This window comes from Pongo pygmaeus, chromosome 7, assembly GCF_028885625.2.
Source record: "Pongo pygmaeus isolate AG05252 chromosome 7, NHGRI_mPonPyg2-v2.0_pri, whole genome shotgun sequence".
In the NCBI taxonomy this organism is placed as follows: Eukaryota; Metazoa; Chordata; class Mammalia; order Primates; family Hominidae; genus Pongo; species Pongo pygmaeus.
In genome coordinates, this window is record NC_072380.2 from 106,274,795 (window position 1) to 106,346,703 (window position 71,909).

General features: G+C 42.5%; 1 protein-coding gene and 2 pseudogenes across 4 annotated transcripts; 1 reads left to right on the forward strand and 2 right to left on the reverse strand.

Moving 5' to 3' along the window:
• The first annotated feature begins 3,375 nt into the window (after positions 1–3,375).
• Positions 3,376–12,633, forward strand: PDP1 (pyruvate dehydrogenase phosphatase catalytic subunit 1). 4 transcript variants are annotated; one of them, XM_054498962.2, is made up of 3 exons: positions 3,376–3,607; positions 4,432–4,466; positions 8,542–12,633. In XM_054498962.2, the coding sequence occupies exons 2-3, from the start codon at positions 4,436–4,438 to the stop codon at positions 10,197–10,199; spliced, it is 1,689 nt and encodes a 562-aa protein (XP_054354937.1). In that variant the 5' UTR covers positions 3,376–3,607; positions 4,432–4,435; the 3' UTR covers positions 10,200–12,633. The 4 variants fall into 4 exon arrangements, with proteins under 4 accessions (XP_054354937.1, XP_054354938.1, XP_054354939.1 ...); XM_054498961.2 differs by lacking the exon at positions 3,376–3,607 and adding an exon at positions 3,628–3,746; XM_054498963.1 differs by lacking the exon at positions 4,432–4,466 and having other exon boundaries at positions 3,469–3,607.
• Positions 12,634–25,832: 13,199 nt separating this feature from the next.
• On the reverse strand, positions 25,833–29,341 carry LOC129042109 (proteasome subunit alpha type-2-like; annotated as a pseudogene).
• Positions 29,342–42,238: 12,897 nt separating this feature from the next.
• Positions 42,239–42,608, reverse strand: LOC129042703 (large ribosomal subunit protein eL34-like; annotated as a pseudogene).
• Between the last annotated feature and the right edge of the window lie 29,301 nt (positions 42,609–71,909).

Genomic DNA, 71,909 nt, shown 5'->3' on the forward strand with positions numbered 1-71,909 from the left:
CATTGCATTTTTGATTATCACAGAAAGCATTTGTGTAAACAGGTGATTTTGCACAGTGCTTTCTTAGTACCATACTATTTTTGAAGCCCCTTCCTCTCTCCTTCCCTACCTTCTCAACAACGATCCTGGGTTGTTTCAGTGCTGCTTTTCAACACTTTCCAATGTTGAAGTATCAACAAGTGCTCTGGTGGCTAAGACAGTCTGGGGTCAATGCAGTAAACCCAAGGACCTGTCCTGGCCCTGGCCAGTTGGCCATGTGATAACAAACAGCACTTTTGAAGCAAGCCCAGTGGGTGGCTAAATGGAGCTCCATCTAGAAACAGGAACAAAGCCAGGCCAGAGGAGAATCAAGGTTGAGATACTAAAGAATCTCCTCCAGTTGTACCAGCAGTTGGTACCTTTGCAGAAGGGTAGCTTATTTATAATACACCTCTCACTGAACCATACAACTTTACAACCAGAGGACAAAACTTATACCTGTAAATGAGATTATTTCAAAGCCATCACTTTAGAAAGGCTTTATTCTGATTTCAAAAACACCTAGGCATTCAATACTTATGTCAAAATTCTTTTGACTATATTTAGTGGTGGCAAATACCAGTTTTTTTGAGAGTGGGTGTTATTTTTAGAAATATCCAGGACATTCAGAGCTAAGAATAAGATGGGAATCAATACTATTCTGGTATAAAACCAAAGTGTTGGTTATAGTAAAACAAGTTGGAGTTTCCTGTGCAGATCTGAAAACAATTTGAAAAGGGAGTTTTAAAAGTGCTCTGAATAATGGCAATGTCAGTGTGGAATAAGGGTTGCTACTAAGGTAACAGCTTTGAAGAGGTCATTTGATATGGATGTTGGACTCCGTTTTTTTTTGGAGGTGGAGTCTCACTCTGTTGCCCAGGCTGGAGTGCAGTGCTGCAATCTCAGCTCACTGCAACCTCCACTTCCCAGATTCAAGCAATTCTTCTGCCTCAGCCTCCCGAGTAGCTGGGATTACAGATGCCCACCATCACACCCGGCTAATTTTTTGTATTTTTAGTAGAGATAGGGTTTCACCATGTTGGCCAGGCTGGTCTCAAACTCCTGTCCTCAAGCAATCCACCCACCTTGGCCTCCCAAAGTGCTGGGATTACAGGCATGAGCCACCACACCCGGCCTGGATGTTGGATTCTTACTACTGTATTTCACAACCATTAAAAAAAAAGCTTTTTTTTTTTTTTTTGAGACAGGAACTTGTTTACTCGCCTAGGCTGGAGTGCAGTGATGCATCATTGCTTATAGCAGCCTCAGCTTCCTGGGATCAAGCAAGCCTCCTGAGTAGCTGAGACTATAGGCACGCGCCACCACACCCAGATAATTTTTTTTTAGATTTTTTGTAGAGATGAGGTCTATGTTGCTCAGGCTGGTCTCTGGGCTCAAGCAATTCTTCCGCCCCGGCCTCCCAAAGTGCTGGGATTACAGGCATGATCCCACCAAGCCTGGCCAGGAAATAGTTGATAAGTCAACAGAGAAGTCTAGTATGTACTTCATTTCTGGGTCATAAAGCAGAAACTCTTAAAATTCCACTCATAGCTTCAGTTAAGTAGTCTCCATGTCCACAAAGTAAGGGTTAAGAGGCAGAGATCCTCCATATAAATGAATTTAAACTGATATTCTATAAATAACTCCACTCTATTTATAACTTATTAGTACCTAACTATAGAATATAATGCACTTGGGGGCCTGGGTCTCCTACTTGCTAGGAGTTCTTAATCTAAAACACTGACCTGGACATGTCGATAATATCAAGAATAGCTAACACTTATATAACACTACATGCTATGTACTTTCTTAGCAAGCTATATATGTCAACTCTCTTAATACAGCCCTGTTATTACTTTTTACATTTTATCTTACATGTGAGAGAACTGAGGCATGCAGAGTTGCCTCATAGAAAGCTGCAGAGCTGGGAATGGAACCCAGCCAGCTTGGCTCCAGCTGCACTCTTAATCACTAGGCTACACCATCCTATGCATCTATGAAGAAGAAACCAGATACATAAATTAAATAATAGGAAAAGGGCAGTGGAGAATATTTGCAATTTATGGGAAGCCCATATGAGAAGCAAAAAGGAGAGGATGAAGGGAGGCAGATGGACCTGTAAAAACTGGGATGAAGGCCAGATAGACTAGCCACAAAAGTTCCATGGGCAACCTGGGGATGGGCAAAAAGAGTCTCCTCTAGTTTATTTAGAGAACAGAGAATACAGCAACTTGAAAGATCCAGGAGTTATAAAGGACCAGTTTGGGTATGCAACGTTTTTTATTACATAAAAAGTAATTCACTCCACATCATTTTGTGAACCTGACTGGCTAGTAAGAAGTTATGTGTAAGTCAACTTATTGGTGAACGCTAGGGAAGATAAGTGCAATGCTCTATCTGCCATCTCCAAGGAAGCTTTCAGAAGCCACTGTCCCATAAAAGGGATGTATGGATGTAAGTCACTGAAGAGTCCTCGAAGATATCTTGTTTTACCACAGCCAATACCAATGCCACCTTAAGTCTAATCTCATCTGAGGTGGAAACAATCTCACGGAGCAGAAATGGGACTTAAGAGCAGGGAATGACTTGGATGAAGGTCTTCTGACTCCAAGTCCAGTGTTCTCTCCTTGTAACCATTCAGGGTAACGGAAACAATACTGATTTCAAAACTCCTCAGAGAACGTGAGCACACATCTACGCTACAGAGAATTCCCTCATCACAATTCCCTCTTGCTGCTGTCTACACCTGCTTCCTTTCCCTGGGGCGATAGAAAACATGATGGGCGTTAATGCTCCTAAAATCTGCAAGGTATCAAACGAACGAAGCAACAGCTACTCTCGAGGTTCTTTGCTACGCCTTGTACCGCAGGCTGGGGTGAGCCGCAGGGAGTTGAGGTTCCCGTGAGGCTGGAAGCCGCTCCCGCAGCCTACCCTGGGAAGCCCGCACCCAACCGCGAGGCGCAGGGGAGGCTTGGCCGCTGGGCCGGCCACCCACACCACCGCATCCCGGCAGAGGTGCCAGGGATTCGAGGAAGCCTGCACGGCAGGGGAGCAGCCCGTTCCTCGGGCCCCACGCACGCGAAGACATTGGAGCCGGCCCAGGCGCCTCCCCTCTCCCGACCCCGCAGCCTGCTCCGCCAACGCCGCCCAGCTCCACCGACCACCGCCCCCTAGCGCCGCGCAGCCACACCTTCCACTCGTTAGAGGGAGGGGTCACGTGAGGCGGGCCCGGGGAACCAATGGGCGGCTCGCGCCGAATGGAAGGGATTGTCTGACCCCCGTGACGTCACAAAGCTGGCGGGGACCGCGCTCCTCTTCCGCCCCCGCCCCACCCCCGGCCGCAGCCCTCTCCGCCTCCCCTCCCACTCGTCACTGCGCAGCCAATCGGGAGGCGGGAAGCACTCCGGCCCGAACGTGCGGGCGGGGCAGGGTGGCGGCCCCGCAGGGTAGGGAAGCAGAGTGGGCCGGCCGGGGGTGAGGGCTCGCGCTCCGGCAGCTGCACAGTGCTGCGTGGGAAGAGCGCCAAGCGGTGGCGTCGTTGTCGCCCCCTCCTCGTCGGGAAGAATCGTTTGGTCTCCTGCCGTGCCCGGTTCGTATTCCCTACTCCTTGCCACGAGTCGCCCCGTCCAGGATCCTCCACCCATCCAAAGTTGTGAGGGGGCGCCAGGCGTGCTCGCGGATCGGCGGCCGCGGGCGTGCGGAGGGCAGGACGAGCCCTGGAGCGCCAGGTGCGCGCCGGGCGGCGGGGCTGTGGGGAGGTCGCGGCGGCGCTGGGGGCCGTCGGGGGCTGGGGGCGGGGGCGGGGCCGCGGTGCAGCCCTAGTGTCTTCCGGCCCCTGCGCTCCGGCTGTCAGCGCAAAGGGCGCCGCGTGGCCGGCGGCAGAGTGAGCTCCAGGGAGGCTGTAGGGCTGCGGCACTGCCTGAGGGTCTCCCTGACGCACCCCGGGTCCGGGCTGGCCCCGCTGGCAGCCTGACGCCGGCCGGCCCCTGTTCGTCTGGACTGAAACGGGCACCCGTGGGGCCGGGACGGGCAGGGCGGGGCGGGCAGCGGGCGGGGCTGCAGTCCATGGGCTTAGCGCCCCGGCTGGATGGAGGGGTTGGCCCTCCGGGCGCGCCCCTGCTCGCTCCTGGCCACCGCTGCCTTGGGCTGTGGCTCTGCCTCCCCGGCGGGGTGGGTTGGTTTGGTTGGCTTCCTTGTTCTCTCCACCCCTTTATCCCTCCTCCATGCTCTTCCCCCCACCTCCCAGCCCATTCACCGGGCTGGAGCGAGACCTCGCCCCTCCTCCGCTCCCGCCTCCCCGCCGCCGCCTCCTCTAATGAGCATCTCTGCCTTGCTTTCAATGGGCCGGTGCTGCTGTCGCTGCTGCTGCCCGCGCGGGTTGTGGATGTTGTCGGCTCCGTGTTGTGATGACAGGAGAATGTGTGTGTGTCCCGGGCCCAGACGAATTGGTAGGTATTTACTTAACTACCTGCGTTGGGTACCCAGGAAGGATGGTGACAGATTTTTGTGTATGGTTTTAGATGGATCAGTGTGGTATTAAGGGATGAGATAGATTGGAAAAAGGGACAAAGGCGTCTTGGATTGGGATAGCTTTGATGCCTTTGTGAGTGCAATTTTTCAGGTAGCGACAAAGGAAACTAATCAAACAAGTACTGGCATGTGGTGCTTCGTATCTTTCTTCATTTATGTAGAAAGATAGCAGGAGCTGTGAAATGGCTAGGCATTTCCAGAAAAATGTTGAAAAATCACGGATGGTCTTTATGTAGAGTGTTTAATGCAATCGGATTACATAAACTGGGGTTCCGACACGTTAAATGATTAGCATAGGTTTTCTTTATCATTTACATCAGAAGCTTTGCAAAACTAAAGGGCTCTGGAATCGGTGCCTTAATAACATTTGCTAATTACTTTGGTCCGTGGGTCTATTGATGGAGTGGAAAAAATGTCTTGGCACAGGCTCTGCTAAGCACATCAGTAAGAATGGATGGGTCTCTTTCCTGTTTCTGGTTGCAGTGCATCTTTCTTTATTAGTCATTGGCAAAATCAGCCAAATCTGCCTGGGATGAAGATGCTGCATACAACGTGGCTGAGTCTAGATCATGGAATAGGAACTTTTCCGTGAAAATTGTGATCAAGAATAACTTGCAAATTTGACACTGCTCTGTTTTACCAACAGTTGTACCTGGATGGTGTTCTTATTGCCTGATCAAGAGCCTTCTACACTAATTTAACAAGCTTGTCAGCAAAAGTTATGATGTAGAGGGTTTTCTTGTTGTTGAATCAGTGGATAATCTGAAGGATATTAAGAGTTTTTCATTGCTTACTTATTTATGAAAGCATTTGAAAGTACTTTGACTCCCAAGGGTATCTGATCTGATGGAGAGAATGTATCACTTGTACCGATGCGGATAGAACGCTTATTAATTACAGCACAGTTTTCATAAATTCCAACTTCCCTGGGAATTTTGTCTTTTGAAGGCATGTTGGAAGTTGGGGCATTAGGATATAATCTCAGTCCATGTGCTAAGCCTCTGCATAACTGAAAGATAGAGTCAATAAAATTCACTCTCTCATTTTTTTGTTTTTAATCTCAAGAACTTTTGCCTTGAAGGAAAAATGTAGTGGAGAATTTGTTTGATGTTTGAACGTATGTATTGTTAAAAGCACCTGCTGTGTCAATCATTTGCTTTTTGTCACTAGATTTCATTCATTTTGCCGTCAATTACAAAAGTAGAAAAGATGTCAAACCAAGCCGGGTGCAGTGGCTCATGCCTGTAATCCCAGCACTTTGGGAGGCTGAGGCGGATGGATGGCCTGAGGTCAGGAGTTCGAGACCAACCTGACCAACATGGTGAAACCCTATCTCTACTAAAAATACAAAAATAGCCGGGCAGGAGAATCGCTTGAACCTGGGAGGCGGAGGTTGCCATGAGCTGAGATCACACCATTGCACTTCAGCCTGGGCAACAAGAGCAAAACTCCTCCCCCCGCCGCTCCCCCCCCCCCCCCCCGCCCCGCAAAAAAAATGTCGAAGCAAAGGAATTTAAGGAAAGTGCAGGTTTCCTGGACTTGTTATTCCTTAATTAAACAATCAAACCCTGTTATGCGTCTATCAACCCTCCCTCCCCCACACACAAATAGTATTTTGAGTCAATTTACGTTCCATACGGGCACATTTTCATTGTTTTTTTCTGTAAGATTCTTAATTTTTAAAGAAAGAGCAAATGCAGTCATAAAATTATGAAGAAAAATTCATTAAGATTACATTAGTTTACAATTTTAATGATAGAAAACCTTTATACAAAGCACAAAATGAGTTGATATGCTTTCTGCATGCAAACCTAAAAAGAGATATGGTTTAAGTATGGAAGCCACTGTCATGTGGCCCAACATTTGAGCACATCTTCTGGCTCAGTCATGTACACTTAACTTCTGGATGACTTTCAGGTATTCAGTTTGAATTGCTTTTATTTAAATGGTTACTCCTGATGGATTCCCGTTTTTCTGAAATTTCTGTTTTTCATTAGTGCATTTCAGAATGCTTTTTTAGTTACGGATTCTTATTTCCAAAATTTTAGCCATTACTTTCTATTGCCTGATCTTGTCTTCATTTTCGTAAACAAATCCCTTCTTAGATAGTGCAGTTAAAATGATGGTACTTTCTACTACTACTTGCAGAAGAGAATCTGTGTGGCTGGCTTATGCAGTGCTTATTACAGAAACCAACAAGAATCAGTGATTATTCAGTGTTTAGTTTTCTTTGCTTCCCTCTACCCCGATTTATTACTTTTTCTCAAATTACTCTTCAAAAAAGGTACATGAAAATAATATATAGCTAACACTTGCCATGATATTTGTTTAGCCGTGGGAAGGAATAGTTGCTATTAACTCAGATGGTTTTATTTTCCGTGTTCCTTTTTGTTTATTGCATTTGTTTATTTAAAGTATTTCCAAAGTGTTTCTTTATAGTACAAATGACTATTTTGAAGCAGTATCTCAAGAATTCAGGGAAAATATATGTTATTGAGGAAGAAGAGGGATTTTTTTCTTGCCTAAATTATCTAGATTAATGATATATTCATTAAATTTCCCAAATGAATGCCCAGAAATTATTTTCAGCGAATATAGTGAGTGATAGGATTTTTTTTAAGTTTGTAATTATATTGCTGTACCTTTTCAATCCAAACCTTAGACTATTATTTGACTGTACTGCTTCCCTGGAGCAAGTAAATACCTTTTTTTTTTTTAATGTGAGAGAAAACATTTTTGGTCTTTCTAAATTTATTTTTAATTTACAATTGACACATAATATTATATATTTATGGGGTACAATGTGATGTTTCAGTGCATGTATATATTGGTAGACATTGTGTAATGATCAAATCAGAGTGATTACCATATCCAAGAAAACATTTTTCTAGGGGTTAATTCTACTTTGGATCCATAGTAGATGAAAATACTTCTATGGGTTTTCCTTATAGCTGCTAAGCAGGGAACATTGTTAGTAGGTAAATTAAGTTCTAGGACTGAAACCATTTATGTTACTAACAAAGCTTTAGAGCTACTACAATACTTAAAACTTTTTTTTTTTTTTTAAATCACGAAGAGCACGGTAGAATTCAACAGTGAATAAATGAAACCTGAATTTTATTTAAAAGCCTCACTTCCATAAGCATAAAGGCATGAATCCTAGAAGAGCCTTAGATAGCATCTGCTCTGTTGGTGTTCCTTTACAGGTTAGAAGAGTGAGACTCAAAGATGTGAGCTGACTTTTCCAAGATTATTTGGGAGTTGGTGGCAGACCTATGCCCGTTAGCCTGGCAAATTGCCACAGTGGTCTAGAGAAGCAAGTTTTGCAAGACCATCTACTGGGGTACAGGAGAGAAATACTGGAATTTCTTTTTTTATTTAATTATGTAGAAATTTTTCTGTATATGTTACAATGCATATTACTGTAGTCATATATGTATATGATGTACAAGTAATTCATAAATACACATATGTTTGGCTGCATCTTAACACTTTTGGTCATAGCCATGTGTAATCGTGCCAAAAATCGACCACAGGTCTATGTAAAGGGTCTTCATAAATGGAAGAAGTCCCTGTGTAAAATGGGAGATTTCAAGGCATTTTTTAAGAATAGGGAGGGAGAAGGATGATTGGTCAGGTAGACGGCTACTGCATAATGTTATATAACCTTCATCTCCTCAGCTTTCCCCAGCCAAATCTGTTGTGCATTCTGCAGTTTGTACTGCACAAAGGACGACAAAGAAAAGAGAAAATTGAAGTTTGAGTATAGGAGCCAGGAGTTCAGTCATGGTTCCACGAATGACTGGGAGTTGTGCCTGCCAGAATATACCCTGTAGAAATAGTACATGATGTGTGTATAAAATGTAGTACCTTCTAGCAAAGGCTTAACATGTAGATTGACTTGCTTAATATTTGTTATAAAGGCAAAGCTAGATTAAGTATCCTGAAATGTAACTCTTTTCTTTGTGTGCATCTGTCTAATTTGCTGTCTAGGAATCCCAGTCAGAAGTTCCAGCCTGCCACTGTTCTCTGATGCCATGCCAGCACCAACTCAACTGTTTTTTCCTCTCATCCGTAACTGTGAACTGAGCAGGATCTATGGCACTGCATGTTACTGCCACCACAAACATCTCTGTTGTTCCTCATCGTACATTCCTCAGAGTCGACTGAGATACACACCTCATCCAGCATATGCTACCTTTTGCAGGCCAAAGGAGAACTGGTGGCACTACACCCAAGGAAGGAGATATGCTTCCACACCACAGAAATTTTACCTCACACCTCCACAAGTCAATAGCATCCTTAAAGCTAATGAATACAGTTTCAAAGTGCCAGAATTTGATGGCAAAAATGTCAGTTCTATCCTTGGATTTGACAGCAATCAGCTGCCTGCAAATGCACCCATTGAGGACCGGAGAAGTGCAGCAACCTGCTTGCAGACCAGAGGGATGCTTTTGGGGGTTTTTGATGGCCATGCAGGTTGTGCTTGTTCCCAGGCAGTCAGTGAAAGACTCTTTTATTATATTGCTGTCTCTTTGTTACCCCATGAAACTTTGCTAGAGATTGAAAATGCAGTGGAGAGTGGCCGGGCACTGCTACCCATTCTCCAGTGGCACAAGCACCCCAATGATTACTTTAGTAAGGAGGCATCCAAATTGTACTTTAACAGCTTGAGGACTTACTGGCAAGAGCTTATAGACCTCAACACTGGTGAGTCAACTGACATTGATGTTAAGGAGGCTCTAATTAATGCCTTCAAGAGGCTTGATAATGACATCTCCTTGGAGGCACAAGTTGGTGATCCTAATTCCTTTCTCAACTACCTGGTGCTTCGAGTGGCATTTTCCGGAGCCACTGCTTGTGTGGCCCATGTGGATGGTGTTGACCTTCATGTGGCCAATACTGGCGACAGCAGAGCCATGCTGGGTGTGCAGGAAGAGGACGGCTCATGGTCAGCGCTCACGCTGTCTAATGACCACAATGCTCAAAATGAAAGAGAACTAGAACGGCTGAAATTGGAACATCCAAAGAGTGAGGCCAAGAGTGTCGTGAAACAGGATCGGCTGCTTGGCTTGCTGATGCCATTTAGGGCATTTGGTGATGTAAAGTTCAAATGGAGCATTGACCTTCAAAAGAGAGTGATAGAATCTGGCCCAGACCAGTTGAATGACAATGAATATACCAAGTTTATTCCTCCTAATTATCACACACCTCCTTATCTCACTGCTGAGCCAGAGGTAACTTACCACCGATTAAGGCCACAGGATAAGTTTCTGGTGTTGGCTACTGATGGGTTGTGGGAGACTATGCATAGGCAGGATGTGGTTAGGATTGTGGGTGAGTACCTAACTGGCATGCATCACCAACAGCCAATAGCTGTTGGTGGCTACAAGGTGACTCTGGGACAGATGCACGGCCTTTTAACAGAAAGGAGAACCAAAATGTCCTCGGTATTTGAGGATCAGAACGCAGCAACCCATCTCATTCGCCACGCTGTGGGCAACAACGAGTTTGGGACTGTTGATCATGAGCGCCTCTCTAAAATGCTTAGTCTTCCTGAAGAGCTTGCTCGAATGTACAGAGATGACATTACAATCATTGTAGTTCAGTTCAATTCTCATGTCGTAGGGGCGTATCAAAACCAAGAATAGTGAGTGGCTCTTTCACTGGCAATTCTCAAATGATATACATTTAAAGGGCAGATTTTTTAAAAAGATACTACTATAATACACATTTCCAGTTGGTCATTCTAAGCATTTACCCTTTTGATACTCTAGCTAGTCAGGTACTCCAAATTGACTTTGCAGCAGGGTGGCAGGATCAGGAGAGTCTGGTTCTGCCTAGCTCAGATTTCATGGCACCTACACTTGAAGCAAGTCACTTCTTTATCACAGGTGTCTTGAAGCATTGGCTTCTTTTACCAACCTGAGAAAATTAGGATGACCTGGCAAATAAGATCTTGAATAGGCCAAAAGCAAGTATCTTGCTGTGTGTAGTCTCTTGGTTAAAGTGAAGAAACAGTACTGTTCACACCTGCAGACCCCTTTCTTCACTGAGATTCCAGTGTACATGAGAACATATATTTATTGCATGATTTTCTAGGTACACAGTCTATGCATTATTCATATACATTTATTTTAGCCTGAAGTGGTTTTCAAATCCAGTTCTTCAAGCCATAAATGACCAAGATCCAAGCAATCTGAATTTGTTTTTGTGATTATTTGACTGGAATGCTTCTTAAGTGGAATAACTATACTCTGTTATCCACCCGATTTCCTAATGTAATTGAAACATTTTCTATTTTGCCACACACTTGGAGACAATAAGGGTTTTTAGTTTTATCTATTCTTCTATTGAAGTTAAATAAAGAAAAAAAGATTTTTTTATTTGTATTAATGAAAAGCTTTAGTTTAAAATAAGGAGATCCAGAATAAAAAGAAGAGACTGATCTCTTCAATTATTGTCATCTGTAGCCACCAGCACATCACTCTTATGTAATCCCCAAAGGCTTGGCATGCCGTAAGTGTGTGGTGGGTAGACTGCTGCCGGGGAATTGTACTTCTTATTTAGTAGTGATAAGACTTTTCATTATTTTTGGAATTTTAAAGATGACATAAATAAAATAAGCTTAAATATCAATTTGGGGAGTAAGGTTTAATATTGCCATCGGGTGTTGAGACAGGAGGAAGTTTCTGTTTTTCTCCATTTAGACATAGGTCAATTAAAATATTTGGGTTTAAAATGACTAAATGCTTTAAACATATTTTAGCTTAAGATATATGTGTTAAGATATATACATGAGAAACTTTAAAAGGTAACTACTGTGCATGCCTGATGCTTAATAGAACACTTAGTGGCATCAAATGTTTGCAGCAGTCTCCATAATTATATTCAGTCCCTTCTAATACTGTATCAATGTAAATGAAATAAATATATTCAAATTGGCTTTTTGGGAGCTTATTTGATATGCATCAAATGGCATTTTGTTCCTGTGTTTAATAGTGATCTGTATACAGCTGTGCACATATTTTCATCACTTATTCTAGCATCACTGTTAAAAAAATGGCTGTGATTATGTTTGATATTCACCTGGATTTTAATACAAGCCAATATCAGCTTCCCATTGTGTAATAACTTGGGTGTTTAGGAGTCTTTTCACATTTTTGGGAGATATGAACTAGATGTTCAAGAACTCCTTCTGGACTGTGGATACTGAATCAGTGTACTATTGGCTGCAGAATTTGTTTCAATTGAAAATAGACTCAGGAAGATTGCTGCTCAGAATATCATATAATGTTTATTTTTTGAGGTGTTTTTGTTTTTATTTGTGTGTTTTTTTTTTTTTTTTAAGTCAGCTTGGAACTTCTTTCCCGGGCAGTATTTGGGAGAGGGAAAGGTTGTACTGTATATTTATTTCTAAATGTTTTGACTGGACCTTTTTCTTTTAATGAAATATGTGGACTGCTCTAGCAAACCCTATTTTCAGCTACTATTTGAATGTTCTTGAACACCACCACTGAAGAGTGTCATATTATACACCAAATAATGTCTCATCTCTATAGTACAGGGAATATAAAATTGGTTTCCTGTGGTCATGATCAAGATAGTAGTATTATTACACAAGAAACTTGGTCTGCAGTCTGGAAGCTGGTCTACTCTATAGAAATGAAAATGCAGCATGGAGTTGACATTGTGGAAATGAAAGTAATTGGGTATTAGAAATCTGAAAGTACTGTCATCTAAAAGCAATTGTGATTTTATTGTAATTGGTTGTCACAGTTATACGGTCTCTAGCATTAAAGAATACATGTAAACTTTCATGGTATTTGGCCTTTCTTAAATTTTTTTAAAATTTAAACTTTCTAACCTATGTATTCAGCTTCTGTATTTATATTTAATCAGTGGTTCATGTTATATAATACACCCTTAACTAGTTAAATGGAATGTTGGTATGGTACAGAGTACCATATTGGTAAGAAAACTGTCTTATAAAAGATGTATATGTGTGAAGACATGAAAGTTTAATGTACAGAATGGTTGGAGAAATGCCCATGGTGAATTAAAGCTTCATATCTGCTTTCTGAATGTCCTGTGTTGGTTTTTAATAACAAGATTGATTAGATGCTTCCTATGCGTGGTAGATGATACTTAACTTTAGGACCCAGTAGATACATAGTACTTCAAATTTGTAAAAATTGAGGTAAAATTTTTTTTTTTTTTTTTCGAGATGGAGTCTCGCTCTGTCACCCAGGCTGGAGTGCAGTGGTGTGATCTCATCTTACTGCAGCCTCTGCCTCCTAGGTTCAAGCAGTTCTTCTGCCTCAGCCTCCCAAGTAGCTGGGACTACAGGTGCGGGCCACCACGCCTGGCTAATTTTTGTATTTTTAGTAGAGATGGGGTTTCACCATGTTGGCCAGGCTGGTCTTGAACTCCTGACCTTGTGATCTACCCACCTCGGCCTCCCAAAGTGTTTGGATTACAGGCGTGAGCCACCACGCCCGGCCAAAATTGAGGTATAATTTAAACAAAATGCATAGATTTAAAATTTGCGATGTAACATTTGGTAACACCCCAATAAATATATAAAACTTTTCCTTCAGAAAATTCCCTATGCCCCTTTCCAGTTAATCCCTCCCCTCATAACTATCGTTCCACTTCTCTCACTATAATTTTGCTTCTAGAAATTTGTATAAATCATACATGTACTTTTTTTTTTTTCCAGATGGTCTTGCTCTGTTGCCCTGGCTGGAGTGCATGATCTTGGCTCACTGCAGCCTCTGCCTCCTGGGTTCGAGCAATCCTCCTGCCTCAGCCTCCTGAGTAGCTGGGACTACAAGCATGTGCCACCACACCTGGCTAACTTTTGTATTTTTGGTGGAGACGGGATTTCACCATGTTAGCCAGACTGGTCTCAAACTCCTGACCTCAAGTGATCTGCCCACATCAGCCTCCCAAAGTACTGGGATCACAGGCATAAGCCACTGCACCTGGCTCACATATGTGCTTTTTATGTTTTACTTTTGCTCAATTTTTGGAGATTCACTTATGTTGTTGATTGTATTCACAGTCTGTTCCTTATTATTGAGTAGCATTCCAGTGTTTGAATGTATCACAATTTATCCATTCTCTATTGATGGATGTTGTCAGTCTCCCCCTGCCCCCCTTTAAAGATAATTTTTAGGTTAATAATTCTCAGAAATGCTGTTTGGTTAAGGTGTAGCTTTAACTTTGCAAATAATGATTACAGGTAAGTTTTATGTTAAAGCTTTGATGATAGGACCCTTAATGCCCTTAAAATAAATGGTGGGAATTTTTCATGGTGAAAAGTTCGGTGGGATTAAGGCGTGGCCCTTTGCTATTGGCCTCTCTGTTCCTCTCCCACTGAGAATTTTGTTGAGTTCATTAAGCTTGGTAGATGATTGTGTTAATGACAAATTGAGAAAATGGCAAATTATACCTCGGTGGGTTTTTTGTTTTTTTTTTAAGAGACAGAGTCTCACTCTGTCACCTAGACTGACGTGTAGTTGTGTGATCACAGCTTATTGCAACCTCAACCTCCTAAGCTCATATAGCTTGGTTTTTGATGGTTTGGGTTTATCACTGCATTGACCATAGCTATGACTAGGGATGAGGAAGGAAGAGGATGAAGTGCTGACTGTTGGGGATGGGGTGACTGACTTGAGTATTTCTGCTTTCATTAAACAAAGTTAACATTGCTTAGAATGAGCTTCCATGTTCACTAGTCAAACACATACCTGAATGTGGGTTGTTCATTTGTCTTTGGGTATAGCAAGAGGATCTAGGTAACTGTTATCCTCTCTGTAGGTTGACATATTTAATTCTGACTTTTTTCATAAATACTAGAGCAATAGCTATTCATTGTAGAGTTTTTCAGACCTTCAAAAGCTACGTTCTGTTAAAATTGATGCAGTGGTGCCTTTACTACCTAAACAAGCTGAATAAATGAAGACGTTTTAATGGCATCAGAATTGGCTTATTACAGTATGAAAATCATTTCCTTTTTTCCTTTCAGAATGTACTTTAAAAGCCAAGCTTAATCCTATTAAATCCTATCTGTCCAGTTCTTACGACAATGCAGTTTATAACCCTGGATTGAATCATAATGCATAGCATTGTTTTCTAAATAGCTCTCAAATTACAAGTCTTCAAAACAAACTCCAGCCTGGGCGACAGAGCAACACTCCATCTCAAAAAAAAAAAAGGTTATCCAATGCATGTATATTAAGGTCCACACAATTTAGGCTCAGTTATTTAGCCAATATTTAGGTTCATAAATGGTCCCCATCCAACCCTTGACTCCCAGAAGCTCCCTATGCACAGAATGAGAGAAGCATTCCTTTGAGGGTCCACCAGGAACTGTAGCTGCTATTTGTGAGTATCAGTTACCCAGATCCAAAAGGACTGGATATTTCATCTTGGTTTATCTTACTACCCTTACCCAAAGGCGGGTGGAGGAGACAGTTTTCCATCCAGGATCCTGCCCAAACTCATGAGTTCCCTGCTTTTCTTTCTTTTCTTTTTTTTTTTTTTCTTTTTGAGACAGAGCTTCACTCTTCTTGCCTAGGCGGGAGTGCAATGGTGCAATCTAGGCTCACTATAACCGCCTCCTGGGTTCAAGCGATTCTCCTGCCTCAGCCTTCCGAGTAGCTGGGATTACAAGCATGCGCCACTACACCCAGCTAATTTTGTATTTTTAGTAGAGACAGGGTTTCTCCATGTTGGTCAGGCTGGTCTCGAACTTCCGACTTCAGATGATCTGCCTGCCTCGGTCTCCCAAAGTGCTGGGATTACAGACGTGAGCCACTGTGCCCAGCTAGTTCTCTGCTTTTCTAAAACATACCCAGTTCACTGACTTTCTGCTTGTAACAGATGCTCAAAGTGCACAAATACTAAAGTGTGAGGTTAGTGATCACATTCAGCCTTTCAGAAACTTTAAACCCTGGGCATTAACAACAAGCAGTCAAGAAGAGTCAACTAAAGATTTTATCTAATCTGTGGCGATGAACCAGATTGTCTTTTTGAAGGCCAGAAACTGTTTTGTTTGCTGGCAGTGTTGCCTCAGAGACCAGCCTTCCAGCGTGAACACTGAGAAGAATGGGAAATGTGACAAGAGACCTAAGCTGGGAAAAACAAGAAAAGTGAGGGAAGGGAAAGAATGGTATTGGCAATTGCTGTAGTGATTACAGAGGCAGTAATGGAGTCAGGGAGCACCAGATCCTAATACTTTGGACCAGTGACAAGGATGAGAGCAAAGCACCGGAAAGACAGCAGTGAGCTAAACAGTAGCAAGGTAAAGGACTTTAAAAATCATTTTTGGCCGGGCACGGTGGCTCATGTCTGTAATCTCAGCACTTTGGGAGGCTGAGGTGGGTGAATCACCTGAGGTCAGGAGTTCAAGAGCCCCCTGGCTAACGTGGCGAAACCCCATCTCTACTAAAAATACAAAAAAATTAGTTGGGCATGGTGGCGCATACCTGTAATCCCAGCTACTTGGGAGGCTGAGACAGGAGACTCACTTGAACCTGGGAGGCGGAGGCTGCAGTGAGCCAAGATTGTGCCACTGCACTCCAGCCTGGTGACAGAGCAAGGCTCCATCTCAAAAAAAAAAAAAAAAGGCCGGGCACGGTGGCTCACGCCTTTAATCCCAGCACTTTGGGAGGCCGAGGTGGGCAGATCACAAGGTCAGGAGATTGAGGCCATCCTGGCTAACACAGTGAAACCCTGTCTCTACTAAAAATACAAAAAAATTAGCCAGGCGTGGCGGCGTGTGCCTGTAGTTCCAGCTGCTGGGGAGGCTGAGGCAGGAGAATGGCATGACCCCAGGAGGCGGAGCTTGCAGTGAGCTGAGATCACGCCACTGCACTCCAGCCTGGGTGACAGAGCAAGACTCTGTCTCAAAAAAAAAAAAAAATCATTTTTAAACTCTTATGTGCACATATTTTATGGTAGGGCAGCAGCAATTGACATTAGCATGGCCATTTAGTCCTGGTCCATTAGATAAGCAAAAAGGAAAGTCTTTGAAACTGACCATATGGAAGGGGATCTGTGGTACCCAGAAGGATAGTTTTCTCCAAAGAACTTTGCTTAGAAATTATTTTTCTTTGCTCCAAACCTGTAGATAAGTTAAATAGCCTAATTTAGCCTGATGAAAACAGAGATGGGATCATTAAGGCCCTGGTGTCAGTAGAGACAGAGCTGTGAGACTGAGCAGGCCAGAGAGAATGAGGGTTATTAAAGCAGGGCCTTGTTGACCATGATGTCAGAGCCCTGTGGCTCCGGGCATAACCAGAAAACACACTGATGTTGCAGCCATACTAATACTAACAGTAACCACAGCGATTGTTTCTTGTGTACCTACTATGTGCCTGGTTCTGTGAAAAGTACACTGTGTACATGTTCTCATTTTATCCTTGTGCCAGCTAGTGTCTGGCCCTTCAGTCCCTTCTCTGGCTGTCCCTGCCCTGCTCTGCGGACCAGGAAGCCAGACCCTACAGGCTGTAGCTCCCAGGGCTCATTTGCCTCCTGATTGCCATTTCGGTTCAACCAACAGGTAACACCAGCAGATGATCAGAGGGTGGGATGAGAGAGAGGCCGGGATATTTCTTCCTTATTCCCTCCATGCTGTGGGCTGCATCTCCAGCCTTAGCTGTAACCCTCACACTGTACTGCTCGTCTTCCATGATTCCAAGCCTCAGTGGGCCCAGGTAACATTATTTTCTTCCTTTGTCCTTTCAGCCTTAGGGAGGGTAATGACTTCTACTGTTGCTAGTCTCGTGTTGCCCCACCATCCTTTGTTTGTTCCTTTACTCTTGTTCAAATCTCTGTAAGAAATCCATTCATTTGAAACATCTAGGGTGAAGTCAGTTGCCTGCTGAGACCTGACCAACATAAGCTTCAAAGCAAGCTGAAGTATTATATCCTCTATTTTAGCCAGCACAAAGAGGCTAGGTAACACGTCCAGCATCACACACCAAACAAATTCACGTCTGTGTATTTCAAAGCCGGCATGTTTAATCAACACAGCATGCTGCCTGGCCTCTCCATGTAACCAGAATGATTCCTTTGGAATCGAGAAAGCCTGAGGCCTAAGTGGCCAATAAGCAAGTGATTCCTTGAGAAGCAGAAACCAAGATTGACATAGCCCAGCAGTTAACATAGCACACAAGGAAGACACTGCAGCTTCTGTCTTGGACACTGCTTTGCTCTTGGATAACTGACTCTAGGAAGAGCCATGCTGTGCGCAGCCTTCTAGAGAGGCCCATGGAGAAAGGGACTGAATCCTTCTTCCAACAATCACATGAGTGATTATATCCTCTATTTTAGCCAGCACAAAGAGGCTAGGTAACACGTCCAGCATCACACACCAAATTCACGTCTGTGTATTTCAAAGCCGGCATGTTTAATCAACACAGCATGCTGCCTGGCCTCTCCATGTAACCAGAATGATTCCTTTGGAATCGAGAAAGCCTGAGGCCTAAGTGGCCAATAAGCAAGTGATTCCTTGAGAAGCAGAAACCAAGATTGACATAGCCCAGCAGTTAACATAGCACACAAGGAATGGAGCCCCCCACAGATGGAAGGAGTGAGCTGGGTGCAGAAAAAACAGAATTATGGTTTTATAGGTTAGAACCAGTTGTTTCTCACTTAGCAGTGCATTGCATACACAGGTATATGTTTCTTAGTGCCTTGTTTCAATTGTCCAGGCACTGAGGATAGGTGTTAGGGGTGAAAGGTGGTTAAAAGGTAGGGTCTGCTTTCAAGGAGCTCACAGTTTGAAGTGAAAATTACCATTGCATAAAATAATAATTACCCTTGGTAATTAAGGATGATTCAGAAACTGAGACAAATACAAAATTTCAACAATAATCCAGAAAAAAGAGTGACTCTGTCCTGGTGTGCCATAGTGACAAGGCAGGCCCTAGAGAGTCAGGGAAGTTTCATTAGAAGGGACAGTGCTTGAGCAGAGATTTTAAAGGGGAAAAGGGGTTTGCCAGGCAGAAAAGAATCCAGGGGCCAGGCTTGGTGGCTCACGCCTGTAATCCCAGCACTTTGAGAGGCCGAGGTGGGTGGATCAGCTGAGGTCAGGAGTTTCAGACCAGCCTGGCCAACATGGTGAAAACCCCTCTCTACTGAGAATACAAAAATTAGCCGGGTGTGGTGGCACATGCCTGTAATCCCAGTTACTTGGGAGGCTGAGGCAGGAGAATTGCTTAAACCCAGGAGGCAGAGGTTGCAGTGAGCCGAGATTGTGCCATTGCACTCCAGCCTGGGTGACAGAGCAAGACTGTGTCTCAAAAAAGCAAACAAACAAACAACAATTAAAAAAAAAGAGAAGAATTGAGGGATGACTTTCTTGGAAGAAGGCAGAACTCGTGTTTGAAGAGCTCTGAGTGCCTTTCATATGGGTAGAACATGCACTGGTGGGGAGCTGTGGTGGGTGATGAGGTGGAAAGGTAGGAACAGCACAGAAGAGCCCTAAGCAAATACACAGTCACTCTGGAGCACTTTTGCAGCCAGCAAAACTTTAGAGACAGAACTGCTTGAGAAGGCAGAGGCCAACCAAGACAAGCATGGGATGCAAGAGTTGGTGGGGGCAGGCGTGGGAGGAAGAAGGACAGAGGAAGGTCAGCTGGACCCGTGCCAGGCTGAGATCTGGCTTCTAGCCACTCACAGGTAGGAGCCTAGACTGATTTAAGTGAGGAAGTGTTAATGGTTAAACAAGAGAACATCTGTGTGATTTGCATATTGTCATTAGTCATTCGTGGGTCTGCAGTCAAATTTAGTAACCTGGTGTTTAATTCAAACATAGTCATATTTTTGTTCCCCTCAGTTCCTTGGCTACGATAGTACACTTACTGAACACTACTCAGGTATTGTGCAACTTAAAAGCCACTGAACTTGAGTAACCTACCAGCCATCCATCAGTCTTGGACCATGATAGCTGGATTGAATTACCAGCCACAGGCTGGTTCAGTCCAATCTAGCAAGTGTGTATTGGGTTGCTTCATTGTTTTAGGTACTAGGGATACGTGGTAACCAGCCTTCAGGATGGCTCTCAGTGACCCCTGCCTCCTGGTATTTACATCCTGTGTAGTCAGTACACTCCTAGGGTTGGGCTAGAGTATAGCAGATGCAATGGGATGGCTCTCCTGATATTAGATTATAAAAAGACACTGCAGCTTCTGTCTTGGACACTGCTTTGCTCTTGGATAACTGACTCTAGGAAGAGCCATGCTGTGCGCAGCCTTCTAGAGAGGCCCATGGAGAAAGGGACTGAATCCTTCTTCCAACAATCACATGAGTGAACTTGGAAGCAGATTTTGCAGTCCCAGTGACGTCTTCGTGGCTGCACCCTTAGTCAACAGCATGACTGTGACCTCATGAATGACCTTGAGCTAGAAAAGCTGCTCTCAGGTTCTAAACCCTCAGAAACTGTGTGAGAAATAACTTTGTTGTTTTAGATGCTAAGATTTGAGTTAATTTGTTACACTTTTGAGAATTTTACAGTTTGGTCACACAGACACTGATTATTTGACTGTGTCTCCAACTTGGATTACCTGGTAAACAAGATGTGCAATGACCAAATAAGTCACATATTTAAAGGTCACTTGGGTTCAAAGAAATGGAGGTAGATCTATATATACTCTCATGAAAAGACCTCTGAGACATATTTAGTAGAACAAGTCAAATTGTATAATATGGTCTTTATTTATTTTTATTATATTTATTTTTTTTGAGACAGTCCTGTCACCCAGGCTGGAGTGTAGTGGTGTAGTCTTGGCTCACTGCAACCTCCATCTCCCAGGTTCAAGTGATTCTCATGCCTCAGCCTCCTGAGTAGCTGGGATAACAGTGTGCACCGCCATGCCTGGCTAATTTTTATATTTTTAGTAGAGATAGAGTTTCGTCATGTTGACCAGGCTGGTCTTGATCTCCTGACCTCAAGTGATCGTCCCGTACCCTCAAAGTGCTAGATTACAGGTGTGAACCACCGCACCTGGCCCTGTGGTCTTATTTATGTTTTTTAAAAAAACATCTCCAGTTTTCTAGATTGTCAATGAAAGGGAATTCCACTGGGGGAGGAGCAGCTGACAGGCCAACCCATGACCCCCCGCAAATCACTTTCACTTTGGGTAATTTCTGCTAATTTGCTATTACTAATCCTTGAGATTCTCAGCAGGTATATTTACACATTAAAATTCGATATTTGAAAACACATCTGTTTAACACTGTTCAAAATCATTTTAGGCTAAAGTTTTGTTACAGGAATTAATAGTATGGTTAGTAAATAAATGATATATAATGTAAATGTATCAGGCCTCACTGGCCTGTGACTGTAAAATAAGGTCATATGTCATTATAATTTTTTAAATTGAGGTAAGATTAACATGCAATAAAAAGCCCAGATCTTAGAGGACTGATAAGTTCCAACAATGTCATACACCTATATAACCACCATCAAAATAATATATAAGACAATTTCTTGTTTTCTTTTTTATGTACTGCTCCTTGTAGAGCAGGGCTCTCTCAACAGGCAGTGTGCCCAGAGTATCCAGGACATTTTCATGGTCCCAGAAAGTTCCCTTGTGCCCCTTTCCAGTCACTGCATTTCCCTGCAACTGCAAACACATGCTGATTTTTACCACCATAGAAATTAGATTTCGTATAAATGGAATCTTATGTCAGCATCATGTTTTTGAGATTTATACATGTGTATCTTAATAATTTGTTCCTTTTGTTGTTGAGTTATATTCCATTGTTTGGCTATACTAACTTTGTTTATCCACTCACCTCTGGATAACATTTGGGTTGTCCAGTTGTTGGCTATTATGAATAAGGCTGCTATAATATTCTTGCATAAGTCATTTTGTGGGCATATGTTTTCATTTCTCCTGGCTAAATACCTACAAGTGGAATTACTGGGTCATAGGGTAGTTGTATGTGGAACTTTAAAGAAACTGCAATTCTCCCAAATGTATGAGCCATTTTACAACACCACCAGTAATATATGAGAGTTTACCATTGCTCCACATCCTCATTCACGTTGGGTGGTATTCGTGTTGTTTATTTCAGCCACTCTGGTGGGTATAAAGTGGTATCTCATTGTGACAACCAAAGGTGTTGGGCACATTTTCTCATGTGTCATTTTTATACCTGAAGTGTGATGATTTGAACTTGAGTGCTGCAAATTAGCTCTCTTTCTACTGGTGTCTTCCAGTTCTTTCTGGCCGGATGCAGGCAATACCTCACAGGTTCCCACAAGCCAGTCAGTGGGTGCGAGTCAACCTTTCCCTTTATTCCCCAGGCTCCTTAACATTCAAGGCTCCTTATGTCCTCTTTGATGTTTCCCATTATGGGTTCTGTGCCTATAAATGGGGTGGGGTAGGCAGGGTTCTGTGCCTATAAATGGGGTGGGGTAGGCGGGAGTGGGGGTTGGGTGGGATGTGAGTGCGTCATCTGTTGCCTGGTTACAGGGATCTGTTCCGTCTCCCTGGTAATTTGGGAAACTAAAGCACACTGTAGTTTCCACTGCATCAGAATGGACTCCAAGCTTCCTCATTTTTCCTTCTTCATTTCCCCAGCTACTAGGTTACCTATCATCACCAACCCCGATTTAACTTGTTTCATCACATTATATGTATGACAGTTGTTTGAGTCATTAGTTTTTCTTTTACTTTCTTTGAAAGGCAAATTAAAATCAGTGTTAGGAAGACACAACCTAAAAGTAACAACTTACGTAGGATGAATTGCATCCCAGAAATATGGGCATCTATCCAGTTTCAAAGGCCTCCACTGAAAGAAAGTTTTCCATGAAAGAAAAAAAGTCTTAATCTTTTTAAATCTAGTTTTAATTACTCATTTAATAAGCTTTCTACGACTTCCTGTCCTGGAAATATCTGGTAACAGGTAATGGAATTGAAGCTACTAATTCGGCTTTCTGTAGTCAGTAGATAATAGCCACAGATCAGAAGCACCTGTGGTCAGGCACTAGATTTTTTTTTTTTTCCTCTCTCTCTCTCCATTTCTTGGCACTTAGCCCAGTGCCTGAGTTTCGTGAGTGGTGCAAGGTCAGAAACAACCAGGTTCACGCACATTTGTGTCTTCCCACAGTGTAAGACTTTTATTGATGCTATTTCAATCACAAAAGCCACAAGCGGCATGGAGTTCCCAAAGAGGTGAGTCTCCTTAGTATTTCCTGTTCACTCATGAATCAGAGCTGTGGGCACACAGGCTCAAGCCACTTCACAAGTCAGTCAACACTGCAGACCGTACATAATCGTACACTTAATCAATATATAAATGAATAGATTAAACATTCCACAAAGTATTTTTTAAAATCAAGAGAAAAGAAGTAGGAGAACTAGGACTGGAAAAGAATAGGTCTGGTTAACAAACCACTCCAGGAGCGCTAGGAAGTTGCAAAGAATCTCCTGGTTTGGGTTGGGTGGTTGATAGGACTTTCAAGGAAGAATCTTTCATGTGGCAGAGGCTTCAGTGGCAGATTCTGAGTTCTTATGAGTGACAGCAAGACAGTGTCAGTTAAGATGGCCATTTGAAGCTGCTGAAGGCCTGCTCTTTTTATGACCAGAGTCCTCTAGTGAGGACTGATAGTGGAACAGTATGCTTGGTTATGTCCTTATCTGGTTGAATGTAGTTTTTATTTTCTGTTTATTAAGCAAAACATCTTATCCTTGTTGACAAAGTCGCCTATGAAATAGCAAATTGAGGCCAGGCGCGGTGGCTCACGCTTGTAATCCCAGCACTTTGGGAGGCCAAGGTGGGCAGATCACCTGAGGTCAGGAGTTCGAGACCAGCCTGGCCAACATGGTGAAACCCTGTCTTTACTAAAAATACAAAAATTAGCTGGGCCTGGTGGTACACGCCTGTAATCCCAGCCACTCGGGAGGCTGAAGCAGGAGAATCGCTTGAACCCAGAAGGTGGAGGTTGCAGTGAGCTGAGATCATACCATTGCATTCCAGCCTGGATGACAGAGCAAGACTCCATCTCAAAAAAAAAAAAAAAAAGCAAATTGATGGAGTTACTGGAGTTACATAATTATGTCCAAGGTGCTCTATACGCTGAGCTCTAATTGGGCTGCAGAACACGCCTACCAAATTGAAAGACTTTCCAGTTTTATTAACATTTTTCCTAATGGATATTCCCTCCCTACAATTTCTTAAAGGTATGATCCAGCAAGTATCTAATTTTTAAAATAGTTTCAGTATTAATTGTTCTTTCTTTCCAGAAGTAAATAATGACTTTACTTCTCCTGGAAGTAAAGTCTCTCCTCTTTAAATTTAAGTAAATAAGTTTAAATTGTCAACATTTCCAGCAATGGAGATTTTTATGTTAAAAAGAGAGGCATAAGAGTCCGTCTTTTTGATTGCTCAAAATAAAGTCTAGATTTGGGCATGAATGTTATTTTAATTTCCAGGTGGAATGTGATTGATTATTCTCAGCCTGTTTAAAAAAGAAATTTTAGGCTTTATTTCTATCATGTAGACAGACTCTAAGTGTTGATTGCAGAAAATTAGAAAATACATGTAAGCAAACATAATTAATAGATAATCAGAGTCAACAATTATCTTGCTATCTAGTGATGACAATTGTGTACAATTCCATGTATATCAGGAGACAGTGTAGGACAGTGGAATTAACAGTGGCTTACCCACAAGTTTACCTGGATTTGTGTCTCAAGTAGACCACTTCCTGAAAACATTTTTACCTTTTGTTGCCTCAGATTCCTCATCTATAAAATGGGGCTAACAATGGTACTTTCTTCATGGGCTTTTTGTGAGGATTACATGGAATAATGTATATATGAAAGGCTTGGCAACAGACAAAAATGCTCTAGAAGCTCTTTTTACTATTATACTTCCATTTTTTTTTTTTTTGAGATGGAGTCTTGCTGTGTCGCCTAGGCTGGAATGCAATGGCATGATCTCGGCTCACTGCAAGCTCTGCCTCCTGGGTTCACGCCATTCTCCTGCCTCAGCCTCCCAAGTAGCTGGGACTACAGGCACCCGCCACCACACCCAGCTAATTTTTTGTATTTTTAGTAGAGATGGGGTTTCACCAGGTAAGCCAGGATGGTCTCAATCTCCTGACCTCATGATCCGCCTGCCTCACCCTCCCAGAGTGCTGAGATTACAGGTGCAAGCCACCGTGCCCAGCCATATCTTATTTTTTCAATGTTTTTATGTTAATAACCTGAGTTAATATTTAGTTGTTGGGTTTCTTTTTTACTGAATTAGTTTTAATATTTAAAAAAGTAGTAATAATTTAAGTGACTGGATTTTGATTTTTTTTAATGCTTTTTGCTCTTTTTCTTAGTAGCAGAGAGAATTTCCATTTTTTAGTGGAAATTTACAGAATATGACTATGTGATACTTCCGCTTTATAGAGTCTTTAAGTAGGCAGATTAATACTTTACAAACAAAAACTACCAGCCTGAGACCTAGCCCCTGACCCTTCCTAGTTCATCTATTGCTGAGCTTCCTGCCCTGCCAAGACTCTCTCCCAGCTCCGTCCCACCCCACTTTGGCTGTCTCTTGCTAGCCCACTGCCTTTCTTATCTCTGGTCCAAAGAATAAGTTGGTTATGCCATCACATGCTTCCCAGTGGGGCTAGGCTGTCATACATCACTGCTCACAGCTTTGCCAGTGCAAGTTCAGCCAAGAAGTGATCTAATTCCAGAGTGAGCTGAACCACAAAGTCCCCCAGAGGTAAGTAACCATGACCAACAGATTCATTTGGGCTGCCAAGTTCTCACTTCTTTGTTTTTTGTTGGGAAGGGGTTTATAGTTTATTATGATTTACAAGTGTCATTTTAAAAACATTAGTCCATTTAAACCACATAGAAATAAGTTTTTGAAAAGTCTGAAAAACAAAACATATTTTAAACATGATTTTTGTTTTTGTTTTTTTTGAGACGGAGTCTCACTGTCGCCCAGGCTGTAGTACAATGGTGCGATCTCGGCTCACTGCAACCTCTGCCTCCCGGGTTCAAGCAATTCTCCTGCCTCAGCGTCCCAAGTAGCTAGGATTACAAGCATCTGCCACCAAGCCCAGCTAATTTTTGTATTTTTAGTAGGGACAGGGTTTCACCATGCTGGTCAGGCTGGTCTCGAACTCTTGACCTCAGGTGATCCACCCGCCTTGACCTCCCAAAATGCTAGGATTACAGGCATGAGCCACCGTGCCCGGCCATAAACATGTTTAAGTAGATAGATTATCTGAAATTCCAGATTGTTCAGTCATTTCATTGTTGTGCTATGACAGCCAAGTAATCCTTAACTTCAGTTGGAGTAATCCTCCCAAATCAGCTTCATTGCAGATTCCAATTTCTATGTTATCCTCTGTCATTTGCCCTTCAAAGCTTTCCTTGAGGTATTAAGATGGCTGTATTGAAAAAAAGAATCAAACGTTAAAATAGTAAAATATTTGAAGAGATTTATTCTGGGCCAAATATGAGTGACCAGGACCCATGACACAGCCCTAGGAGGTCCTGAGAACATGTGCTCATGGTGCGGCTTGGTTTTATACCTTTTAGGGAGACATGAGACTTCAGTCAAATACATTTAAGAAATACATTGGTTTGGTCCAGAAAGGCAGGACAACTTGAAGGTTGGGGTGATGGACTTCCAGTTATAGGTAGATTTAAAATTTTCTGGTTGACAATTGGTTGAGTTTATCTAAAGACCTGGGATCAATAGAAACGAAGTGTCTGGGTTGTAGAAGAGGTTGTGGAGACCAAAGTTTTATCATGCAGATGAAGCCTCCAGGTAGTAGGCTTCAGAGAGAATAGACTCTAAATGCTTCTTATCAAACTTAGGGTCTGTATTGATGTTAATGCCACAAAGGTATAATGAGGCCTGTCCGACCCTGACTTTCCATCATGGCCTGAAGAAGTCTTTCAGGTTAGGAGTGCCCTCACAGAGGAAGAAGTCCATTCAGATGGTTGGAGGGGGGCTCAAAATTTTATTTTTGGTTTACAGTTATATGAATGCATCTTCAAGTTCCAGGTCTTCATTATATTTTTTCTCAGCATTTTCCCATTCACATAGTTCTTTGCTGTGGTTTTCCAGCAAAGTAAGCTCTGGATGGATCTGACTGAAATAAACATGGTCATCCCTCATTCCAACCACAGATAAATCAACTCCAAATGGACAAACACCACTTGAGTGAGTGTATTCTTGGGTTACAGAAACTACTCTCAGTACCAGCCAAGCTATGGAAATGGGTTCTTGGTGATGTAGGATTTTTCTTCTTGGTCACTTTGCAGGCCAGGGGATCCTCAGCTGGTGACACCCCTCCCGGCCCTCACTCGGCCACACTGGCATGCCCCAGCTTGCGTGTATTATAGCTTGTACCTGTGTTCAGCAGTTCTCGAGGTCTTGTACTGCGCCCAAGAAGAATGAGGATATGCTGGATATTGAAGGGTGAGGAGGGTGGAAAAGAATTTTATTGAATGATGGAACAGCTCCCAGTGGAGAGGGGATGCAGGGGGTGGTCCCCCACCTCACAGTTGGGTGGTTCTTTCCTCCCTGCGTGGCTGGGTCCAGGGCTTTTTATGGGCTCAGAATAGGGGTGGGGCACACTGTAGGTAGTACTGGAAAAGGCAACATTCAATTGGTTAAAAGGCATTACTCAGAAATAATCAATTGGGAAGGGCAGGCAAACAGGAACAAAAGTTCTCACTCAGTCTCAGGTTTAATCCAGGGCCAGCAGTCTGGTCTTTCAGCCTTCAGGCTGTTTTTGGCTTGAAGGTGGGATTTTATTGTATCCCCAGGTCCTGGTGACCTCGGCAGGGTACCACCCATTGGTGCCAATGTGGCTTTTACCCATGTTAACAGGGAGGCCTAGTGGGTAGGAATTATCCGCATTCACCTACACGTTGTCCTGTCCTCCCTCCTCTTGGTAACCTCATCTATTCCATGGATGCTAGCATGACCTTTATCCATGAAATGGGTGGGGGGAGCTAACCAGCAGGAATTAGTCATGCTCACCTGCGCTGTGCCCCTTGACTTCTGTTATCTCCTGCCTTTGGATCACTCTGATGTAGTTTTCCTTTCTAGCAATTCAACCTGAAGCTCTGAATTGAGTTTGGGGCAAGAAGGTGCCTTAGGAGGGTTCATGGATGCATTAAGTCCTACATGGCCCTCACCAGATTGCAGCCAGCAGCCAGTGGGGCTGCTCCTTCACTGCTTCTTTATCATAAGCCCAATGCTAAGGTAAAGCGTGGAACTGGGTCTTCCTCAAACAAGGGAGTGAAAGGGAGAATTGGGGTCCTGGCCTAGTAAGATGCCTTTCAAAAGGAAAAAAATCCTTTAGCATAGAAAAAGCTCCCTGTATTTGCAGGACCGTGTTAACTCCTGACATGGTGGAGAAAAGAAAAAAACAGCTTAAGTGCAGGGTGGGGAAGGTGCCTGGGGGAAAAAGCCTCTTGATCTATGCAATTGGGTTCCTCCAAAAGGGAGAGAAATTCTTAATCTGTGCTTCCTCTTTGCCTCTAAGAATAGATAGAAACTGCATTGTTCTGAATTGCATATCTGATGGCTGGGCCAAATGCTCTTTCCACCTAGTAATATCTCTGTAGTTTGCAACAACACCCTTAACATTGTAAGGGAGTGCCATGACATCTTTGAAAAAAAAAAAGAAGGAAAATGCTATAGGAAAGACTGGATTGGAATGAGGCTGACATTCCCAACCCCAGAGATGACGGAGGTGGGGGTGTCGGGGTCCTCTCCAGCATCCTGTCCTCTTAGTTGCGCCATTGCTCTTAATTGGCTCACCAGAGGTTTGGTGCTTCATCTGCCTTCAGAAAAGAGTCTGAGGACAAGAAGCCTTGGAAAAAAGTGAAATGTCTACGTCCGCATTTACTCACCCTTCAGGTATCCTGGGTTATTCCCCAAAATGATGTAGGATTTTTCTTTTCAGTCAGTTTGCAAGCCAGGGATCCCGGTTGGTGATGCCCCAACCGGGCCTTGCTGGGCCACGCTGGCATGCCCCAGCTCACCTGTGTTATAGCTTGTACCTGCATTTGGCGGTTCCTGAGCTCTTGTACTGTGCCCAAAGAGAGGGGAGAATAATTATATTGAGCAACTGAACAGCTCTCAGTGGAGAGGAGATGCGGTGGGTGGCCCCCAGCCCTGCAGTCGGGCGGTTCTCTCCTTCCCACATGGCCAGGTCCAACGCCTTTATGAGTTCAGAATAGGGGTGGGGCAGGCCATCGGTAGTATTGGAAAAGGCAACATTTGATTGGTTAAAAGGCATTATTCAGAAAGAATTGATTGGGAAAGGGCAGGCAAACAAGAACAGAAGTTTTCAGTCTGAGTTGTGGGTTTCATCTGGGACCAGCAGTCTGGTCTGTCAACCTTCAGGCTGTTTTTGGTTTGAAGGTGGGGTTTCATTGGGGACCCGCCCCTATCTGCCTAGGCATTTGGCTGCTTCCTGTCGTTATCATTGGTACACAGCTATTACAGTATTGCTGAGCTGTTTTTGAATTCCATGCACAAGCACTCTGATCTGGATCCATGCCACTGTGCACCAAACCGCTATGCTTGGTAATGGGTTCTACTTTGTGTGCACTTTGCTCATCATACAGAATGGATTTCTGTGTCTTCTCAGTGCTAATACCACACCATTTGCAGCTGTAATTCCCACTGAAGGGGCTCCTCCCACTACCACAGCTAAAGCATATTCAGTCTGGACAAGTGTACCAGATGGGCTGAGTGTAGTCAGCAAGAAGCTGTACCTGTGCTCTGCCATCTTTACTTGGAGAGCCAAAGCACATCCCCTCACTTTTCTTCTCTGGCTCCCAACCTGACTTTAACTGTGTTTTCCCTCTGTGCCTCTGTGCAAAATACCAAACACAAGTACTGGAGATCCAATTCCAGAATGGCAGTGTGAGAAGTTTCTCAGACCTGCTTCCCAGTGAAACATCAGTAATTGGTGAAAATTATTAGGAAAAAAACCTCAACACTTAGAGTCACTGGAGATTGTCCAGAGGGCATACAGCAAATGAATAAATATTTATTCAAGTAAATCTACTAAATTTTGGACAGTGAGAGTCTGCGACACTTGATCTGCTCCCTGCCTCCCGCTACCCTCAAACTCCATGTGATGGAAGATCCACTGCAGGTTGGGTGGCCAAGAATATGGAGCCCCAGCTCCCAGTCTCTCCCAGAGTTCAGGCTGCCAGCGTTTCTCTCATCCCCTTCTCCATGTGGCAGAGGCTAAATTCTCACTGAGTACAGCCAAAGAGCTGGGGATTCCTGTCCTTCACTCAGCTCTCTACTGCTACCCTAGACATGACAGGTTGAAAACACTAGGCCCCAATTGCTTTTGCCCCGGCTTGCTTTTAGGGCAGATGTTGCTCACTGGAAGAGGCAAGCCAAGAAAACTAGGTGCTACTGCCCCTGTCCAACATGCTGCTCATAAAACAAGGGTGTCATTTTGAAAGAAGTGTTCCACTGTCCCCACCCTCAGCTCCGGAGCAGTGGTACAGAGGTTTTGCCCAGGGAGAGCAGGCCATAAGAAGAGAGAGCTCTGGCTGGGCACGATGGCTTATGCCAGCACTCCTAGCACTTTGGGAGGCTGAAGTAGGCAGATCGCTTGATCTTAGGAGTTCAAGCCCAGCCTGGGCAACATGGCAAAACCCTGCCTCTACAAAAAATACAAAAAAAATAGCTGGGTGTGGTGGTGCGTGCCTGTAGTCTCAGCTACTTGAGGAGCTGAGGTGGAAGGATTGCTTGAGCCCAGGAGGTCAAGGCTGAAGTGAGCTGAAATCACACCACTGCACCCCATCCTAGGTGAAAAAGTGAGACCTTGACTCTAAATAAATAAATAAGAGAGAGAGAAAGCATGAGCTCTGAGCTATCTCTAAATAAATTGACTTTATCTTAAGCAAAATGTGAGGAAGTTGATGCCTGAGGGCTCTCTGGAAAACAATGGAAGTTAAGGTGATAAGCAATTAAGAGGAGGCTGGTAGCCCCAGGGGAGCTATGAGCTAACACAGGTCAGCTGATTTACCAAAGAGACAAGGGGAGGGGTGGGGGAGAAAGCTAAGAAGATCCTTCCTGGGGTTGGAACAAACCTCAAAGACTAGCCTCAAAAGCCACTCCTGCAAATAGGCCCAGATTTAATTGGATCCAACTGTAATTTATGCTGCAGGACATCCAGGACATTATCAAAAACAATAGAGCAATCAACATGCAATTAGTGGAGCCTAACAGCTGGATGTGATACCAATAGAGGCAGACAGCTTAACTGAGAGATCAGGGAAAGACACAAAGAAAGCCCTGCTAAAATCACTGTCACTTCTGGGTGACTGTGCAAATGTCCGAGACCATGTCCTCTGAAGATCAACTTCAGAGGCTTCACTGTGGAGAAAATAGACTTTCCTGAAATAGCCCTGCCATGTCACTAAAAAATAAGAAAACAAAAAAAAGTAGCTCTATAGGTTTGTAGGGAAGAATCAGCATATAGCATTCTTAAAATATATTATTCAATTGTCTAGTTTTCAACAAAAAAATTGCAAGATATGCAAAGAATCAGGAAACTGTGTCTCACACACAGAGGGGAAAAAAAGCAGACAACCAAAACTGCCTGTGAGAAGGCCCATATGTCAGACTTGACAAAGACTTCAAACTAGTTATTATAAATATGTTCAAAGAACTAAAGGAAACTATGCTTAAAGAAGTAAAGAATAATATGATGACAATCTCATCAAATAGAGACTAGCAATAAAGATATATATATCAACCAATAATTTGGTTGTTACACATTTTAACTCAAGAATTTTCATTTGGTTCTTTACAGGCATATGTGTGTATATATATATACACACACACACACACATACACATATATATTTATTTAAATACATAAATTTATATTACACATAGTGCAGCATATGCAAAGATGTATATATGTAATATCAGTTTATGTATTTACATAAATGTGTATATATGTACATATACATATAGGTATGTATGTTTGTATGTAAATAATGAACCAAATCAAAATTCTAGAGTTGAAATGTAAAACATCAAGGTGAAAAATTTATTAGAGGGCCTCAAGAGTAGATTTGGCAGAACAAAGAATCAGCAAACTTGAAGACAGATCAATAGAGATAAGGCAGCCTGAAGAATGGAGAAGGAAAAAAAGAGAAAATAATGAATATGAACAGATTATTAGAGAAATGTTGGACATTATTAAATGCACCAAAATATGCATTATTGGAGTACCAGAATAAGAGGAGAGAGAGAGAAAGTAACAGAAAAAACACATTTAAAAAACTTGTGGCTTAAAAATTCCCAAATTTGATGTAAAACATTAATCTTGAAAAACAACCTGGTGAGAGAATAACACATTTGGAGGACTCACATCCCTATTTCAAAACTTAATACAAAGCTATAGTAATCAAGACTGTGTGATACTGGCATATGGATAGACATATATATCAATAGAATTTAAATGAGAGTCCAGAAATAAACTTTCATATTTATAGTCAATTGATTTTTAGCAAGGGTGCCAAGACAGTTCAGTTGGGGGAAAGGCAGTCTTTTCAACAAATCGTGCTGGTACAACTGTGAAGCCTCATGGAATACAATGAAGTTGGATCATTTCTTACTTCATACACAGAAATGGACTCAGTATGGATCATGGAGCTAAATGTGAAAGATAAAACTATAAAATTCTTAGGAGAAAATATAGGAGTAAATCTTTGTGACCTTGCGTTATGCTAAGCCTTCTTAGATTGATGCCAGAAGTACAAGTGACAAAGTAAATGATAAATTGGACTTCATCAATATTAAAATTTTGGGCTTCAAAGGACATCATTAGAATGGATAAAATATTTCTAATTTGACATCCACAGAATTGATATTTATAAATCATATATATGGTAAATGACTTGTATGACAGAGTCTCTCTTGGTCACCCAGGCTGGAGTGCAGTGGCACAATCATAACTCACTGCAGCCTCTACTCCTGGGTTCAAGTGATCCTCTTGCCTCAGCCTCCCGAGTAGCTGGGACTACAGGCACACACCACCATGACTAGCTAATTTAAAAAAAAATTTTTGTACATACAGCGTCTCCCTGTGTTGCCCAGGCTGGTCTTGAACTCCTGTTCTCAAGTGATATTTCTGCCTCAGCCTCCCAAAACACTGGGATTACAGGTATGAGCCACTGAGCCTGGCCAATGATTTCTTTTGAATTATGTCTTTCTCTCAATGCTGCTGATATGACAGGAGCAACATTAATTAGTTTCCTTGTACTCTCTTCTTGACACACTTAAAGACTCATCTATCCCATGAAGCTTTTTTTTCTTTTCAAGCAATTCTATGTTACATTAGAATATCTTCTTGCAGAGAGGTTACAAGATCCTGTACTATTGTTTGATACTTTTTATGTATTGAATTTGATGATATTAATGTCTGCATATCAACTACAGCACTTTTTATTATTATTATTATACTTTAAGTTCTGGGATACATGTTCAGAATGTTTAGGTTTGTTACATAGGTATACATGTACCATGGTGGTTTGCTGCACCCATCAACCTGTCATCTACAATAGGTATTTCTCCTAATGCTATCCCTCCTCTAGCCCCCAACCTCCTGACAGGCCCTGGTGTGTGATGTTCCCCTCCCTGTGTCCATGTGTTCTCATTGTTTAACTCCCACTTATGAGTGACAGCATGCGGTGTTTGGTTTTCAGTTTCTGTGTTAGTTTGACGAGAATGATGGTTTGCAGCTTCATCTATGTCCCTGCAAAGGACATGAACTCATTCTTTTTTATGGCTGCATACTATTCCATGGTGTATACATGCCACATTTTCTTTATCCAGTCTATTATTGATGGGCATTTAGGTTGGTTCCTACTCTTTGCTATTGTGAATAGGGCTGCAATAAATACACATGTACATGTGTCTTTATAGTTGAATGATTTATAATCCTTTGGGTATATACCCAGTAATGGGATTGCTGAGTCAAATGGTATTTCTGGTTCTAGATCCTTGAGAAATCGCGACAATGGTTGAACTAATTTACACTCCCACCAACAGTGTAAAAGCGTTCCTATTTCTCCACATCCTCTCCAGCATCTGTTGTTTCCTGACTTTTTAATGATCACCGTTCTAACTGGCGTGAGATCGTATCTCATTGTGGTTTTTATTTGCATTTCTCTAATGACCAGTGGTGATGAGCTTTTTTTCATATGTTTGTTGGCTGCATAAATGTCTTCTTTTGAGAAGTTCCTGTTCATATCCTTCACCCACCTTTCGATGGAGTTTTTTTTTTTTTTCTTGTAAATTTGTTTAAGTTCCTTGTAGTTTCTGGATATTAGCCCTTTGTCAGATGGATGGATTGCAAAAATTTTCTCCCATTCTGTAGGTTGACTGTTTACTCTGATGATAGTTTATTTGCTGTGCAGAAGCTCTTTAGTTTAGTTAGATCCCATTTGTCAATTTTGGCTTTTGCTGCAATTGCTTTTGGTGTTTTAGTCGTAAAGTCTTTGCCCATGCCTATGTCCTGAATGGTATTGCCCAGGTTTTCTTCTAGGGTTTTAATGGTTTTAGGTCTTATGTTTAACTCTTTAATCCATCTTGAATTAATTTTCGTATAAAGTGTAAGGAAGGGGCCCAGCTTCAGTTTTCTTCATATGGTTAGCCAATTTTCCCAACACTATTTATTAAATAGGGGATCCTTTCCCTGTTGCTTGTTTTTGTAAGGTTTGTCAAAGATTAGATGGTTGTAGATGTGTGGTATTATTTCTGAGGCCTCTGTTCTGCTCCATTGGTCTATATATCTGTTTTGGTACCAGTACCATGCTGTTTTGGTTACTGTAGACTTGTTATGTGGTTTGAAGTCAGGTAGCGTGATGCCTCCAGCTTTGGTCTTTTTGCTTAGGATTGTCTTGGCAATGCGGGCTCTTTTTTCACTTCATATGAAATTTACAGTATTTTTTCTAATTCTGTGAAGAAAGTCAATGGTAGCTTGATGAAAATAGCAATGAATCTATAAATTACTTTGGACAGGGCCAGGCGCGATGGCTTATGCCTGTAATCCCAGCACTTTTGGAGGCCAAGGCGGGTGGATCACCTGACGTCGGGAGTTCGAGACCAACCTGACCAACATGGAGACTTTGTCTCTACTAAAACTACAAAATTAGCCAAGTGTGATGGCACATACCTGCAATCCCAGCTACTCGGGAGACTGAGGCAGGAGAATTGCTTGAAACTGGGAGGCAGAGGTTGTGGTGAGCCGAGATTGCGCCATTGCACTCTAGCCTGGGCAACAAGAGCAAAACTCCATCTCAAAAAAAAAAAAAAAAATTACTTGGGGCAGTATGGCCATTTTCACAATATTGATTCTTTCTACCCATGAGCATGATATGTTTTTCCATTTGCTTGTGTCCTCTCTTATTTCCTTGAGCAGTGGTTTGTAGTTCTCCTTGAAGAGGTCCTTCATGTCCCTTGTATGTTGTATTCCTAGGTAATTTATTCTCTTTGTAGCAATTGTGAATGGGAATTCACTCAGGATTTGGCTCTCTGTTTGTCTATTGTTGGTGTATAGGAATGTTTGTGATTTTTGCACATTGATTTTGTATCCTGAGACTTTACTGAAGTAGCTTATCAGCTTAAGGAGATTTGGGGCTGAGACGATGGGGTTTTCTAAATATACAATCATGTCATCTACAAACAGAGACAATTTGATTTCCTCTCTTCCTATTTGAATACGCTTTATTTATTTCTATTGCCTGATTGCCCTGGACAGAACTTCCAATACTATTTTGAACTGGGGTGGTAAGAGAGGGCATCCTTGTCTTCTGCTGGTTTTCAGAGGGAATGCTTCCAGCTTTTGCCCATTCAATATGATATTGGCTGTGGGTTTGTCATAAATAGCTCTTATTATTTTGAGATATGTTCCATCAATACCTAGTTTATTGAGTGTTTTTACCATGAAAGGATGTTGAATTTTTTCAAAGGCCTTTTCTGTATCTATTGAGATAATCATGAGGTTTTTGTCAGTGGTTGTGTTTATGTGATGGATTACATTTACTGATTTGCATATGTTGAACCAGCCTTGCATCCCAGGGATGAAGCTGACTTGATCGTGGTGGATAAGCTTTTTGATGTGCTGTTGGATTCAGTTTGCCAGTATTTTACTGAGAATTTTCACATCAATGTTCATCAGGGATTTTGGGATGAAATTTTCTTTTTTTGCTATGTCTCTGGCAGGTTTTGGTATCATGATGATGCTGGCCTCATAAAATGAGTTAGGGAGGAGTCCCTCTTTTTGTATTGTTTGGAATAGTTTCAGAAGGAATGGTACTAGCTCCTCTTTGTACCTCTGGTAGAATTCGGCTGTAAATCTGTCTGATCCTGTGCTTTTTTTGATTGGTAGGCTATTAATTACTGCCTCAATTTCAGAACTTTTTATTGGTCTGTTCAGGGATTCGACTTCTTCCTGGTTTAGTCTTGGGAGGTTGTATGTGTCCAGGAATTTATCCATTCTTCCAAATTTTCTAGTTTATTTGCATAGAGGTGTTTATAGTATTCTCTGATGATAGTTTGTATTTATGTGGGATCGGTGGTGATATCCCCTTTATCATTTTTTATTGTGTCTATTTGATTCTTCTCTCTTTTCTTCTTTATTAGTCTAGCTAGTTGTCTATTTTGTTAATCTTTTCGAAAAACCAGCTCCTGGATTCACGGCTTTTTTGAAGGGTTTTTCATGTCTCTACCTCCTTCAGTTCTGCTCTGATCTTAGTTATTTCTTGTCTTCTGCTAGCTTTTGAATTTCTTTGCTCTTGTTTCTCTCGTTCTTTTAATTGTAATGTTAGGGTGTCGATTTTAGATCTTTCCTGCTTTCTCATGTGGGCATTTAGTGCTATAAATTTCCCTCTTAACACTGTTTTAGCTGTGTTCCAGAGATTCTGGTACATTGTCTCTTTGTTCTCATTGGTTTCAAAGAACTTCTTTACTTCTGCCTTCATTTCATTATTTACCCAGTAGTTGTTCAGGAGCAGGTTGTTAGTTTCCATGTAGTTGTGCAGTTTTGAATGAGTTTCCTAATCCTGAGTTCTAATTTGATTGCACTGTGGTCAGAGAGACTGTTTGTTAAGATTTCCATTCTTTTGCATTTGCTGAGGAGTGTTTCACTTCCAATTATGTGGTCAGTTTTAGAATAAGTACAATGTGGTGCTGAGAAGAATGTATATTCTGTTGATTTGGGGTGGAGAGTTCTGTAGATGTCTATTAGGTCTGCTTGGTGCAGAGCTGAGTTCAAGTCCTGAATATCCTTGTTAATTTTCTGTCTCTTTGATCTGTCTACTATTGATGGTGGGCTGTTAAAGTCTCCCATTATTATTGTGTGGGAGTCTAAGTCTCTTTGTAGGTCTCTAAGAACTTGTTTTATGAATCTGGGTGCTCCTGTATTGGGTGCATATATATTTAGGATAGTTAGCTCTTCTTCTTGCATTGATCCCTTTACCATTATGTAATGCCCTGTTTTGTCTCTTTGATCTTTGTTGGTTTAAAGTCTGTTTTATCAGAGACTAGCATTGCAACCCCTGCTTTTTTTTTGCTTTCCATTTACTTGGTAAATATTCCTCCATCCCATCATTTTGAGCCTATGTGTGTCTTTGCACATGAGATGGGTCTCCTGAATACAGCACGCTGACAGGTCTTGACTCTTAATCCAATTTGCCAGTCTGTGTCTTTTAATTGGGGCATTTAGCCCATTTACATTTAAGGCTAATATTGTTTTGTGTGTATTTGATTCTGTCATTATGATGCTAGCTGGTTACTTTGCACATTAGTTGATGCAGTTTCTTCATAGTGTTGATGGTCTTTATGTTTTGGTATGTTTTTGCAGTGGCTTCTACCAGTTTTTCCTTTCTGTATTTAGTACTTCCTTCAGGAGCTCTTGTAAGGCAGGCTTGGTGATGACAAAATCCCTCAGCATTTGCTTGTCCGTAAAGGATTTTATTTCTCCTTCACTTATGAAGCTTAATTTGGCTGGATATGACAATCTGGGTTGAAAATTCTTTTCTTTAAGAATGTTGAATATTGGCCCTCACTGTCTTCTGGCTTGTAGGGTTTCTGCAGAAAGATCCACTGTTAGTCTGATGGGCTTCCCTTTGTGGGTAACCTGACCTTTCTCTCTGGCTGCCCTTAACATTTTTTCCTTCATTTCAACCTTGGTGAATCTGATGATTATGTGTCTTGGGGTTGATCTTGTTGAGGAGTATCTTAGTGGTGTTCTCTGTATTTCCTGAATTTGAATGTTGGCCTGTCTTGCTAGGTTGGGGAAGTTCTCCTGGATAATATCCTGAAGCGTGTTTTCCAACTTGGTTCCATTCTCCCTATCACTTTCAGGCACACCAATCAATCATAGGTTTGGTCTTTTCACATAGTCCCATATTTCTTGGAGAAGTTCATTCCTTTTCATTTTTTTTTCTCTAATGTTGTCTTCATGCTTTATTTCATCAAGTTGATCTCAAGCTCTGATATATTTTCTTCTGCTTGATTGATTTGGCTATTGATACTTGTGTATGCTTCACAAAGTTCTCGTGTTGGGTTTTTCAGCTCCTTCAGGTTATTTATGTTTTTCTCTAAATGTGTTATTCTAGTTAGCAGTTCCTGTAACCTTTCATCAAGATTCTTAGCTTCCTTGTATTGGATTAGAATTTGCTCCTTTAGCTCAGAGGAGTTTGTTATTACCCACTTTCTGAAGCCTATTTCTGTGAGTTTGTCAAACTCATTCTCCGTCCAATTTTGTTCTCTTGCTGGCGAGGAGTTGTGATCATTTGGAGGAGAAGAGGTATTCTGGTTTTTGGAATTTTCAGGATTTTTGTGCTGGTTTTTCCTCATGTTTGAGGATTTTTTTTTTTTTTTTTTTTTGAGATGGAGTTTCGCTCTTGTTGTCTAGGCTGGAGTGCAATGATGTGATCTCGGCTTGCCGCAACCTCTGCCTCCCAGGTTCAAGTGATTCACCTGCCTCAGCCTCCCGAGTAGCTGGGATTACAGGTGCCCACCACTATGCCCATCTAATTTTGTTGTATTTTTAGTAGAGACGGGGTTTCTCCATGTTGGTTGTTGGTCAGCCTTGTCTTGAACTCCTGACCTCAGGTGATCTGCCTGATTTGGCCTCCCAAACTGCTGGGATTACAGGTGTGAGCCACCATGCCTGGCCTGTCTTCATGGATTTATCTACCTTTGATCTTTGATGCTGATGACCTTCGGATGGGGTTTCGTGTGGGCGTCCTTTTTGTTGATGTTGATGTTATTGCTTTCTGTTTGTTAGTTTTTCTTTTAACAGTCAGGCCTGTCTTCTGCAGGTCTGCTGGAGGTCCACTCCAGACCCTGTTTGCCTGGGTATCACCAGCAGAGGCTGCTGAACAGCAAAGATTGCTGCCTGCTCCTTCCACTGGAAGCTTCGTCCCAGAGGGGCACCTGACAGATGCCAGCCTGAGCTCTCCTGTATGAGACATCTGTCGACCTCTGCTGGGAGATGTCGCCCAGTCAGGAGGTGCGGGGGTCAGGGACCCACTTGAGGATGCAGTCTGTCCCTTAGCAGAGCTCAAGCGCCGTGCTAGGAGATCCACTGCTCTCTTCAGAGCCAGCAGACAGGAACATTTAAGTTTGCTGAAGCTGTGCCCACAGCCGCCCCTTCCCCCAGGTGCTCTGTTCCAGGGATATGGGAGTTTTATCTATAGGCCCCTGACTGGGGCTGCTGCCTTTCTTTCAGAGATGTCTGGTCTAGAGAGGAGGAATCTAGCGAGGCAGTCTGGCTACAGTGGCTTTGGTGCACTGTGGTGGGTTCCGCCCAGTTCAAACTTCCCAGCAGCTTTGTTTACATAGTGAGGGGAAAACTGCCTACTTAAGCCTCAGTAATGGCAGACGCCCCTTCCCCCACCAAGCTCCAGCTTCTCAGGTGGACTTCAGACTGCTGTGCTAGCATTGAGAATTTCAAGCCAGTGGATCTTAGCTTGCTGGGCTCCATGGGGGCGGGATCCACTGATCAAGACCACTTGGTTTCCTGGCTTCAGCCCCCTTTCCAGGGGAGTGAACAGTTCTGTCTCGCTTGGGTTTCGTGTGCCACTGGGGTACAAAAAAACCCTCCTACAGCTAGCTCAGTGTCTGCCCAAACAGCCCCCCAGTTTTGTGCTTAAAACCCAGGGCCCAGGTGGTGTAGCCACCCGAGGGAATCTCCTGGTCTGCGGGTTGTGAAAACCATGGGAAAAGCGTAGTATCTGGGCCAGATAGCACCGTCCCTCATGGCACAATCCCTCAAGGCTTCCCTTGGCTAGGGGAGGGAGTTCCCCAACCCCTTGCACTTCCTGGATGAGGCAATGCCCCACCCTGCTTCTGCTTGCCCTCTGTGGGCTGCACCCACTGTCTAACAAGTCCCAATGGGATGAGCCAGGTACTACTTCAGTTGGAAATGCAGAAATCACTCACCTTCTGCATTGGTCTCACTGGGAGTGGCAGACTTGAGCTGTTCTTATTTGGTCATCTTGCCAGCACACCCCCCTCCCTTTCTTTTTTTTGAGACAGAGTCTCACTCTGTCACTCAGGCTGGAGTGCAGTGGTACAATCTTGGCTGCAACCTCCACCTCCTGAGTTCAAGTGATTCTCCTGCCTTAGCCTCTTGAGTTGCTGGGACTAAAGGTGTCCACCACCACACCCAGCTAATTTTTTTTTTTTTTTTTGAAACAGAGTCTCGCTCTGTCACCCAGGCTAGAGTGCAGTGGCATGATCTTGTCTCACTGCAACCTCTGCCTCCCGGGTTCAAGCAATTCTCCTGCCTCAGCCTCCTGAGTATATGGGACAAAAGGCACATGCCACCACACCCAGCTAATTTTTTGTATTTTTAGTAGAGACGGGGTTTCACTGTGTTAGCCAGGATGGTCCCAATCTCCTGAGCTTGTCATTGCCCTCCTCGGCCTCCCGAGGTGCTGGGATTACAGGCGTGAGCCACCGCGCCCGGCTAATTTTTGTATTTTTACAAAATAACTCTTTTACACAGGGTTTCACCATGTTGGCCAGGCTGGTCTCAAACTCCTGACCTCAAATGATCCACTCACCTCGGCCTCCCAAAATGTTGGGATTACAGGCATGAGCCACTGCACCCGTCGTAACTGCAGCATTTTTAAGATATGGGATACACATGCACATCTGGTTTATTTGCTATGTGATCTGTATCTCTCTTTTGACTGCTACTTTAAAACGCTTTTGGAATTAAGCCCTTAGGGTACAGCTTTATATTCCTTATCACTATATTCTTGGAAAACTGCTTTGCATACAAATGCTTAATTTTAAATGGGTGATAATAAGTATGATGTATTCTGCTACCGTAATACGTAGATTATGAAGAGGTTGGCACATGATTGGGCTGGGGTGGTAAAGAAAGTACTTGAAATAGTCAAAGGGAAAGATTTCATTTTTCTCAATTTAACCTGCTCACAGAAGGGCAATAAGAGCCTCATTATCTCATTTAGACAAGACCTGTGGAGTCACAACCTGCATGGTCCAGTCTCAGGATGGCTCATATTGGAAGAAGCACTGCTCAAACAGGTGTTTCAGTTTTACTTTGAACATGGGGCGTCGTTTCTTTATATGTTGGTTTCTGTCTGGCACGGAGTAGGAACACAGTAAAGATGATCTGGCTCTGCATTTGTAGCCCGGAAGCAAAATTGCCATCCTTTTCTTTGTTGTATCAACAGCTCTCTTACAATGAATGGCCAGGAAAGTAAGGGAGATGAGAGCTGCTTACTGTCACACAAGTTGGGTACAAAATTCCTATTTGTACAACTCCCTCACTTCGGGAGGGAGTTCAAACCAAGTTCTCTGAGTCTGCTAACTTTGTTCTAAACCCAGTCTATTCTCCATTCAGGGTCACATTTTCCTCTGTCACATAGAGTAAACCTGCCACCCTCTTGGCTCAACTAAATTTCTTTAGGTACTGGAGAAGTTTACCTTCTTCAGAAAGAAATGGTTTCCTTCCTTGCATGGCAAACTGAGCTCACTCTCCATTTAAATTCTAAGACATTGAGCCCCATGTTCATGAGAAGAGGTGGCCAATGCTAGAAGGTCTTTGCCGGATTCTGCCTCCTGCCTTTTAAAAATTTGGTTGTTGTTAAAATCCAGAAGGACACGAAGAGCGCTTCCCACTGTCTATCCACAGAAGACACTGCACTACTTCATTAGCATCGTGGCCATCAAACATAAACATAGCCAACCACTCCGATGATATCACAAAGTCCCACGGCGGACTGGACGGTGGAGAGCAATTCAGCACGGCATGCCATTTTTAAATACTGTGCTCTCAAAAATAAATATAGCCACTAAAGGGAAAACAGTATTAGGTTTAAGTCGTGAGATAAAAATGTCTGTTATGTAAGGCTGTGGTGTTCATGCTCAGCCCTTTTCTCTCAGGACTCCTTTCCCAGTTCTTTTTCACTTCAAAGAAAAGTACTGTTTAAGAAAGAGGAAGGTATGACCTTAGAAGAGAGAAGAAACAGCAACAACAGGGACCTCGGATCCTAGAGGTCTTCACAGGTGGGGTACAGGTGAATTTGTTTCCATTTAAAGGACTCATTTCTTGACAAATTTTCTCCTTTTTTTCATTTTTATTACTCAAAAAAGTTTCATATTTATTTAGCTTTCTGACTCTGTGGTTATGCCTTCAATACTTTCACAACGATTTTCTGCTCCTTGATAAGGAAAGCATGCTTGATCCTGTCACGAACACATTTAGCACACATGGAACCACCATAGGCCCTGCTGACATGTTTCTAAAGTTCTTATGAGATTGAACTCATAAGAACTTTAGGTCTTACAGCACGAACCCCTCGAAGTCATCCTGGGTACACACCACATGCAGATTTTGGTGCTTTCCCAATCTTCTTGGTATAAAGGTAAACAATTCTATTACCAGGGGTTCAGGACAGCCTAGTTTTGTTAGAAGCTGTATTGTAGGAAAGCCTATGTCGCTATGTCAAATGCTGGACCATTCTGAGTGCCTGCAGACAATGTCCTCTGACAAATTTTCTTCTAAACAATGACTTCTGCAGAACTTGGACTGCTATAAAAGCCTCAATTGCTTGTGTTTGGCTAATCATTCACCATTTATTAAGTGTCCACATTGTACAAGGAACAGAGTTTAATTCTAAAATAAGCTTGAAACACATGACTAAGACTTCAATTCCTAGACAAATATAACCAAATTGCACAACTTGCTACATGTTATCTGATTTACTGATTGGACCATATTTACTTTGAGTGGATGAGGCTTAATAGAAAACAGCTTGATCTTTTCCCTTCGCCATCCCCCAGGTTCCCTGGCAGGGACTGGAAATAGGGGGAAAGGAAGAGGATGACAATTTAGAGCTGAGTCATGTACAATGTATAGGTGTGTACTTTTGCTTATCATCTTACAAGTTTCTGGTCAGTTCCCAAACTCATTCCCTATTCAGCGATTCCAAAGCTGCATCACATTCCCAAGCATCTTGAAAGTCTTCGTCTCCCATGGCCCACCTGTTCTCAACAGATGGCTTGTCGCATACTGAGAATGTTGAGGCTATCAGCTGAGAACTTGTTTACTTTCCTCCTTCCCAGCCAACAGATTGACCTGCTTTCAACCTCCCTCGTTCTCTGTGGTTTTAAGGCTCATCTCTCTACCAGTCTTATTGATCAGATCACCTTTCAGCTTCTCTGGAGTTAAATCACATCTTAAGATGGAGATTAGATTCTTTAGTCAGCCCATAGGCAAGAGTCACATATAGTCAGAATTACTCAGAAGTTTTCTTAAGTCACCCATAAAAGTAGGTCAAACATAGCTTTAGGAATACAATACTGTAAAGTAATATGCAGGTGTGAGTATATCAAGTAGACGGTATTTATAGGTGTAAGGTATATATACTATATAATGTATACTATAATATATAGCATACAATTCCAAGGAGGATTATATTGAGAAAATAAGCTAGCTTTTTGTAACACTTGAGCAAATTTATAAATACTCCTTTTTTTTTTTTTTTTTTTGAGATGGAGTCTCACTCTGTTGCCCAGGCTGGAGTGCAGTGGCACCATCTCAGCTCACTACAACTTCTGCCTCCTGGTGGGTTCAAGCAATTCTCGTGCCTCAGACTCCCGAGTAGCTGGGACTACAGGCATGCACCACCATGCCCAGCTACTTTTTGGATTTTTTGACAGAGATGGGGTTTCAACATGTTGTCCAGGCTGAGAATATTCTTATTTCCCATTTGGTGTCATCACCTAAGTTTTTATGGATAACTTTGTCAGTTTCTCCGTTGTCTTTAGTTAGTTCTTCAGTTTCTTTTACAAGATTGTAGTAAAACCTTCACTACCCACTAGTATGAACAATGCATTTCTCTTATTTGTCTGTGGTTGGGAAACCCCTAAATCATCCATACCTTCTTTGGTAGGTTTCACTAAAAGTCCTCTCCGTCTGCCTGTAGACAACCTCATTGAGGGCAATTGCCCATTGAATTTCCAGCATTATTTACATAGTTCTTTCTCTCTTTCTTTCTATCTCCCTCCTGTTCCATTAGATGATAAGACTTGGCTACGTCTAAGAGAAATCCAAAATAGCAGTGGCTTATATAAGAGATAACTTTATTTTTTTATCTTATAAAATAAATCCGGAATTAGGTGGTACAGAGCTGTTTCGGTGGCTCCACGGTCACCAGGGACATGGTCTCCTTCTCCTTTTCTGTTATGCCATCCTGGTTTGTGGCTTCCATCCTTGTGGCTACTGCAGCTCCAGCCACTGTGTCTACACTCCAGTCAGCAGGAGGAAGGAAGGTGGTGTTCAGGAAAATTACCCGAAACTTGGAAATAATGCAAAAGGATGACTTCATATCCTGCCAATGTCATACTAAAGCATTGTCCAGTTCCCCTAATGGTCATCTCGCTCTTGGGAAATGAACTACTCTTCAGGTACTATTGATTAGAGTTCAGACTGCAGAGTTAGATGTTAACTTAGAAGAACTGATTAGATGCAGATGAAAACCTGCCAAGATGGTTTTCTAACCTTGCAGAACATTTGTCACTTTTGCATCTAACTTAGCATTGTTATTTCAGAGTTTTTGGTGTTTTTTGTTTGTTTGTTTCTACTGAACCTGCTTTGTCATCTTACTGGCTTCCTTCATCAATGATTAATTATACTTTGGGATGTGCTCAGATAATATGTGGAAATTATATTTTTAATATTTGTATGTTTTGACAGTAGGAATGACAAAGGGGCTTTCTTCAAGTCAGTAATTTCCCTAAATGTCTATCTAGAATGTCTGCTTGTAACTTATTGGCCAGAACTTAGTCACAAGGCTACACATAGCTACAAAGGAGGCTGGGGAAGTAGTCTTCTAGCTAGGTGCATTAAAATAAGGGTTCACTTCCTAAGGAAGGGAAGCAGAGATCAGACAGTAGGGAATAACTAATAGCCTTTGCACAAGGACATATATCAATTGATATTGCCTCTTTTACCTGTATTTCTGCCTTTCCCTCTATGTTTACTTCTTTCTAGCAGCCTAAAAGCATATCAGAGAATACCAACAGCTTTAGCACCTTGGACCTGAATCCTCCTCCAGCTATCAGGACAACATTCTTTTTCCCCAATGGAGGTCCTATAAAGAACAGTCTCACTTGGCTCTGCTCTCTCACCTCCTCCTCCTTCTTCACCCACTTTAAGCAGGCTTCTGTTCCTCTCATCCACTAAACCTGCTCTGCTAGGCCACAGCTGATCTCCTAAACATCACACTCAAATCAACTGCATCTTGCACAAAGCAAATATTTAATAAATGATTACTGAATTATTCAATATGTTTGCTCTGTTTTCTTATTCTTTCTTAAGACAGTATTACTTTCTTTTCTTCTCAATTGCAAAATTAATATTTTAGTTTCATTATGGGCTACTAGGTTCTTTTGACACGTTCATGAAAATCTAATTCTTAGACAACACTTTGGTTCTGTGCAAAAATGCATTCCAACTTTCAAACGATTGGCCTAACAGTACACTTTTGGAAATTTTTGACCTTTTTGTAGGCCCAGGTCTGTTTATTCATTTTCCCCCTCCATTGAATAGGAAAAAGAAATTGGCTTTTTGTTGCTAATAAAAGCAAATTCTACTTGGGTTGTTTCCAAAGCACAACAGCGAGTGGCAAGGAATCCCCAAGGGAAAAACACCAATAAGATTCTTTCATAATATGTTTTCCTCTAATCCCCTTCCTGATCTTTTCTCACCAAATGGATCTAGCTATTTTCAAGTTCAATTTTTGCTGTAAACCAGAGAACATAGTGTCCTAAATTGATACTTCACCCTCCATAAGCCTCCGCCTCTTGGCTGGCTTTATTTATCAGGCAGCCTCCTCCAGGGATTTGGGGTTGGGCCTGAGAAGCCCAGGTGGTTGGCAATTGCCAGCAGGATGTAGTTATACTGCCCCAATGTGGCAGTTTTCATTCTATTTCAAATGCTGCTTTATTTTTTCTCTCATGCTTCTTTGAGTACATCATAGGACATTAAGGGATGGTGGTGGCTTTAGGGGGACCCACAATGCTTCTTTCAGTTCTTCCTCCCAGGTTTTGGGGGCTATAAGTGAAGGTAAGAATGAAAGCTTGGAATTTTAATAGACAGCTCCCATCTGCCATATCTAAAGAATGCTTCTGGCAGGGAGAAGGCAAACCTCAAGGGAAGAGGTTGGTCAGTTTTTAATCAGCTGGGTCTCGTCTAATCTTGCCAAGCTCTAAGCAGAGATTGAAAATTTTGGATCCATAAGCTAAATCCAGCCTCAGACATGCTATGTTTGGCTGACACGGATGGTACTTTTTGTTTTAATTTTTAAAAGGCAGCATTTAAAAGGAAGATTTTATATACCAATCCAGACTTCTGCCATCTTGACATTGCATTCCTGAGTTGCAGCAATTGGCTGAAACTGATTAGCTATTGTTTCCTCCAGGTAGGGTTTGCCCTCTGCAATTTTGTCACAGACTTCACTTCCCCCTGTGACACATCCAGCTGCTTCCCCCATTTAATATCTGCTGCACCTCTGCTGGCATGTGAGTTTTGGATCCCTATTGCGAACAGCTGGGGATGGGGAGAGGTATCAGGGCAGACTTCACAGAGGAGGGGAATTAAGCTGGTCCTTGAAAACTGATAGGAATTTTCCCAGTAAAATAAAAAGGTATGGAACCTCTAGGAAAGCAGACAGGTAGAGAAAAGACACAGTTATGAAGATTTTTGGGAACGATCAAATCGAACTTTAAGAAAGGCCAGAGTAATCTTTCAGCATGACCTTGGATTTCAACAGACTTTAGTTCCCATTCAGGCTCTACCACATACTTTCAGTATGACCTTGAGTAAATTATTTAATTTCTTTGAGCCTCAACGTATTCATCTGTATAGTAGACATAATAGCTCTATCATATGATTGTGGCCACAAAATGAGGTAACATTTTAAAAAATTTATTGCAGTATAATATACCCAAAACTGCACATATCAAAGATGTGCAGCTCAGTGAATTTTAACAAAGTGAACACATTCATGTCACCAGCACCCAGGTCAAGAAACAGACAATATCAGCATTTCTTTATTTTTTTGAGACAGAGTCTCACTCTGTCACCCAGGCTGGAGTACAGTGGTGCTATCTCGGCTCACCGCAACCTCTGCCTCCTGGGTTCAAGCAATTTTCCTGCCTCAGCCTCCCAAGTAGCTGGGATTACAGGTGCCTGCCACTGTGCTGGGCTAATTTTTGTATTTTTAGTACAGATGGGGTTTCACCATCTTGGCCAGGCTGGTCTTGAACTCCTGACCTCTTGAGCCACCCACCTTGGCCTCCCAAAGTGTTGAGATTACAGGCATGAGCCACCGCGCCCGGCCTATTATGATTTTAATTTGTAAGAAAAGCGGCTTAATTGCCTCATGGCTCTGCAGGCTGTACAGGAAACGTGGTGGCATCTGCTTGTGGCGAGGCCTCAGGGAGCTTTTACTAATGGTGGAAGGCAAAGCAGGAGCAACTTTAATTTTTTTTAATTTCAGCTTTTAGGTTCAGGAATACATGTGCAAGTTTGTTACATGGGTAAACTGTGTGATACTGAGGTTTGGGGTGTGAATGATCCTGTCACCCTGGTAGTGAGCATTGTACCTAATAGGTATTAATAGTTTTTCAACCCTTGCTTCCCTTCTTCTTTCCCCTCTCTGGTAGTCCCCAGTGTCTATTTTTCCCATCCTTATATCCATGTATACTCAGTGTTTAGCTACCACTTATAAGTGAGAACATGTCATACTGGGTTTTCTGTTCCTGCATTAATTCGCTTATGATGATGGCCTCCAGCGGCATCCATGTTGCTGCAAAGGACATGATTTTGTTCTTTTTTGTGGCTGTGTAATATTCCATGGTGTGTATATACCACATTTTCTTTATCTAGTCCACCATTGATGGGCATCTAGGTTGATTCCATATTGTTGCCATTGTGAATAGTGCTGTGATGAACATACAAGTGCATGTGTCTTTGGTAGAATGATTTATTTGCCATTAGGTATGTACCCAGTAATGGGATTGCTGGGTTGAATGGTAGTTCTGTTTTAAGTTACTTGAGAAATCTCAAAACTGCTTTTCACAGTGGCTGAGTGGATTTACATTCCTACCTACCAAGAATGTATAAGCATTCTCTTTTCTCTGCAACCTTGCCCACATCTGTTATGTTTTTACTTTTTAATAACAGCCATTCTGACTGGTATGAGATGGTGTCACACTATGTTTTTGATTAACATTTCTCTAGTGATGTTGAGCATTTTTTCGTATGTTTGTTAGCCACATGTATGTCTTCTGAGAAGTGTCTGTGTCCTTTGCCCACTTTTAAAGCAGGTTGTTTGTGTTTTGCTTGTTGAATTATTTAAATTCCTTTTAGATTCTGCATATTAGTTTGTGAATATTTTCTCCCATTCTGTAGGTTGTCTGTTCATTCTGTTGATAGTTTCTTTTGCTATGCAGAAGCTCTTTAGCTTAATTAGGTCCCACCTGTTAATTTTTTTGTTGCAATTGCTTTTGAGGACTTAGCCATAAATTCTTTGCCAAGGTTGATGTCTAGAATGATATTTCCTAGGTTGTATTCTAGAATTTTTATAGTTTTCTGTCTTTTTTTTTCTTTTTTTTAAAATTATACTTTAAGTTCTAGGGTACATGTGCACAACGTGCAGGTTTGATACATAGGTACATGTGCCAGGTTGGTTTGCTGCACCCATCAACTTGTCATTTACATTGGGTATTTCTCCTAATGCTATCCCTCCCCCAGCACCCCCACCCCCCGTGTGTGATGTTCCCCACCCTGTGTCCAAGTGATCTCATTGTTCAATTCCCACCTATAAGTGAGAACATGTGGTGTTTTGTTTTCTGTCCTCGTGATGGTTTGCTGAGAATGATGGTTTCCAGCTTCATCCATGTCCCTGCAAAGGACATGAACTCATCCTTTTTTATGGCTGCATAGTATTCCATGGTGTATATGTGCCACATTTTCTTAATGCAGTCTATCATTGATGGATATTTGGGTTGGTTCCAAGTCTTTGATATTGTGAATAGTGCTGCAATAAACATGAGTGTGCATGTATCTTTATAGTAGCATGATTTATAATCCTTTGAGTATATACCCAGTAATGGCATGGCTGGGTCAAATGGTATTTCTATTTCTAGATCCTTGAGGAATCACCACACTGTCTTCCACAATGGTTGAACTAGTTTACAGTCCCACCAACAGTGTAAAAGTGTTCCTATTTCTCCACATCCTCTCCAGCATCTGTTGTTTACTTTTTAATGATTGCCATTCTAACTGGCACGAGATGATATCTCACTGTGATTTTGATTTGCATTTCTCTGATGACCAGTGATGATGAGCTTTTTTTCATGTGTCTGTTGGCTGCATAAATGTCTTCTTTTGAGAAGTGTCTGTTCATATCCTTTGCCCAGTTTTTGATGGGATTGTTTGTTTCTTTCTTGTAAATTTGTTTGAGTTCTTTGTATATTCTGGATATTAGCCCTTTGTCAGATGGGTAGATTGTAAAAATTTTCTCCCATTCTGTGGGTTGCCTGTTCACTCTGATGGTAGTTTCTTTTGCTGTGAAGAAGCTCTTTAGTTTAATTAGATCCCATTTGTCTATTTTGGCTTTTGTTGCCGTTGCTTTTGGTGTTTTAGTCATGAAGTCCTTGCCCATGCCTATGTCCTGAATGGTATTGCCTAGGTTTTCTTCTAGGGTGTTTATAGTTTTAGGTCTAACATTTAAGCCTTTAATCCATCTTGAATTAATTTTTGTATAAGGTATAAGGAAGGGATCCAGTTTCAGCTTTCTACATATGGCTAGCCAGTTTTCCTAGCACCATTTATTAAATAGGGAATCCTTTCCCCATTTTTGTTTTTGTCAGATTTGTCAAAGATCAGATGGTTGTAGATGTGTGGTGTTATTTCTGAGGCCTCTGTTGTGTTCTATTGGTCTCTGTCTCTCTCTGTTTTGGTACCAGTACCATGCTGTTTTGATTACTGTAGCCTTGTAGAATAGTTTGAAGTCAGGCAGCATTGTTCTTTTTGCTCCAGCTTTGTTCTTTTCGCTTAGGATTGTCTTGGCAATGTGGGCTCTTTTTTGGTTCCATATGAACATTAAAGTAGTTTTTTCCAATTCTGTGAAGAAAGTCTTTGGTAGCTTGATGGGGATGGCATTGAATCTATAAATTACCTTGGGCAGTATGGCCATTTTCATGACATTGATTCTTTCTATCCATGAGCATGGAATGTTATTCCATTTGTTTGTGTCATTGAGCAGTGGTTTGTAGTTCTCCTTGAAGAGGTCCTTCACATCCCTTGTAAGTTGGATTCCTATGTATTTTATTCTCTTTGTAGCAATTGTGAATGGTAGTTCACTCATGATTTGGCTCTTTGTTTGTCTGTTATTGGTGTATAGGAATGCTTTTGATTTTTGCACATTGATTTTGTATCCTGAGACTTTGCTGAAGTTGCTTATCAGCTTAAGGAGATTTGGGGCTGAGACAATGGGGTTTTCTAAATATACAATCATGTCATCTGTAAACAGGGACAATTTCACTTCCTCTTTTCCTAATTGAATACCCTTTATTTCTTTCTCCTGCCTGATTGCCCTGGCTAAAACTTCCAACACTATGTTGAATAGGAATGGTGAGAGAGGGCATCCTTGTCTTCTGCTGGTTTTCAAAGAGAATACTTCCAGTTTTTGCCCATTCAGTATGATATTGGCTGTGGGTTTGTCATAAATAGCTCTTATTATTTTGAGAAATGTTCCATCAATACCTAGTTTATTGAGAGTTTTTAGCATGACGAGCTGTTAAATTTTGCCGAAGGCCTTTTCTGCATCTATTGAGATAATCATGGGTTTTTTGTTGTTGGTTCTGTTTATGTGATGGATTATGTTTATTGATTTGCGTATGTTGAAGCAGCCTTGTATCCCAGGGATGAAGCCGACCTGATTGTGGTGGATAAGCTTTTTGAAGTGCTGCTGGATTCAGTTTGCCAGTATTTTATTGAGGATTTTTGCATAGATGTTCATCAGGGATATTGGTCTAAAATTCTCTTTTTTGTTGTTGTTGTGTCTCTGCCAGGCTTTGGTATCAGGATGATGTTGGCCTCATAAAATGAGTTAGGGAGGATTCCCTCTTTTTCTGTTGATTGGAATAGTTTCAGAAGGAATGGTACCAGCTCCTCTTTGTACCTGTGGTAGAATTCAACTGTGAATCCATCTGGTCCTGGACTATTTTTGGTTGGTAGGCTATTAATTATTGCCTCAATTTCAGAACCTGTTATTGGTATATTCAGAGATTCAACTTCTTCCTAGTTCAGTCTTGGGAGGGTGTATGTGTCCAGGAATTTATCCGTTTCTTCTAGATTTTCTAGTTTATTTGCATAGAGGTGTTTATAGTATTCTGTGATGGTAATTTGTATTTCTGTGGAATCGGTGGTCATATCCCCTTTATCATTTTTTATTGCATCTATTTGATTCTTCTCTCTTTTCTTCTTTATTAGTCTTGCTAGTGGCCTATCAATTTTGTTGATCTTTTCAAAAAACCAGCTCCTGGATTCATTGATTTTTTTGAAGGGTTTTTTGTGTCTCTATCTCTTTCAGTTCTGCTCTGATCTTAGTTATTTCTTGCCTTCTGTTAGCTTTTGAATGTGTTTGCTCTTGCTTCTCTAGTTCTTTTAATTGCGATGTTAGGGCATCAATTTTAGCTCTTTCCTGCTTTCTCTTGTGGGCATTTAGTGCCATAAATTTCCCTCCACACACTGCTTTAAATGTGTCCCAGAGATTCTGGTATGTTGTGTCTTTGTTCTCATTGGTTTCAAAGAACATCTTTATTTCTGCCTTCATTTTGTTATTTACCCAGTAGTCATTCCGGAGCAGGTTGTTCAGTTTCCATGTCATCGTGTGGTTTTGAGTGAGTTTCTTAATCCTGAGTTCTAATTTGATTGCACTGTGGTCTGAGAGACAGTTTGTTGTCATTTCTGTTCTTTTACATTTGCTGAGGAGTGCTTTCCTTCCAATTATGTGGTCAATTTTAGAATAAGTGTAATGTGGTGCTGAGAAGAATGTATATTCTGTTGATTTGGGGTGGAGAGTTCTGTAGATGTCTATTAGGTCTGCTTGGTGCAGAGCTGAGTTCAAATCCTGGATATCCTTGTTAACCTTCTATCTTGTTGATATGTCTAATGTTGACAGTGGATGTTAAAGTCTCCCATTATTATTGTGTGGGAGTCTAAGTCTCTTTGTAGGTCTCTAAGGACTTGCTTTATGAATTTGCATGCTCCTGTGTTGGGTCCATATATATTTAGGATAGTTAACTGTTTTTGTTGAATTGATCCCTTTACCATTGTGTAATGCCCTTCTTTGTCTCCTTGATCTTTGCTGGTTTAAAGTCTGTTTTATGAGAGACTAGCATTGCAACCTCTGCTTTTTTTTGCTTTCCATTTGCTTGGTAGATCTTCCTCTATCCCTTTATTTTGAGCCTATGTGCGTCCTTGCATGTGAGATGGGTTTCCTGAATACAGCACACTGATGGGTCTTGACTCTTTATCCAGTTTGCCAGTCTGTGTCTTTTAATTGGGGCATTTAGCCCATTTACATTTAAGGTTAATATTGTTATGTGTGAATTTGTTTCTGTCATTATGATGTTAGCTGGTTATTTTGCTTGTTAGTTGATGCAGTTTCTTCATAGCATCGATGATCTTTATAATTTGGCATGTTTTTGCAGTGGCTGGTACTGGTTGTTTCTTTCCGTGTTTAGTGCTTCCTTCAGGAGCTCTTGTAAGGCAGGCCTGGTGGTGACAAAATCTCTCAGCATTTGCTTGTCTGTAAAGAATTTTATTTCTCCTTCACTTATGAAGCTTAGTTCGGCCGGATATAAAATTCTGGGTTGAAAATTCTTTTCTTTAAGAATGTTGAATATTGGCCCCCACTGTCTTCTGGCTTGTAGGGTTTCTGTAGAGAGATCCACTGTTAGTCTGATGGGCTTCCGTTTGTAGGTGACTTGACGTTTCTCTCTGGCTGCCCTTAACATTTTTTCCTTCATTTCAACCTTGGTGAATCTGACAATTTCTTGAGGAGTATCTTTGTGGTGTTCTCTGTATTTCCTGAATTTGAATGTTGGCCTGCCTTGCTAGGTTGGGGAAGTTCTCCTGGATAATATCCTAAAGAGTGTTTTCCAACTTGGTTCCATTTTCCCCATCACTTTCAGGTACACCAATCAAATGTAGATTTGGTCTTTTCACATAGTCCCATATTTCTTGGATGATTTGTTCATTTCTTTTTACTCTTTTTTCTCTAACCTTGTCTTTTTGCTTTATTTCATTAATTTGATCTTCAATCACTGATACCCTTTCTTCCACTTGACCGAATCAGCTACTGAAGCGTGTGCATGCATCACGAAGTTCTCGTGCCATGGTTTTCAACTCCATCAGGTCATTTAAGGTCTTCTCTACACTGTTTATTCTAGTTAGCCATTCATCCTTTTCTCCAGGTTTTTAGCTTCCTTGCTATGGGTTCAAACATACTCCTTTAGCTCGGAGAAGTTTATTATTACCGATCTTTTGAAGCCTACTTCTGTCAACTCATCAAAGTCATTCTCCATCCAGCTTTGTTCCGTTGCTGGCAAGGAGCTGTAATCCTTTGGAGGAGAGGAGGCGCTCTGATTTTTAGAATTTTCAGCTTTTCTGCTCTGGTTTCTCCCCATCTTTTTGGTTTTGTCTACCTTTGGTCTTTGATGTTGGTGACCTACAGATGGGGTTTTGGTGTACATGTCCTTTTTGTTGATGTTGATGCTATTCCTCTCTGTTTGTTAGTTTTCCTTTGAACAGTCAGGTCCCTCAGCTGCAGGTCTGTTGGAGTTTGCTGGAGGTCCACTCCAGACCCTGTTTGCCTGGGTATCACCAGCAGAGGCTGCAGAACAGCAAATATTGCAGAACAGCAAATATTGCTGCCTGATCCTTCCTCTGGAAGCTTCATCCCAGAGGGGCACCTGCCTATATGAGGTGTCTGTCGGCCCCTACTGGGAGGTGTCTCCCAGTTAGGCTACATGGGGGTCAGAGACCGACTTGAGGAGGCAGTCAGTCCATTCTCAGAAATCCAATGCTATGTTGGGAGAACCACTGCTCTCTTCACAGCTGTCAGACGGGGACATTTAAGTCTGTAGAAGTTGTCTGCTGCCTTTTGTTCAGCTAAGCCCTGCCCACTGAGGTGGAGTCTAGATGCAGTAGGCCTTGCTGAGCTGCAGTGGGCTCCAATATGTTCAAGCTTCCTGGCTGCTTTGTTTACATACTCAAGCCTCAGCAATTGTGGACGCCCCTCCTCCCACCAGCTCCTGCCTTACAGGTTGATCTCAGACTGCTGCGCTAGCAGTGAGCAAGGCTCTGTGGGTGTGGGACCTGCTCAGGCAGACATGGGAGAGAATCTCCTTGTCTGAAGGTTGTTAAGACCTTGGGAAAAGCGCAGTATTTGGGTGGGAGTGTCCCATTTTTCCAGGTACAGTCTGTCACAGCTTCCCTTGGATAGGAAAGGAAAGTCCCCTAACCCCTTGCGCTTCCCAGATGAGGTGACGCCCTGCCTGCTTCAGCTCACCCTCCGTGAGTTGCATCTACTGTCCAACTAGTCCCAGTGAGATGAACCAGGTACCTCAGTTGGAAATGCAGATATTACCTGTCTTCTGTGTTGATCACACTTGGAGCTGCAGACCAGAGCCATTCCTGTTCGGCCATCTTGGAATGGATCTCTAGTTTTATGTCTTACATTTAAGTCTTTAATCCATCTTGGGTTAATTTTTGTATATGGTGAAAGGTAGGGGTCCAGTTTCATTCCTCTATATTTGGCTAGCCAGTTATGCCAGCACAATTTATTCAATAGAAAGGCCTTTCCCCATTGCTTGTCAACTTCGTTAAAGCAGATCATTTATTTTCATTGCCACATAGTATTCCATTGGGTGAATATCCTACCATTTATCTATCCAGTCTTGATTAATGGGCATTTGGATAATTTTCCATTTTTGCTTTTAAGAATAGTACATGAATGGATTGTAGTGGCTCATGCCTGTAATCTCAGCATTTTGGAAGGCTGAGGCGGGCAGATCGCTTGAGTCCAGGAGTTCAAGACCAGTGTGGGCAACTTAAGTGAGACCTTATCTCTATTATAACAAAGTTTTTAATTAAAAAAAGAGAATAGTACAATTATGAAAATTTTAGTACACGTCTTTTGGTGAATATATTCTTGCATTTCTGTTAAGTATACACCTAGAAGTGGAATTAGTGGGTCATATGTTAATGTGTGGTGGAAACTACCAGTTTTCCGAAGCGGTTAGTAACTAATTTTTTGTTTTTGTTTTTGTTTTTTTTGAGACAGAGCCTTGCTCTGTCTCCCAGGCTGGAGTGCAGTGGTGCGATCTTGGCTCACTGCAACCTCTGCCTCCTGAGCTCAAATGATTCTCCTGCCTCAACCTCTCAAGTAGCTGGGATTGCAGGCGCCTACCCCCACGCCTGGCTAATTTTTGTATTTTTAGTAGAGATGGGGTTTCATCATCTCTACTAGAGATGATGGTTTTGAACTCCTGACCTCAAATGATCTGCTCACCTTGGCCTCCCAAAGTGCTGGGATTACAGGCATGAGCCACTGCACCCAGCTGTAACTAATTTATACTTTCAACAATAGTCTCAGAGAGTTATGGCTGCCCTCTCTCTAATAGTTTCCTCTCTAATAGTTGGTACTTTCATTTTCATTTTTGCCATTCTGATGGATGTGGTTTTAAAGTCAATTTCTTTAATGGCTAAGGAAAGCAAGCACCTTCTCATATGTTCACTGAGCATCTGAATATTTTTTTGTGACATGTTACTTAAAATCTTTTGCTCACTTTTTAAAATTTGGTCACCTGTGTTTTTGTGTGCATTTCTAAAGTTTGACATTCATGATAGACAATCAAGGAGCATTATAAAAGAAAGGAATGTGATGACAGTTTAATTCAAGAGGAGGATGTGGGAATATGTGATGGTGGATGAAAAATAAAGCTCCCGGCCAGGTGTGGTGGCTCGCACCTGTAATCCCAGCACTTTGGGAGGCTGAGGCGGGCGGATTACCTGAGGTCAGGAGTTCCAGACCAGCCTGACAAACATGACGAAAACCCATCTCTACTAAAAATACAAAACTTAGCTGGGCATGGTGGTGGGCACCTGTAATCCCAGCTACTTAGGAGGCTGAGGCAGGAGAATCGCTTGAACCTGGGAGGCAGAGGTTGCAGTGAGCTGAGATCGTGCCACTGCACTCCAGCCTGGGCGACAAGTATGGAAAAAACAAACAAACAAACCAAAAAACAAAAAAAACCTCCCCAGCCTTTGATGTTGTCCCCAGGTCCTAGAATAGAGACAGATTTTAGGAAGAGAGGAGGATGGCACCCCCTTTTGCAAAACATCTCTAGAGTGGTAGGACCTTGGAGAAAAGTAGCTGTGGGTGACAGACAGGTCCACGTACCAAGAGCTGCAATCCTGGGGCCCATGCAAGGAGAAGGAAGTTTCACCTCAAAGAAATGGGTTTGCTCACGACCCTGTGGCCCTTTGAAGGACCGTGACTGATAGGGCAACTCTGGGACAACAGGGACCAGAAGTGCGGGATAGACAGAAGAAACCTGGGCTGGAAAAGGTGCCTTGTGTAGCAAGGAACAACTATGGCAAATGCAGCGGCAACTGAATAAATCCAGATTATTCTCTGCTTGAGGATAAAAGCCTGTTGATTTTCCTTTTTGGTAAACTCCTTCATGACTGCAAGAGACCCACAGTGGAAAAGGGGAAGCCCCAAGAATGAAGTCCATGACTCCTGCCAGTCTGCAATGTGGGGTCTCAAACCAGTTCTAATTAATTGAAAATGTGATATTATTTGCATCCCTCCTGGCTGGAGCAGTTTATACATACAGTACTATATTACTTTTTAATTTTGTTATGTAGTGTCCAAAGCATATGCCTTGCATAATTTTTATTTTTGATTCTTATTCCTTGTGTTATTTTGTGAAGTTTTGTAAATGTTTTCATAAACTCTAAACATTTTCCATTGATTTTTCCCCTAATTCCAGAAGTAATCCCCATAAATTATAGAAAAGTTTAAGAGATAAAAGCACAAAGAAGAAAATGAATCTTTTATGATATAATTTTTAATAACCATAAATATTATTTGTGCACATATATTTGATTGTTTCCCAGTATTGGACATATTAGGCTGTTTTCAATATTTTCTTCATTTTTTTTTGAGATGGAGTTTTGCTCTCATTGCCCAGGCTGGAGTGCAATGGCATGATCTTGGCTCACTGCAACTTCTGCCTCCCGGGTTGAAGCAATTCTGCTGCCTCAGCCTCCCAAGTAGCTGAGATTACAGGTATGTGCCACCACGCCCGGCTAATTTTTGTATTTTTAGTAGAGGTGGGGTTTCACCATGTTGGTCAGGCTGGTCTCAAACTCCTGACCTCAGGTGATCCACGCACCTTGGCCTCCCAAAGTGCTTGGATTACAGGCATGAGCCACCGCACCCGGCCAATATTTTCTTCTTATAACTAATATTTAGATGGACTGCACATTCTTAATTATTTATTTAAGATAAATCCAAGTAATGGAATAACTGAGTCAAAAGGTATATCCATCTTTAAACATTTGTTACATATTCCTAAATTGCTTTCCAAAAAGTTGCATCAATTAACTATCTCACTATCTCAGCAGCAGTGATTGAGAGTGGCTGTTTTTGGCACCTTGCCAACATCAGGTATTGTCTTTTTTTTTGTGGGTCGAGATGATGAGTTTATTGGCACAGCCAATATTCACATATTCATACTTTGGCTTCTTCAGACACCTTGAACTTTGGGACTAGACTTTATACAGAGTCAAACACCACGCAGAAGCATGTGGGCCCCACGAGCAACACTCCTGCTTCTTAGTGAGGGAGACAAGCTACCCGTGTCTCATGATCAAAGCACGTTTTAATTCTTACATAAAAACCTTAATTTGCTCTGGCCTCCAAAAGTCTTTAATCCTGGCCTCCAAATTTGTCTCAAGGGATGCTCTCTTCACCTGGGGCTGGTTTAAACAGAGGCCGCCTCACCAGAGCAGCCTTTCAGTCCTTCAGGAGTCTCTGTCCCATGACATGTCCCTGCCTGGTTTGTGCAGGCAGGGAACACACATGACAGAGAACTGCTTTGGTGGTACTGGGTGGGTGGTGTTTCTTCACTGGATTTTGGTGACTGCTTCACGGATGGAGCTGGCCACATAATCTAGATTTTATGTGGTTAAGCCACACATGTTGATTCAACCACTTGGCAGCAAATAGATGGTCTTTTTGTTTGATTTTAAGTATTGTCATTTCTTAAATGCCATTATGTAAAGCAGGTCACTGTCAGCTCTGACCTGGATGACATCTAACAGCCTCTTAATGGTGCCCCAGTCAACACACTCCTCACTTCAATGAACTCTTCATGCTCTACCCAGAGTGTTTCTTCTAACTTGTGAATCTGATCCCTTCCCTGTTTGAAATCTTTTAATAGCTTCTATAACCCATAGCATGAGGCCTCAGTGTCTTTACGGTTCATGAGGTTCTTCATGTCCCAGTTCTACCTGTTCCTTTGGGGTCTTCTCTATCATCTCATCACCTGCCTCTATGCCCCAGGCATACTGAACTTATTTCTGTTTTTAGGAGTTACTCATATTCTCTGTTGGTCTCTGTCTCTTCCTCTCTCTCTGCCTTCTGATCTCTGCATATACGAGTTCTTGAGGTTGGAACATGCACTTTCTTCCTCTAACTCTAGCTAACCGCCTTCTCTTCCATCAGTGAAGAGCATTTGGACTTTGTCAGAGCTCAGATGCTGAGACTGGCGTCTGGCGCTAGGCAACACCGCCCCCTTGAGGAGCTCTGCATGCTCTGAGCCAACCAGCTAGCTATCTCCTGGAATGCTTGCAGAATGTAACTGATGGCTATTTAGGGATCCTGATGCCAGCCATATCCCAGTGATCTCTTCAAATGTTGCCTCTGCCTCATCTACTCTCCCCTTGATTCTTCTGGGATTTCTTAAAGCCTGTTAGACCTCCTCCCTGGATCCTCAGGGTCTCTGATTCTGTCTTTTGTATTTTCTATCTCTTTGTTTCTCTGTATTGCATTCTAATAGTTTCTTCTCTCCTGTCTTCCAGTTTGCCAATTCTCTCTCCAGCCATGTATAATGTACTATCAAATCATCCTGTAGCAAGCTATTAATTTTGGTTATTGCATTTTTAAATTTTAGAATTTCTATTTGGTTCTTCTTCAGCTCCATCATGCTACTTTTAAATATATATTCCAGGTCTCTACTAAAACTTTTAAGCCTCTGTATTATTTCTATAAACATAGCATAGTTGTTGTATAGTTTGCATATGATAATCTTAGTAGTTAGGTCTTTGTGTATCTATTTCTGTTGTTTGTTCTTTCTGCTCTTTTTTACATACAGTATTTGGTTTCTGAGTGCGCCTGGTTATCTTTCACTATGTGTTCATTGTAGTGTTTTAAAAGTTGTTTGTAGTAGTAATATGAAGCCTAAGATGAGGACATGTTCATCCTGAGAGCATTTTCATTTATTTCTGCTAGGTGCTTAGAGGTACTACTAGCCTAGGCCTTCCTGAATCTAAGTTCAATTCTTGAGCTTCCCTTGGCCACCGAGGCATGGTAAAACCAGGCTGCAGGTCACTGTGGGATTTTTCTTCCAATTCACTTTGTTCTGAGGCTGTTTCCTTCTGGGTACCTGGAGAGGGAATGTCCTACCACCGTACCTATTTTTGGTGGGCTCTGCATTTTGACTTTGTCTTCTTGGGTTTGGGAATTTGCCAGGTTAAGTTTTCAACTGTATCTTTGGATCAACAAATGAAATACACTCAGAATAAAGGCAGTGAGCTTACCTCTGAGAACGGGGCTTACCTCTCTAGGTTCTTAACCTCTCTTAGATTTGAGCTCAGTAATTTCTCACTAGTGTGTTTTGATGTTTGATGCTTTAAAAAGTAATCCAGATTTTTTAGTTATCCTAGGAAGCTGGATTGATCCTAATCACCTTACTTTCCATGCCAGAGGTGGAAATAGCTATTTCCTACTTTCCTTGGCTCTAGGAATGCCAAGGGAGAAAATTTTAGCTCTGGGTTGCAATTGAGATATGAAAAGATCTCTCTGGACTGTATATATGCACTCTGAGGCTGAAAAAGGCCAAGCCAGAAGGAGAAACCAAAGCCCCTTTTCAGCTCCTTAGATGGATGGCAGGGTATGCGCACAGTACCCCGTCTGGCGGTCATTTGGAGCACTTCTCTTGCGCTAAGGCAGGCTGTGTCCCTGTCTCCACTACTTGGCTCTCAGATACTGTAACAGAGCTAGGGCATGACAATCTGCAACTCCCAGAATGCACTTCTACGAGGGTTCTTCTGGTCACTGGCCCTACCCACAGCCCTTGATTTTAGAAAGCACATTTCCCAGCATGCAATGCACCTCTGTCAGTCCCCAGCCCCTATCTCGCTTCTTTTTTAATTGTGTTCTGACAATCTCTGACTGAATGTAGAAAATGGTGGGACGAAAGGAGACGAAACGAGGAAAAAAGTGCTGGCTGCCCATTTCTCTTGTTGGTCCAGACCTTGAGCCAGAGTCAGGCTGAATAATGGCCCCCCAAAGATGTCCACTGTCCACATCTTAATCCTGGGAATTGTGACTATGTTACCGTATGTGACACTTGCTGCTCTGATTAAGTTAATGATGTTGGTGGGAGGCTGGCTTGAGCCCAGGACTTCAAGACCAGCCGGCACAACATGGCAAAAACCCATCCCTACAAAAAAAAAAAAAAAAAAAAAAAAACAAGAAAACAGAGAAATTAGCCAGGTGTGGCAGTGTGTCCCTGTGGTCCCAGCTACTCAGGAGGCTAAAGTGGAAGGATCATTTGAGCCTGGGAAGTTGAGGCTGCAGTGAGCTGTGATCATGCCCCTGCATTCCAGCCTGGGTGACAGAATGAGAAAAAAATAAATAAATGAAAAAGAATGAAAAAAAAGTTAATCATGTTGAAATGAGGAGCATATTCTATATTATTCAGGTGGTCTCAATGTAAACATGAAGGTCCTTAGGAGAGGGAGGCAACATGAGGGTCCTTAGGAGAGGGAGGCAGGGTGTCAGAGTGAGAGAGGAAGGTATGACGACAAGCAGAGGCTGGGGTGATGGGAGGGACTCTGAGGCAAGGATTGCAGGTGGCCTCTAGAAGCTGGAAAAGGTGAGGACACGGATTCTCCCTTGGAACTCCAGAAGGAATGCAACCCTGCTGACACCTTGATTTTAGGATATCTGACATCTAGGAATGTAAGATAAATTTGTCTTATTTTAAACCACAAAGTTTGTAGTACTTTGTTACAGCAGCAATAGAAAATGAATACAGGCAGGCCATTGATCTATCATTCAGTTTTACAACTCCTGTAGTTAGGGGAAATGATTCTCAGATTGTAGAAACAGGTCAATGGTATGCTCAACAAAACCCATCATGACTTTTGGGTGGGGTTGAGTTTTGTCTTTTTCTGTGCCTTTTATGCTGCTGCTTCTTCCTTTTGTGTGTTCCTTATTTGATTTCCCATAGGCATCTTATCACAATGTGGTAACTGCCCTGGATTTCTGATATATTCTTTCTGAGCAGAAAAGAGTCACTTCCTTTTCACAGTGATGAGGCAGGTTATTTATCCCCATCCAGTTCATGTCAGTTGTGCATTTCCTGTGTTAAGTCCAGTGTTAATCACCGGCCCAAATTTTGAAAGTCCCCATGGGGAAATAAAATGAAATAGAAAGGCCGGGCGTAATGGCTCATGCCTGTAATCCCAGCACTTTGGGAGGCTGAGGCAGGAGGATGGTTTGAGCCCAGAAGTTCAAGCCCAGCCTGGGCAACATGGGGAAACACTGTCCCTACATATAAATAAGTAAATAAATTGACCAGGCATGGTGGGACGTACCTGTAGTCCCAGCTACTTGGGAAGATGAGGTGGGAGGATCACCTGAGCCTGGGAGGTCAAGGCTGCAGTGAGCCATGATTACACCATTGCATTCTAGCCTGCGCAGCAGAGCAAGACCCTCTGTCTCTCTCAAAAAGGGTAAAATGCAATAAATATTCCACCTATTTCAAATACTCCATTGAAGATGCCTCCAGTGTTTTAGATTATGGCCTAGACATTTAAAAATGCTTTTGACAGTGCTAGGAAAAGGCAGCGTGACATGGCAGGCAGAAGACAAGCAGCCCCTTCATCTCCCTGTGCTCCTGCTGCTCTTTCAGGAAGTGGGGATTGACGATTTTGAAATTTATTTTACATTTTATCTATTTACATAAACTTGGAGCCATGAAAACAGAAAGCACAGTCCTTGCTTTTGCTCTTGCATTCATCAGGGGAGACAAGCAGCTCAAGAAATAATTATCATGCAGCATGATCAAATTGCTATGGGACGATGATGAGATGAGCATGTAACTGAACCAGGAGGAGCTGGTAATGGCATGCATTAATTCATACTACTCCATGCAAGCACTGTGTCAGATGCTGGATGATTTTTCACCTTGTGAATAATGTGAAGCTGTGGAAAGAAATTTGTTTGAAACCCTAGGCCACATGTGCTCAGGTCTCCCTCACCTCCACCCCAGAGGTGTCCCTGCTTGTTTTGAAGTGATGACACATCTGTAGGGCAGCCACCCCTCTGGGCTTAGGAAAGACCCTATGCCTTAGTCTCTGAGGCTTTGCAATCCTCCCCCTCAAAAACCTTGCTGTTTTCAAACTCTGCTGTTTTCAAACTCTGTTGAGCCTCCATGATGGGTTCGGGGTGACTGTGTAACCTGAAGCCCAGAACAGACTTGAGTATGTATCTCTGAGGTTCAGACATTGTCCATCTGAGGAGTCAGCCCACCTTTTCATAGTTTTCCTTTGATTGCCCCCTTCGTTTCCTACATACTTGTGTTCAAATTCACAGACCGAAAGTTTGGAGCTCCCAGATATAACTTTATTTTTTTGTGCTTGAACCCAGCGTAGCTCTCAGAGACTCCCTTTCTAGCCTGTGGTAGAAAGGCTAATCTTGCCAATTCAAGGTCATTCCATAAATTCTGGTTTAGACTGTATGTGTCTTTGGGTCCAATACTCAGGCAATCTCTGCATTCTTCTTTTCCCCTCCTGCCCAGCAGTCATCTAAGCTCCAAGGGGTTTGGGCATCACCAAACATCATTATCTGTGGCGTCAGGGGAAAGGCACTGGTTCTTCATGGGCTCTTGTCCCCAGGCACCCACAATGGATGCCATGTGTCCTTTCTCTTCATGAGGACAGTCTTGGCTATTGCTGTGGGAGCTGGGCTTCTCTACTGACAACGCATCCACTTGGTTCCAGCCACAGTGATTTCCCACTGTGCCGCCCACCACCTGGCTCAGCTATGGGATCTGCGTACCTCGTCCTTCACCATCCTCTTGGCCAACCCTGCGCTCTCCAGAGCCACTTTCCATACCTCTACTTGGGTGTGTGGAAAGTCCAGGTTTCCTCTGCCCCATGGGAGCCAAGGAAGGCCTGGAGCTGTGGCAGGGCTGGCTCAGATCCTCCTTTGCTAAACCACCACACTGCCTTTTCTGACCTCCTCTGGCCATCCTGTGTGGATGTGAGGTGTGTTTTGCATCTGTCTCCTCCTACAGTTGCAGGCAGCATGCACTGGGCACAAAGACCCTCTATTACAAGCATAAATCTCGAAGCATATCCAGGATTTTATTACCATCTTTATCTTCCACTCAGTTTCAACACTGAGGTGAAGGCAAAGGGTAATTGCCACACTAGCATTTAAACTTTCTTGCTTTCCTTTTCCAATTTCATCCAAGACTTTTTTTTTCTCAGCCCGCAAAAGGATTGTATTCTTCCTTGCTCTCTGGTTTCTGGAAATCACTCTAGGCAGGGTTGGAAAACTATGATTTGTGTGCCAAATCTGGCTACAGCCTGTTTTTGTAAATGAAGTTTCACTGGAACACAGTCACACCCATTTGTTTACTTACTGTCTGTGAGCTGCCTGCTACAGAATTGAGTAATTGAGATAAGGACTATAGGGTCTGCAAAGCCTAAAATATTTACTGTTTGGCCCTTTACAGAAAAACTTTGCCCACCTCTGCTCCAGGCTCTGAATCCTCTAGGTTTGACACTAGATATTTATGGCTAAGATTTTTGAATCCAAAGCAATCTACTTCTCCCCAGCTTCCACCCTGGTCCTTGGTTTTGCGATGGAAAGCCACGGTGACTTCAAGACTCTTTAGGAACTCAAAGCCAGCTGTCCTCATGGGATTCATTTGTGTCTTCCCTTTCCTAGCACAGCAAGTCTGGTTTGGTTTTAATAAGAAGGGTCCCATGATGCTTTCCTTCTGGTTTTCTGCTGGTGGCCTCTGTGGCTGTATCCCCAGGCAGATGCCTGGCCAGGCCTGGGGCAGTGAGCTCTCCAAACCCCTGCAAGTGGAGCGATTTTCCCTAAGGGAAGCAAAGAGACCTTGGCTCCTACTGAGCTGGTTTTCGTCAGATTCACCAAATGCAAGAATCACTGAATGTTTGAGCTGGAAAAGATGATCATACCCAGCAACTTTTTCACTGACGCCCTTGTCCTTGACTTGGTTTAACAATGGAGACAAGACGTGGGGAGGGTAATGAGGAAAAATGAGGAGTGGCCTGGTCAAGAGCACACAGCCTAATTTGCGGGCCATTTGCTCCCCCTCCAATTGCCTGTGCCTGGGCTGAAACATACCCAGCAAGAGCAGCACAGCTCCAGGCACCCCATGGTGTGAGCCTGACGGAGCCTGGCTTCCCTAGCTAGATGCTCCCATTCGTGCAACGGCCAGGGGCTCGGCTGAGTAGCATGAGTTCACACAATAGGCAACAGGACAGGACCACCGATGACCTGCAGCTCCCGGGTGCCTGGATTCTGTGTTCCTGAAATTTCCCTGTCTTTTTAATTTTACTCGTTTCTCAGATCTCTGGTTTAGGGAAGAAAAAAGATGAAAGTTACAGTAGGACTACAAAGATACAACTGGGATGGAGGGTTTGGGGTGAAAGAGTGTTGATTCCAAAGGACCATTGGCCATGGTCACACCACCCACCCCAGCCAGCCTCTTCTTTCTTCTTTTTCCCTTGGAAATTGCTTCTTAGATAGCGACCACTGTTAATGACAACACTGGTTGTATTGCCTAAAGGAAAGTAGTGTATTAATCATAGCTAATATCATTAGCACTTACCATTTACGGGGCAAATCTGAACATGCACGGACCTGGTTAAAGTTAATGGTTCTCTGCTCTCTGCTGACTCCAGCCCCAACTCCTTACGTGGTTATAATGGTCCATGCCAAGCTCCCCCACCTCCTCTCTAGTTATGCCCCCTTCAAATTCTCTGCTTCAATCATATTTTAGCTCTTTGACTTAAAAAAAAATGCCTGAAGTATACTTATTCTCTTTGGCCAGTGAACCTTTGAACATAACGTTTTCTCTACCCACCTCCTGCACTCACACATTGATCTACACCCAAACTCCTCTTTGCCTAATTCCTTCCTATTCCTCAGATTGCAGCTCAGCCACAACGTCCTCCTGGAAGCCTTTCCCAGAGGAGGACTTCCATGTCCTGGGCCTTCCATGACATGCCCCTTATCATACTATACCACAATGATCTCTTCACTTCTTTGCAAGCCTCCTTAGGCCAGGTCTTTGCCCAGGTGCTTAGTCCTTAGGAGGAATTTAATAAATATTTGTAGAATAAATGAATGAACCGATGTCTGAACAAATGGAGGTTTTGCTAACCCCTTTTGTAGAGCTCTTACATGGCTTGCCCAAAGTCAGCCACGTAACAGGGAGCAGAGTTGGGACTCAAAAGCAGGCTTACCAAATCCATGTCTGGTGTTCTTTCTAGTATCTTATAAGGCCTGACATAAGCCTGGCTATTCAAAGGGATTAAGGGAAACCTAAATAAATAATTAGAGTAATGTCTGGGAGAAAACACACAAGGAAGAAATCATGATTATTTCTGGGAGATAGAGGAGTGCTCTTAGGGAGAAGTTTTTGTGAGCTTATGCAATGGCCATGTCTCCAACCATGCTCTCTTCAACTTCTGAGTCAGGGGGACTGGGAGTGGGGGACTGGAGCATATCTGTAATTTCTTTTTTTTTTAAAGAGGAGAATATGTTCATGTATTCTTTGAATAATTAAAAATTAATTTAAAAAATGAGCACTGCCAAGGGATTTTTCTGTACTGCACTCTTCAGCTGATGAATTTTTACATTAAAGGATTTGAAATGCTATTTTTTTTTACTGCTTATTCCAAAAAGAAAGGAAAAAAGAAACAAAAGAAAAAGCAAAAAAGGAAAGCATGAAAACAACCAAAATACTTTTGCTCCAATTTTCAGAGATGCTTACCGCTGCACTCATTGAATGCAAAACTAATTGAATAGAGAAGATGGACTGCAGTGACTGAAGTGTGACAATGATTAGACTACTTAATTTGTTGTTTTCTTCCAATTTATGACTCTTTGTCACAGACGATTTGTCTTTGATGCTATTTCTAGTCATAAAGCATCTGGTCTGTATAATTAAGGAGAGCTGAGAAAATGTAATCAGCCAAACATGCAGGAAGGAGATGGCAAATCTTCTTCGTGACAGAAATGTAGCCCAGACCATATCCTTCTCAGATAAAGACATTATTCACTGACTCAGGTGGGATGGTTCCCTCAGTGAATTGCTCCATTCCCTGAAGACCGTCCTCTATCGCTCCCTCTAGTGGCTGATCTGTTTTAAAAACCCGCCTGTACACGCTGTTCCTTTACCCCCAGCTTCATTCCCCATTCTGGGTAAATGTATAAAAATCCATACCTGTTGGTTTAGAAATGCCCCTGGCAGACGTATATGAGCATGGCCTAAGGTCCAGCTCAAAAGTAAATGCCATCTGGACTGACAGGAAGAATGTCAGAGGAAGAATGCAGAGCAACAAAAGCAGCAACTTCCAAATAACCAAGAACCCCCAGCAGGTGTACACCATGCCATCCTCTAGAAAGGACAAGGTGGTAATGTGAACACACATGTCCAGACTCCGGTGCCCCTCAGACAAGCCCCATGCCTAGTGTGGCAGCTGAGCATCCATCCGTACATGGAACAGATCATTTGATTGCATGTTATGGGATTATCAGGTATGGGTATTATCAGGATGGGGTTGTAATAGGGAAAGAATGTTATAGCTACAAGAGAGTGGACAGATTCTTATGTACGGACATATGTGGAGCCTGAAGAGTTAAGGCTTTCTAATTCATTCTGTTGAAACTAATCCTTGGACATGTTTTGTCAAGTGGTGAATAATACTGATCTGAAACAACAGCAACAAAATACAAACCAAATGTTCCCATCAGGCCTGACTATAATCTGTGGCTGCAAATGGGGCCACCATAAGAGCAATAACCCACATTTCATTACCCCACCTGCTGGAAACTAATCCTTGGACATGTTTTGTCAAGTGGTGAATAATACTGATCTGAAACAACAGCAACAAAATACAAACCAAATGTTCCCATCAGGCCTGACTATAATCTGTGGCTGCAAATGGGGCCACCATAAGAGCAATAACCCACATTTCATTACCCCACCTGCTGAGTAAAATACTGGTAAGCACAGGACATCTGGGTCATAGACTGTGGGTTCAAAGCTGAGACCCAGCTCTCCCCTGTGTGGAACCTCGGGTAAGTTGCTCAATCTCCCTGTGCTTGATTATTCATTTGGGCAATGTAATGATGTCTGTTGTATAAGCTGATGGTGAGGATTAAATAGTGACTGCAGGTAAAGAGCCTCAGATAAGGCTGTGCCCATGCAGACTGAGTAACTAATCTTTGTTACTACTGTACTCATGTTTACCATGTCCTCCTGGGTCCCCAGGATGTGTCTCCTATTTGCTCACAAACAGGTGTCATCGGCCATGATCTCTCGGTTCCCTGATCTCCTGTGGTCCTGCCTACAGAGTAGGTAATGGACCTCTTCACTGCTTTTAGGGCCCACCATCATGCTTGACATTTCCTGGGGTGACTGGTTGACTCACCTCCACCCTCCCTCTTCTGGCTCCTGTGGTCCTAACTGATCTATATGACCCCAGTCCTCACCATGAGAAGTTAATTTTGGAGTTGGCCCTTGAATTTGTCCTGTGCCAAGCAATATGGGTCCGCTGTGAATCTGCAGCCTGGAACAAACAGACTCAGAAGTTGACTGTAGCTGGAGAAGCTTTGTGAGCTTATGCAATGGCCACATCTCCAACCGTGCTCTCCCCAACTTCTGAGTCAGCTCCTGTTTCTTAGAGAGCTGGAGGGTGGATGCTTGCCCCATTCAGTGCACCTTTCCCCTTCTCTACCCTTGGTCCTTAATGAGGATTTGTGCCTCAAAGTACAGCGTTCTCTACCACTCCCTTTAAGTGGTAGGTGGCAAATACCTGTCTTGTATTTCTTCCCAAGATGGAAGTAGGTTTCTGCTTGTAAAGCTGGAGCAGGGAGAAGAGTTACTATCTGGAGAGAATGGAGAACATCTGTAAAATGAACAAATCTCCTGTTTTCCATGGCATTGGGCATTAAACAGTGTCACAGATGGCTTCACTAGAGGATTATGGACAACATGCAGAGATCCAAACATGTCTGTTTATTTACCCCTTCTCTTGAGAACAACAATTGTGGGATCAGCTGGGAGGCAAAATGGTATAAGAAAAGAACTCTGGCTTTGGAGTCCAGACAAATCCAGCTTCAAAACTTGTGCCTTAATATACATTTCTATGATGATTTAGTTGACCTCTGAGCCTCAGTTCCCTTGTCTGTATAATCAAGATGGCAGTGCAATATTATGCAGGGTTTAAGTTACAAGTGACTGAAACCCAACTTGAACTTGCTTAATCCATAAAAAGGGAATCTATTAGCTCATGTAACCCAGCTAAGAAAAAGCCTAGCCTCAGAGTTGGCTGGACTCAGGGACTGGATCCCTACCAGGTAAAGTTCTTGTCTTTGCTTACCTCTGGAAAGGTAATTTTCATAATAAATAATAATAAAAGTGGTAATAATAAAAGGGTTTTATTCTCTCCTTCTGAAGATGGGCTGCATTCACTGGCAAGGAACATGTTCTAGGCTCAAATCTTTCCAGATAGAGACCTTTGTAGACATTTCCAAGAAATGACTGATTCCTTAGCCACAGACTCTTGCCCAGTTTAGGCCAATCACAGGCCAGTAGGAGGAGGTACTACACGTGGCTCAGCCTGCATCATGGGACAGCCCTGTGGGCCGGTAGTGGCATAGTGAGGCTTTGGGGAAATCACTACAATTTGTCCCAACCTGTCCACTTCCTCACAGCACTTTTGTGATTTGAAGGAAGCCACACAGTCACATAGCTCCTTGAATAGTCTCTGTGGTGATTGTCCTCCTAGAGGAAGTTTTGGGGAGAATGTGGGCACCTCGGCCTCTCTGTTCCTTTGACCCTACAGACTCATTAAATGCAGTGTGGCTCTTACACTTCTCTCCACGTAGCTTCCTGTCTCGCTGCATCTGCAGATGGCCTCACCCCAGACCTGAAGCATGGCAGCACCTTTGGTATATCCAGGGCTCCCACAGCAGACGCGTCTTCTACCGCAGGCATGCAGCTCTTTTTTTGCATCCTCTTTCATCCCTGCAGCTGTCACTGTGGTCTGTTACCTCACAGCCTCCTAAACAGGGGCCAGCTCTGATCACATTGGTCCACTGCTTCCAAATGACAGTGGCTCTCCATTATCTCTCAAATTAGTGGGAGACTCCAAGGCTTGGCATTCAAGGACTGCCACGATCTTATTCCAAACAACTTTCAAGCCACCCTTGCGGGCGTTGGGTGTTTAGATCGTGCTACTGTAGGACAAACAAGTAGGAAAGCCTTTGGGGACCAGTGTAAGGAAATGAGCAGGAAGGAGTGAGACTGGCTGGTGGCAGGTTGCTAGGCAGCCATACAGCAAGAAAAGCAACCTGCCTGAGGCAGATGATCCTAGAAGCCAGTGAGAACTCCCACATTCTTTGATGTATGTTTTAGCTAAGATCAGCCAACTTAGGGTACTAACCAATGGAATTTTGTGAACGCATTTAACTCTGATATTTAATATGTTGAGGCTCAAGACATTTTTCCCTCTTTGGTGGTGAAAAAACCCATAAACTACTATTGTTTTTACTGGGGAATGTGTATGGGCGATTGGTGGGAGTGGTGTAGAGTGGGAGAGATTTTCCAAGTAGCAAAAAAGAAGACTAAAATGAAAGCCATTATTCTGCTTTTCAGAACTAGTTGCTTTTATTTCATGATGGTTGCCTGGAGACTTTGTTTATATGTATTTATAGAGAAATAAATGCTGAACTTAGGCCTAGAAATCCAGATGAAAAACATGTCATTCTCAGCTTTGAGATGTGGAGTGTTTGCTCTATGAGGATAAGAGGCCATGCTTGCCTGAATTCTTCTAATTTAAGACTCTCTTTTTAATCTGCTGATGAAGTTTTACATATGTATACACACACATATATATACTCCTCCCAAACACACACACACGTATTTTAAACATTTTAAGCTGTCTTTTAAATGAACAATTACTTATTGCCAACAGGAACTCATTTCATCTTAGGAATGCTAGCAAATACTCCTGGCACCTAAGCATGATTAATATAGAGAGGAACATATGAGACACAATGCAAGAGTGGCTGATAATCCAGTTCCTGCTTGTCACAGGCCTTGGCTCAGCTCAGCTGGTCATGCAGATGAAGGCCGAGGAGATGGGAAGCAACCAGAAAGGCTCCAGGGTTGGCATCTGTGCATAAGACGACTCATAAGTCAAAACCAGATTTTTCAAACCCTGCTCTGGCTAAAAAAAGTTCCAATTTCCCTGTGCCTCACATCCTGTTCTGTTTTCATGGAAAAAAAAAAATTCAAAAGAAAAGCACATTGATTTCCCAGACTTGCTCTTTTTTTATTTCCTGGTTCTGAAAATTTTCTTTTTCACTCTTACTCTTATAAGCCTGCAATTAATTCAGCATTTGAAATGTGAGCTTCTGAAACAAACTCCCATGAATGCTGCATAACCATGTTTGGTTTTGCTTTTCTCTTAAACTCCCCTTCTGGTTTTTGTTAACATTAAAAACACACACTCACACACAAAAGATAGACAGGGACCGGGGAAGGGATTTTCCAATGTGTTTTCAAAACAACCGCTTATAGTCAAACATCAGCAAGGCCAGTTACTCTAATATTGCAGTGATGACTTTTCAGGCACCAAAAAAGAAGGCATGTTGCAATAACTTTAAGACAAATTGCTGATAACATAATCATTGTCTTTTCCTCCTAGAGAAGTAAGAATTTTCCAAGCACTCTTAAGGACTGTAAGCTTTTCTGTGCCCTTAGAAATCATCAAACTTTAATCCTCATTAGATACTGGTCAATATTTCCAGAGGAGAGGAAGTGCCACATGACTTTAAGTATCAAGCTTATGATTACCAACAAAGGAAAACTATGTACATTACATGTGTGGTAGCTGCACCGTATGCCCGGACTATAGTATGTATGTTCACCTGCTCGTTCATTCATTCATCCCATAGTTCTAATCAGCAATTAACATAAACAGGATTCCTGTTCTAATCGATTTTTCAGGCTGATGTGGGAGGTGATAGGAGAATGTAGATAGACATTGAATAAGTATTTACAAGTGCACTTAGTTTTACAGAGAAGGGAACAGTTCTCTATGTGATAGAACTAGCC

Excerpts from the sequence above, each read along its gene's own strand:
- PDP1 (XM_054498962.2), top strand. The coding sequence starts at position 4,436 with ATGTGTGTGTGTCCCGGGCCCAGACGAATTG. Across the intron at positions 4,467-8,541 it reads TCCCGGGCCCAGACGAATTG|GAATCCCAGTCAGAAGTTCC; the intron begins GTAGGTATTTAC and ends TTTGCTGTCTAG.